We start from the raw sequence: 72089 nt of genomic DNA, 5'->3' as shown, positions 1-72089 counted from the left end.
GCTCATCACAGCAGTTTGGACGCTTAGATTGGGGTGAGCAAAGCCTATTTGAGCTTAGATTATTGGATATTATATAGTAGAGCATGTATAATTATTGCTTGAGTATGTTAGAGTTTAGAATTGATGATTTGGGACGCATGTTAGAGATTTTATTTTTGGGGAAAGTTTAGGATTATGATGAAGAAGTGTTGATTCATGCCTCTGATGATCATTTAAGCATGATGAGTTAATTTGTGAAGCAATAGAGAAGCATGGTTAGGATTGTGATGTTGTGGAGAAGTGTAGGACCGTCTTTGTGAACGCTTGGGAGCGTCTTTGTCGACGTGGGTAGTATGTATGGGAAGGAAGAGGGGTACATGTTGGGAAGACACCTTCACTAAGGAAGCAAGAGAAAAATGGATTAGTGATCGATTCAAATCGATGGTGCGAAGCTTAAGCCTCTGGTGGTGACCTCTAGGATTGAGGAGAGACCCTCTTGAGGGCTTTGTGGGTCGACACTACCTGTCGACACCCTCTTGAGGCGACGACACGTGTCTCAAGGATTTTATTTTGTATTTGTTCGTTTTTGTTTGATTTGTGTAGGTATCTAGTAGAAACCTTATTCTTGTTTATGTTTTCAGGTGCACCGGGCACATCCCGTCGACCTTGAGTTCGAAGCTTGAGGCATTTTGAAGAATTTGGTGAGCGTGCCACAGGTATGGCGACATTCCAGGCAAATTCCTGCCTGAGGCAAATGTGTGATTGTGTGCTCCTAGGATCAAGGGATCCTAGGATTGTGATGTTAATTGATTGACTGCTTTGTGAATGAGTATATGTATGTTGCTTATATGATATGCATGGGTTAGAAAGATTATTAGTTATTTGTTTTGAAAATGTTACGCATTGGCATGTGCATGCTAGAATTGATATCTGTTTAGGACAGATGAGGCGGGGTATCGAGTCGAGTGTCTCCTCGACCCCAATTGTGCATTAGAAAGCATCATAGAATGATAACTGCATAGGACAGCTACGAGCCAACCGTAGATCGAGACTACTCTCTATGGATTGGCTAAGTTTTTCAAAGAGGTGATTGACGTGATTGATGTGAGGATTGATGTGATGATTGATATGAATGTGTACGTTGTTGCATATGCATTGCCATGGGCAACGATGCAAATGGATGAAATAGAGGGTAATTGTACCTATTTTGTTTGACGGCTAGCTATGACGGTTAGTGTTATGTGTAGACCTCGTGTGGAGGCAACTGGGGGTGTGAATGCACTCGTGGAGTGTACCAACCTCATGAGCTAGCCAGTCAGTTTGTGAATGCATTATTCTAATGATAATAATGAATGATTAAGAGATGAGAGGCCAGTGGGATGTGGCTGTGTGTTTGGGAGACGTCCCGTTCTCGCCACTGGTCTCGCCTGTCGGAGCGCAGGCGGTGCAAGGCCCCAGGGTTCTGTTGTGTGTTGTGCTTGGAGCGTTGGGCGCCCGCCTTCCCAACCTGGGTGTCCTAGGGAAGGCTGAATATCTCACCTTGGACTTCACACATTCAGGGATGAGTGCTCTACCGCTGCAGCGGGAGAAATGGATCCATACTGTTATGGGCTACCACGGGGGTTGTCTCTCGGCTGTAGGCCGCCCGCGGTGTGCATGTGCCTGTGTTGCACCCACAGGAACTGTTAATGTGACTGACGTATCTGTGAATGATATGAATGCAAGTGTTATGTTTAAGCATGCTTCGCATGTGACTCATGTTGTGTTAGTGTGGCCATCAAGTGGCTTTTACGTGTCGTACCCTGACACGACATGACGATAGATGGGTTGATATTTGTTCTTGTATTTGAGCCTTACTTGAGAGGGTTTGGCATTTTCCTGGCTTGTTGCCATACTGCGAAGGCTGAGCCTTCAGTTGTCTTTTTTTTTTCAGGTTTTGGCGGACCCGGGGCAACAGGTTGAGCAGATGACTTCACTCACGTCCTACTGGGGAGGTTTTGGGATTGTCGTTTGTAGTGCCGGCGCGTCATGTTTTGGTTTTATTGATGTCTTCTTTTTGTTAGGCATCAATGTTATGATTTTGGGGCATTTTGGTCATGCACATAGATGTGAATTTGTATGAAACAAAATGGTTATATAAATGAAAGTTCGCCCCATTGTTTTGAATTGCTTGGCTCATCGTCTTTTTAAATTGTTGGGTTGTCACACCTCGATGCTTTATGTTTAGAAACAAAAAAAAAAAACTTTGAGGGTTAAAAAGGTTGGGGTGTTACATTCTGGGTACCACAAGGACTCTTTGAATGGCTCGTCATGCCATTTGGCTTGAAGAATGCCCCTGCAATCTTCCAGCGAAAAATGGACACATGCTTCAGAGGAACTGAGGATTTTATCGCCGTTTACATTGACGATATTTTAGTCTTCTCTGACTCAGAAGATGCGCATGCAAAACACCTACATCGGCACCTGTGCCACGCATCCTCGTCAGCAACCATTAGGTAATTATTGTACTCACGCGTTTGCTTTAGGCAACGCGTTTTCCTTTGTCAAGATACGACGGCGCCTGTGCCACGTGTCCTTATCTTTATTCCCTCTTATCTCTTCACCCGTCTTATGGCTCACAGTAAGGAGTCTCGAATACTATAAAAGGGATCTAGATCGAAGATGCAGAACATCTTGGAATTCCCAAAGGTTCTACTCTTCCTTAGGCATTCTCTCTTATCCTTCTGTATTCTGTTACTTACTTCCATCGGAAAGCTTGGAGCGCCGTCTCCTCTTTCTAATAGTATTTTTTTTTATCCACTGTTCTGCTCCGCCCCTCCCGTCTTCCCTTCACTTTTCTTGGTATCATAGGCACATGGTTTCTCCATGCTTCTGGAATCGTACTTCAGAGGCTTCCATTTGCATACTCCTCCCCATCCATCGATACATCCATCTGTTTCAAGGATGATGAAGCATTTAGCCGGAGGAATTGACAAGGCAGGCAGGTTTTGTACCTGTTCTTTGATCTGCCTAACCAGCTTCCAATCTTGCTGATTTAGCCTCTTCTCTCCTGTAGGGCTTGTTTTGCCGTATAGGGGTGCCAGGAGTTTGCCGAGGTTAGGGATAAAATTCCTGGCATAGTTGAGTATTCCTAACCATGATCGTAGACCGGATTTTGTTGTCAAATCTGTATCCTGTTTTTCTACAATCCTTTTGTCCTGCAAGGAGCAGCTGTGCACGCAGCTCCAGGTGGTTGGGGTGGGGGACGAATCATCAAGAATCGCCTATACAACCTCACCGTTAACTTCGAGATTCCCGAAGTCAAAACATTTTCCGTCAGAGCCATCCTAGACACTGGTGCAACCACCTGTTGCATCGATGAAAATTCTGTTCCGAAGGAAGCTTTGGAGGATAACACCTTCACAGTTCAGTTTACAGGCGTAAATTCCAAACAAAGTGCCAACAAAAAACTGAAGTATGGAAGAATGACCATAGGGGAAAACCAGTTTAGGATCCCCTACACCTATGCGTTTCCCATGCATCTGGGAGGCGAAATCCAGATGATCATCGGCTGCAACTTTATCAGAGCAATGCAGGACGGATTAAGAATTGAAGGTAACGTTATCATTTTTTACAAAAACGTCACCGTCATCAATACCCAACAGCAGACAGTCATTTCTTCTTTCATTGAAGAAATTGATGATCTAGAATACATTCAACTCCAAGAAGCAGTCCTATACACAGCAGGACCAATGCCTCAGAATTTCCAAATCAAATTCCAACCTATCATGAAAAAGCTCGAGGAGGCTGGATATATTGGAGAAGATCCCCTAATGCACTGGTCCAAAAACAAGGTAACTTGCAAAATTACCTTGAAAAATCCAGAATTTATTATCGAAGATAGGTCCCTAAAGCATGTGACACCACAAATGAAAGAATCGTTTGGAAAACACATCTTGACACTGCTGAAATTAAAATTTCTGGGGCAAGTTCATAGAACAGTAACAACTTGTTCTTATTGCCAAGCGGGCCCTTTGGGCACATGAACTGATTTGAAGAACAAAATTTATGAATTATCTGTTTGATTTTCATGAAACATGAGCTTTTATTATCTTCACACAATTGTTTGGTCTTGTGATTTGTAAACTCTTTAAGAGCACTTATAGTTCTGCCAAATCAATGGTGATGGAGGATTCCTCCTGCTTTTATTACCAAAAAACATATTTATAGACGGAATAGACACAATAGGGAAACAAAAGAAGCGATCACGTGAGCATTGCATGGTTTGAAGAAGCATAGGGTCTACATCTAAAGCAGACTTTCAGACATATCCCTCTGTAAGTCGCCCTCCAAGCCTGGCCTCGAGCCATCATTTTCCACTGTTGTCTACCAGGAGTATTCGCCATGCTTGTCTGTGCTGAACAGATATCAGAATCTCAATGAGGGCATTAGTCTACGAGTGGTTTTGTCATTTGTGAGCCGTGCTTCCTCAGCCCAAACCAGCTATTATTATTGCCACCCATCTGATGCCAAAAGCCGTCATTGTTCCAACATTAGCCTTCAATGGAACTGTTAAAGATACAAAAAAAGGGGTTTTCTGAAATATTAGGAAGTTAGGGAGGGTCTCTTTAAATGTTTTGTTATTTTTAGTGGACTTCTCTTGTAATTTTCCCTAACCCTAATCTCTTAATAGAGATTAGGGTCACGTAATGTAAGAAGACTTTTTGCCGCCTCTCTCTCTCTCGTAACATGGTATCAGAGCGGGTGTGGGCGTCGACGGCAGAGTGCGCTTTCCGGTGACCTTCTCCGGCGATCACCATCTTCTCCGGCGACAATCTTTCCGGCGAACAGCCAAGTGAGTTCGTTCCTTTTTTTTTTCTTTCGTTCTCTCCCTTGTCACCGCTACTCCTTATTCCCCCTTATCACCCAATAAGGAGACAGTGAGGGAATAGGGGTTGGGCGTGCCGTGAGAAGGAGGACCTGATCATGCCTATGTGGAAGGCGTGATCAGATCCTCATATTGGTCGTATGAAGAGACTATTGTGGATGCAGCGTGACGTGTGACGCTGTGGTTTGTGATGATCGTAAATACAGTTTCGGTAAAGTCAAGCTGCGTGAGGTGTTGTGGATGCTTTGTGGAGTCTATGTGCTGCTTATAAATTCAGGTTTTTGAATATGATCAGATTTTTTCTATAGATCGTGGATACAAATTCAGTAAAGAAAGGCTGCGTGAGGACTGTTGCTGATCCTTAGTACAAGTTTTTTGTTTGATTTCGTGGATTTCTTTGACACGTGGACAGGAAGTTTTATGAGAACTAGCTGCTGTTATAAGTGGCAGCAGTCTTCAGTCGTTGGGAGCAACAGTCTTCAGTCGTTGGGAGTTCATTCTTGTTTTTTGTCATCGGCTGAACCAGATCTGAAGTGACAGTAATTTCCTAGCCCTCTTTCTTTAAACGTTTGCGTCAATCTGGTGTTCTTTATTTACTATGGCTGAAAACAGTAAATCTGAAGGGTCTACTGACTACAAGATGGCTGGGAATTCATTCTCTTATGGAACCACGATGAAACTTAATGGCTCAAATTATGAAATATGGTCTAGGGTATTCATAATGTCGGTGGCTGGTCATAGGAAGAAATATATTCTTGAGGAGGATGAACCTATTGAGAAAAAAGGAATATATGCTGCGTGGGATGAAGATAATTATATTGTTATGTCTTGGATTATGAATAGTGTGGAGTCTCATATAGCCCCAACTATTGCATATTATACCAAGGCCAAGGATATGTGGTCTTTCTTGAGAAAGACATACTCGCATGCCACTAATGTAATCAAGATCCTACAACTAGAAGAGGAGTTATGCAACATTCGACAAGGGGATCAGGACCTATCTCAATATTTTGCTACTTTGACTGCTGCATATGAACGGTTAAAGGCTCTTCGCCCACCTTGCCAGCATTGTGATGCATCACACGTTGAGACTGGTATGGTGGCGAAGTTTTTATTTGGCCTATCTTCAGAATACTCTGTGGCAAAGTCTCAAATTCTAACAGGCAGTGAACTTCCAGATTTAGCAGACACGTATAATAGGCTGAGTCGCTTTGCAGCCACTCTTTCTCAGACTACGCATGACATACCAGTCTCTGCACTTGTGATATCAGGAGGACGGGGCCCTAGTTCTTTTGGAGGCACTAGGGGGCGTGGTACAGGCGTGGTGCTGGACGTGGCAGATTTCAGTGCTCTTATTGTGGCAAAATTGGTCATCTAGAGGACCGCTGTTGGGACAAACATCCTCACCTCAGGTCTAATGTTTCCTCTGGACGTGGTGGAGGTAGAATCACCACAAGCAGAGGTCGTTCTTCATCCCAGGCAACTCATTCAAAGGCAACAATATCTATGGTTGAGCCTTCTACTGATCCTTCTATATCTATGTCATAATCTCTTAACCTAAGTAAGGATGAATATGATCGTGTTCTTGCTCAGAGGTCTGGCTCTACATCTGCCTCTACATCTACCAATGCTGCTGTTGTAGATTCAGCATTCTCTGTTGGTGCTCCTACTGCTGATCCAGGTATGACATGGATGATAGACTCGGGCGCTTCTAGACATTATTGTAATCAACCACAAAATTTTTCATCATTTGTCAAATTTTCTACACCACAGTATGTTAAGCTGGCTGATGGCAAGTTGTCCCCTGTTTTGGGTAGCGGTGATATTTATCTTCCACATTTAGGCACTATTACACATGTGCTATATGCACCTCAGTTTCCTGTTAATTTGATATCTGTGAAGCAACTAGCTATCGACTTACAATGTAAAGTCATTTTTGAATCTGACTCTTGTTCTTTTCAGGACTTACCAACTGGGAAGATGATTGGTGGCGGCCATGAGCGTGAGGGCCTTTATTTTTTGTCAATCCCAGTTGATGTTGCTGCATCTTCAGTCCCTTCCAAGCCTTCTCCCTTCCAATGGCATCTCAGATTGGGTCATCCTTCCGTACCAAAACTTCGTCGCATGTTTCCAGACATTCCTGCATCAGAGTCCTTATGTGATGCCTGCCAGTTGGGCAAGCATACACGGAGCAGCTTTCCTTCGAGTCAGAGTCCATCGAGTCAGAGTCCTTTTGATCTCATTCATGTGGATGTATGGGGTCCTAGTCGGGTTCCTTTTCGATCATGTTTTCGATATTATCTTGTTCTAGTTGATGATTTTACTAGAGTCAGTTGGGTTTTCTTGTTAAGGGAAAGATCTGAAGTCATATGTATTCTTCAAAAATTTATCAAGGAAATAAAAACTCAGTTTGGATTCATTGTCAAAAATATTCGCACTGATAATGCTCTTGAATTCAAGTCTTCCATTCTACTTCAGTTTTATGCCGACCATGGAATTCGACCTCAATATACTTGTCCACATACGTCCCAACAGAATGGTGTAGCCGAACGCAAACATCGGCAACTCCTAAACGTAGCTCGTACCCTCATGTTACATTCTCACATGCCTGCCTATTTTTGGGGTGATGCTATCCTTACTGCGTGTTACCTCATTAATAGATTACCCTCTTCCTCCATTCAAGACCGTATTCCAATTCAAATTCTATATCCAGGGCGTTCATTATTTCATTTACCTCCCAAAGTTTTTGGATGCACTTGCTTTGCACATATCCTAGGCCCGAACAAAAGCAAACTTGCTGCCCAAGCCTTCAAATGTATCTTTATTGGCTATTCAGCTAATCAAAAGGGATACAAATGCTTTGATCCCTTGACCAAGAAAGACATTATCAGTGCGGATGTTACCTTCTTTGAGTCTCGTCCTTATTTCCCTCCGTCAAGTCCCTCTTCATCTGAGATGCATGCACCTATACCTCTTCCTATTCCACCAGTGTCACTTGAGTCATTTCCATCATCTCAACCTAGGTCACATGAACGTTTTCTTGAGCCTCCGTTGGTTTACACTCGTCGTCTAGGTCCCTCTCTCAACCGTCCACCAGCATCGTCTCAAGAGGTAAGCTCTACTGATAAGACTGACTCAGGTTTAAGTGATGACTATTCTGCAGCAGATCTCCCTATTGCTATTCGCAAGGGCAAGCGACAGTGTACCTTACATCCTATATCTAATTCTGTCTCTACTGCTCATCTGAGTACACACTTAGTACAGTTTGATCAAGCTTTATCTAGTCATGTTATCCCGTCCTCGCACCATCACGCCCTGTTAGATCCACGTTGGCGACAAGCTATGCAGGAGGAAATGGATGCTCTTCTTTCTCGGGAGACTTGGGATTTGGTAGACCCCCCAACACGCTGTGATGTGGTTGGCTCACGATGGGTATTCACCATCAAGTATCATTCTGATGGGTCAGTTGAAAGGTTCAAGGCCCGTCTTGTCGCAAAAGGGTATACTCAGACTTATGGTTTTGACTTCTTTGAGACCTTTTCGCCTGTGGCCCGGTTGGGCACTATTCGCTTGATTATCTCTCTTGCTGTCCAACGAGAGTGGCCTCTTTTTCAATTGGATGTCAAAAATGCCTTTCTGTATGGAGACCTTTCTGAAATTGTTTATATGCAGCAACCACCTGGTTTTGAGCGACAAGGGGAGTGTTCCAAGGTATGCAAGTTAAAGAAGGCTATTTATGGACTCAAACAGAGTCCCCGTGCATGGTTCCAAAAGCTTACTGAAGTGTTATCTAAGTGTGGATTTAGCCGATCCCAGCTTGATCACTCATTGTTTATCAAGCAAGGCTCAGCAGGACTTGTGATATTGATTGTCTACGTGGATGATATTGTTCTTACAGGGGAAAATGATCAAGAGATAGCTCAAACAAAGGAGTTTTTACAGCAACACTTTGTTACGAAAGACCTTGGACAACTTCGTTATTTTCTTGGTATTGAGGTGGCTCGTAGTAATAAAGGAGTTGTAGTGTCTCAAAGGAAATATGCTCTTGATCTTCTACAGAAAACAGGACTATTGGGGGCTAAACCTGCCACACTTCCCATGAATCCTCGCATTCATATACATGATGATGACTCAGAGCCGTTTGACTCTAGATCTTACAGATCTCTGATAGGGAAACTGTTATATTTGACTGTCACTCGTCCCGACATTAGCTTTGCTGTGAATAAGTTGAGCCAATTCATGGAAAAACCCCGAAAAGTTCACTGGGATGCAGCTCTAATGATTGTAAGATATTTGAAATCAGCCCCGGGAAAGGGGCTATGGTTCAAGAAAGGAGAATGTGTTGACATCGAGGCGTATAGTGATGCTGATTATGCTGGATCTGTAGATGATAGGAAGTCTACTACCGGGTTTTGTGTCTTTGTGGGCGGTAATCTTATTTCCTAGAGGAGCAAGAAGCAGAATGTTGTGGCTCGTTCTAGTGCTGAGTCGGAATATAGGGCTATGGCTCAAACTGTGGCTGAAATGTCGTGGGTTAGATCACTACTTGTAGAGTTGGATGTCTCAGTGAATCTCCCAATGAAAATGTATTGTGACAACAAGGCAGCTACATATATCGCTAACAATCCTGTCTTCCATGAGAGGACTAAACACATTGAAGTGGATTGCCACTATATTCGGGACTTAGTTCAAGGAGGAATTGTTAGCACTATTCATGTCTCCTCAGAAGATCAGGCAGCAGATATTCTTACTAAAGCTCTTCCCATAGGCGATTTCCTGAGATGTTGTAACAAGCTGAGCATGATTGATATATATGCTCCAGCTTGAGGGGGAGTGTTAAAGATACAAAAAAAGGGGTTTTCTGAAATATTAGGAAGTTAGGGAGGGTCTCTTTAAATGTTTTGTTATTTTTAGTGGACTTCTCTTGTAATTTTCCCTAACTCTTTAATAGAGATTAGGGTCACGTAATGTAAGAAGACTTTTTGCCGCCTCTCTCTCTCTCGTAACAAGAACAATCTCAATGCAATCTGCTGGGGAAGGAGACATGGCCACTCACCAGTGAGAATCCCTGTTGCCAGCCATAGCTCCAACTCTTGTTTCACTGACTCGGAATTTCTTACCTGTAACCGGAACATGTCAACACCTCTATTCTAGATGTTGAAAGATTTGGTGACTTGCATCTTGATAATTGACATTGTGATGTCCATATCCAAAGGCTATTAAATATGTTGACCTAAGAATTTCTTCTTCTTTCCTCTTTCTATTGGCCAATTTTTAAATAGCTTTAAGAACGAAAATAATATAAAAACAACCCTTTTGAAACTTAATTTTGAATTTACAGCTGAGGATAGGTCTTTGACCCATGCTTGGGCTACCCTCCCATAGGTTGAATCAGATTCGGGCTAAAACCTTGAAACTCGATATGTGTGGAAACAAGTTGGATATGAATCAGTAATCATTATTTTAAGATTTGGAGTTGGATCAAGCCCAAAAATGTAAAATTCAAAACCATAAACTGTTCTCGTGTAATCGGATACAGATGTTCATCAGAATTGGGTAGCTGTCGACTTCAACAAACAAAGGTTATGCCAAATCCGGGTTTGGCTCTTTAATCATAGGTCCATTTTCTTTTTGAATTTGATTAAGTTCAAATTCAGACCAAATATGAAACAATAGTAGAGACATTGACGCAAGTATTCAAACTGATAAAAACCAAGTGGTTTGACAACTTGACCAGGCTTTGACCAGTAGGAGGCTGGTGGATTTGAATCTCATTGTGGTCTTGTGCTTTGCTGAAAGGTTTATGGTTTTCAAGGCGTCTTGGTGGATTTGAATCTCATTGTGGTCTTGTGCTTTGCTGAAAGGTTTATGGTTTTCAAGGCGTCTTCATGGGAGGCCAAACTATAGTAGATGAAAATATTTGTGTGTGTGGAAATTTGATCCTGATAAACTGTTGTTATGTCAACATATACAACAATTGAGTTTATTCTTCAATTCGTTCAAGGGTTAGCACCTAGAAAGTTGATAAAGTAATCTTAGCTTTTTAATATGGGTCGTCAGAAGTGAGTTAATGCATACAATTAAATTATTTTCTCTCTTTATTGAAAGCTCAACGTGATCAAGCTACCCACAGACAATTGGCCTTAGTTTTCTCTTCATTAAATGTTCAACAATGTGAGATAAGATAATTTTCTAGGTTGACCTAAGTAGTGAGTTGTCAAGATTGAGTTACTCTACTACACCCTAAGCCATCTAGTCTAGAAAATGCTCTCTCTCTCTCTCTCTCTCTCTCTCTCTCTCCTGCTTGTGCTGCATCTTCTTTCAGTAGCTGTCACACTCTCTCTCTGAGAGCAAGATATCAGGCATTTCTAGGTGGTGGCACGTCTATGACATGTCCCTGATCATTTTTGGCAGCTTTCAGTGTCCAAATCTCTTCAGTGGAATCAGTCTGCGGTTCAGTTTTTGTTGGACCATCTCAATGGCTGGGGTCATGCATTCTTCCTGTAAACCAAAAGGTGATAGAGCTGTTGTTAAGAATCCATATGTTGAAAGAGGTGGTGGGTGTCTTGGATTTTCAAATGTCTCGGCTGCAGCTGGTATGCATACTAAAGAACCCAATAGTGAACCTGCCATGTCTTTTACTCTTAAAGAATTTGCTCAGTTGAAACTCATTCTCAAGGAAAAAGGAGCAAATTCTTCATCTTCAGGCCCTCAAGTTCACTTTGCTGGTACGTCAACTCTTGAACCAAATCTTTGGATAATTGATAGTGGTGCAAGCCACCATTGATGCTTTTCATTAAAGCTTGTTTTCAATGTCTTCAAGGCATCACATGTTGGTCCTGCTGTCTTGTACATCCTCTACTTTGATCATTGTCAATGTCTATTACGTGCCCGAATTTTCATTCAATCTTATCTCGGTTAGTCAGCTGATTAAACAAAATCAATGTTATATCTCCTTTTCTATTGCTGGTTGTTTATTGCAAGACTCAAGCTCTATGATGAAGATTAGAGCAGGAGTTGAACAAGGCACATTTTCGACTCAGACATCTCAAGCATTGCCAGTATTTTGTCTTACTTCCAACTCGTTTTTGTCACATGTAAAAGAACTAGATATTTGGCACTTGTGTCTAGGTCATCCTTCAATCTCAGTTAACAAATTGTTTGCCAAGTGTGACTCAAAGATTAGAATGACTAATCATTTTTGTGATGTTTGTTAGATGGCTAAACAAAGCCTGACTATTGTGTCCTTTGAGTAATACTAAGACTGACTCATTTTTTGAACTTTTACATCGGATGTATTGGGTCCTTATAGTCAGACATCGAATTCTAGGGTGCACTATTTCCTCACTATTATGAATGATTTTACTTGGACAGTTCGGACATATTTGATGAAATATAAAAGTGAAATAACTCAACTTCTACAAAGTTTGTTGCTTTTGTACAAAAAATAATATCATGGTCATGTCAAAAAAATAAGAACATACAATGGAGCCGAATTTATCTCAAATGTTTAGAAAGTTTTCTTCAACAAAAAGGGATTGTGCATGACCTAAGCTGTCCATATACACCACAACAAAGTGGTGTGGTGGAACGGAAGCATCAACACATTTTAAATATGGCTATAGCTCTTAAGATCCAATAAGGTGTGTCGTTAAATTTTTAGGGTGAAGGTATTCTAACAGTCATGCATCTTATAAATCAAACTCCAACTAAGTGCTTCCAAGGGCTCATGCCATATGAAAAACTTTTCAAAAGGAAACCCACCTTTTCCCATTTAAAGGCATCTGGGTGCTTGTGTTTTGCCAAAACTTAAATCCCAACTCCAAATTTGACCTTGGAGAATTCAAATGCGTATTTATGGGTTATTCTTCTAGGTGAAAACCTATAAAATTTTTTATTTGGAAGACAATAGATTTTTCTCCAATTGAGATGTTATTTTCAATGAACAGGTCTTTTCTTTCAAAGAAATTAATACTTTGGAATCCTCATCGATCATTCATCTTCCTATCAAGGATCATCTTGGTGAACAAGCTTAAGATTGGATTAAGAGCATGGAGCCGCAAGTGTTACCTAACTGAGAAATTCAACCAGCTGAATCAAAATTGAGTTCATCACCACAAGAAGATGTACATTATACTCGAACATTTTCACCCAAGACAACCACCTCCCCACCAGTTTCATGGATGTTTTGACACTTCAATGCCAAATACTTCTCAAGTGTCTCATTACCTCATATTAGAATATCATTGAGAAAGCCAAAACCCTCAATTCTCTTGAGTGATTCTTATTGTGGAGTTGCCAAGCATCAGCCACCTGCCTCATCCTCATTTGGATTAAAATTTACAACCAGGTACCCTCTTGGTAAATATCTAACATTTCATAATTTTTCTCCTTCACATCAAGCTTATCTCTTTTTCATATTGTTAGAATATGTTGTTGTGGGAACCGGGTCCATATCTGGACCCGGTTCTATGGGGTGCGGGTACCGAGGCGGGCTCGGTACCCTAGGCGGCTTCTCCTCTCTCCCTCTTTATATTGTCACTTATGTTTAAGTGTTGAATTAAGTGAAATATAATTTTTCTCTCTCCTAGGGTTGCGGTGAGCCCCTAGGTCAGAGCTTCCCCGTGGTTTTTCACCTCTTTCTGAGGTTTTCCACGTATATTGTGTGTTCGTTCTCTACTCTCTCTTTGTGGTTCGTGTTTCTACATGGTATCAGAGCCAGCGAAGTTGGAGAAGCGTTTCTTTCCCGAGGATCGTCAAGTTTTTTCGTCGCCCGACGCCGTTGAAGTTCCGGCGCCGCTGCTGCCCTTGTGACGTCGCCCTGCTCTGCCGCCGCCGCCCTCTGTTCCGCCGCCGCCGTCCTCTGTTCCGCCGCCGTCCTCTGTTCTGCTGCCGTCCTCTGTTCCGCCGTCCTCTATTGCGCCTCCGCAGTCCTCCGTTCGGCCCGTTCTTGGTTTCTGCCACCGTGGGTGGCCTCTGTGTTGCGCCGTCGCCTGCCTTCCGTCGCCGCTGCCTCATTCCCGCCGCTGTGCCTCTTGTTGCTGTGTGCTTGTTTGTGATGGCAGAAGCGATGGGGACTCAAAAAGATGCCGTTCTTGACGCGGGCAGCGCCTCCAAGACTGAGAACGTGCCGATCCAGGTCACCTCCATCCGTCTGACCAAGGACAATTACCTATCTTGGTCTGCCGCTCTCGAGATTGGGATTACTAGCCGTGGGCGTCTCTCTTACATCACTGGCGACAAACCTGCGCCCATCAAATCTGATCCTCAATGGGCGACGTGGGCGTTGGAGGACAGCCAAGTGAAGGTGTGGATTATCAGCTCCGTGTCCTCTGATATCCAGCCCCTCATTCTGCGGAAGCCGACCTCTTTTGATATGTGGACTGTGCTTGCAAAGATGTATGGTCGCAAGAAGAGACATCTACGCACTTATCAGATTAAACGCAGTATTTACTCCTTGACACAGGGTGATTTGTCTGTTGCTGCCTTCTATGCTGCCCTGAAGACCAAATGGGAGGAGCTAGATTATCATGTGACTGATGAGTGGAAGTGCGGTTCAGATCATTCCCTCTACTGGGAAAAGGAATGGATGGACCGTACGTTTCTGTTTCTGGGAGGCCTGCGGGATGAATTTGAGTCTATTCGTAGCCAGATTCTTAATGGTGATGAGATTCCGGGGATAGAGGAAGTATATGCTCGTGTTGAGTCTGAAGAGCAACGTCGCCAGGTGATGCATCTTGACACCGGTCATGGCCCTTCTGCCTTTGTCAGCCGTGCCTCAGGGACTGGGCAGCGTCCTGCCCGGCATTGCACTCATTGCAACAAGTTGGGGCATTCGGTGGATTTCTGTTGGGATCTTCATCCCGAGAAGAGACTGGTCAGAGGTCGTCCTCCCTCTGGCAAGCGTAGCCCTTCTGTGTCTGATTCCAGTCAGAGTAATTCTTCTAGTGGTGCAAAGTCCAAGCTGTCCCCTGCTCAACTCAAGGAGCTGCAGACGTACATCAACCGCCTATCTACTACCCCTGAGGAGTCCTCCACGTCTGAAGGGGCTCAGCTAGCCCAAGCCCTCGTTGCCTCGACTGATCAAGGTAACCCTCCTCTTGGTGATTGGATTGTTGATAGTGGAGCCACTCACCACATGACAGGGGACTCTAAACTCTTTCAAGAATATCAACTTTCCTCTGGCAAGCAACGCGTGTCTATGGCAGATGGGTCTTCTATCTCTGTGGCTGGGAAAGGGAGCTTGTCCCTGTTGAACAAATACCGTCTCCACAATGCCCTGCATGTTCCAAATATTCCTGTGAACTTACTCTCTGTCAGCAGTATTACTAAAGAATTAAACTGTAATCTGATTTTCTCTGCTGATCACTGTTCCCTGCAGGACTTGGTGACGGGGAAGAAGATTGGGATTGGTTCGGTTACTGATGGGCTCTACAGGCTGCCGGTACAAGTTGCTTCAGCGTTGATTTCTGCCACGAGTGGTCACTTGTCTGGTGTGAACGATAGATCTCCTGTTGTGCGATGGCACGAGCGTCTTGGACATCTCCCCTTCCAGTTAATAAAGAAGTTGTTTCCTCATTTGTTTGCTTCTGTCTCCATTGACTCCTTCGCTTGTGAAGTGTGTCAATTGGCTAAACATGTCAGGGCTTCGTACCCTATTTCATTGAATAAAACCACTCATCCGTTTGCCTTAGTTCATTCCGATGTTTGGGGTCCTTCTGGAGTACTCACGTGTGGTGGTTGTCACTATTTTTCGACGCTTATTGATGATTACTCTAGATGTACGTTCGTGTACTTGTTGCGAGAACGTAGTGAGGTTCCAGCAGTTGTGAAAAACTTTGTTGCCTTTGTTGAGACTCAATTCCATACTACTGTTCAAGCTTTCCGTACGGATAATGCAAGGGAATATGTCTCCCAATCCCTTGATGAATTCTTGAAAGGCAAGGGTATTGTTCATGAAACCTCTTGTAGTTATACCCCACCTCAAAATGGTATAGCTGAACGTAAAAATCGTCATCTATTGAATGTTACCCGGGCCATTATGTTCCAACGTCATGTCCCGAAGCGGTATTGGGGTGATGCACTTCTCACTAGTGCACATCTCATTAACCGTATGCTTACTAGGGTGTTGGATGGTCAGTCTCCTTATTCTACCCTGTGGCCCACTCAGAATCCGTGGCCTCTTACTCCTCGTGTCTTTGGGTGCAGTTGTTTTGTGCATAATCATAGCCCTACTCTCAAAAAACTTGATCCCCGGTCTATTAAAGGAGTTTTCTTGGGGTACTCTTCCACTCAGAAGGGGTATAAATGTGTGGATCCCACTACTTCCAAAGTGTATGTTTCGAGGGATGTCACATTTCATGAACATGAGTCGTATTTTCCGGTGAATCCTCTTCAGGGGGAGTGTCTTGGGAACAAAGGGGAAGAGTATTCCTCTAATCAGCTGATTCACTTTATAGAGTTTTTGGATTACAAGGTTAGTCTCAGTGTGATTGACACGGTCACGGTCAGTAATGAGAAGGGCAGTCATATGGAAGGGGTCACGGTGGATGCTCAGCCCACTGTTGCCCGGGATCACTTGTTTGGCCAGGTTTATGTCAGAAAGGAGAAAGCTACAGTGGAAGATGTTGGTGATGAGGATAGAACCAATCCCAATCCTGTGATCTCCCCGGATGACCCAAGTCCATCGAATGAAGAGCTCCCCATTGCTTTGCGCAAAGGCACCAGGTCATGTACTTCTCACCCTATTCAGAGATTTGTTTCTTATGCTAAGCTCAGTACAAATTACAAATGTTTTATCACAACCTTATCCAAAGTTGTTATTCCCAGGTCGGTGGATGATGCTAAGGATGATCCCAAGTGGTTACATGCTATGACGGAGGAGATGGGTGCGTTAGCTAAGAACAAAACATGGGAAGTTGTTGATATCCCTAAAGGGATACACTTAGTTGGCTCTAAGTGGGTTTACAACGTGAAGTACAAACCTGATGGCACTGTAGATCGATATAAAGCTCGTCTGGTTGCAAAGGGGTTCAGCCAGAAGTATGGGATCGACTATCTTGAGACCTTTGCCCCTGTTGCAAAGTTGAAGACCGTGAGGGTTATTCTTGCTCTTGCTGTGCACAGGAAGTGGCGCATGGACCAGCTTGATGTTAAAAATGCGTTCTTGAACGGCCATCTGGAGGAAGAAGTCTATATGAGCATGCCTCCCGGGTATGTTCAAGAGGGAAAATGTTGTCACCTCAAGAAAGCTTTGTATGGCTTGAAGCAGTCGCCTAGAGCTTGGTTTGAGAGACTAAGGATCGTTATGAAGTCTACTGAGTACAAGCAAGGAAATGGAGATCATACCCTATTCATAAAGCAGAGAGGTGGTCTGGTGAGTCTTCTCCTTGTCTACGTTGATGATATGATTGTCACTGGCAGTGATGAAGAAGAAAACAGAAAGATGAAGGAGAGATTAGCTAAAGAATTCGACCTCAAGGATCTGGGTAAGCTGAGATACTTTCTGGGGATAGAGATTGCTCGATCAGAGACAGGGCTGGTTATGAATCAAAGGAAGTACACTCTTGACTTACTAAAGGAGACAGGTAAACTTGGTTGTAGGCCCTATCTTACTCCTATGGAGTCGGGGACTAAGATAAGTATCAAGATGGGTACTATTCTGGATGAGGAAGGAAAAGGGCGATATCAGAGGCTAGTCGGTAAGCTTATCTATCTTACTCTAACTCGCCCTGATATCACGTATGCGGTAAATGTGCTAAGTCAATTTATGCATGCTCCCACGGATTGTCACTGGAAGAGTGCAGAAAGAGTGTTGGGATATCTAAAGAATGACCCAGGAAAAGGACTGCTGTATACTCTAAGACAAACTTACTATTGAGGGCTACTCAGATGCAGATTGGGCAGGTTGCACTGACACAAGGAGGTCCACTACAGGGTATTGTATCTTTCTTGGAGGTAACCTAGTTGTTTGGAGAAGTAAGAGGCAAGAAGTATGTTCGAGGTCTAGTGCTGAGGCCGAGTACAGGGCTGTTGCAATGGGGGTTACAGAGATGCTGTGGCTGAAGATTCTTTTGACTGATATCGGTGTGGAACTGGGAGATAAAATGAAGATGTACTGTGACAACAAGTCTGCGATTAATCTTGCCAATAATCCAGTTCTACATGACAGGACCAAACATGTGGAGATTGACCGTCATTTTATCCGGGAACGCATTGACTCAAAGGAGCTGATTCTGCTGCCATATATGAAGTCTGAAGATCAAATTGCAGACGTCCTAACTAAAGGGCTTTGTACTTCTTCATTAGAAAAGAATGTTAGCAAGCTTGGCATGTTTGACATGTATGCCAAGCTTGAGGGGGAGTGTTAGAATATGTTGTTGTGGGAACCGGGTCCATATCTGGACCCGGTTCTATGGGGCGCGGGTACCGAGGCGGGCTCGGTCTCTCTCCCTCTTTATATTGTCACTTATGTTTAAGTGTTGAATTAAGTGAAATATAATTTTTCTCTCTCCTAGGGTTGCGGTGAGCCCCTAGGTCAGAGCTTCCCCGTGGTTTTTCACCTCTTTCTGAGGTTTTTCACGTATATTGTGTGTTCGTTCTCTACTCTCTTTTGTGGTTCATGTTTTTACACATATCACAACAAATAGAACCTTCCACTTTTAGACAAGAGTCATGGAATCCAAATTCGGTTAAAGCTATGGAAGCTGAGTTGACGGCACTAAATGCAAATGAGACTTCGTCACTCATTACTCCTCTAGCAAGTGTGACCCCCATTGGGTGTTATTGAGTCTACCAAATTGCAAGGTAAATGGTGAAATAGAGCACTACAAAGCGGGATTAGTGGCTAAACTGATTATGGAGAAAAAGGTGAAACTCAAGTTTAAAAACTATGTAAGTCATTTAATGATCTCAAACCAGCTCCATACAATTCACAAAGTATTCCTCAGCAGTGATCTTTTTTTTTTGTGTTCAAAAATAAAAAACTGATTACTCATTGTTCACTTACAATAAAGGAAATGTTTTATGGTTGTGCTAGTTTTGATTTCCTATTGGGGAGGGGTGCATAAATGATTTCAAAGAATATTTGCATAATCAATTCAAGATGAAAGACTTTGTTCCACTTAATTTTTTCTTGGATATTGAGTTGTTTCGCTCAAAGGAAGGCATTTTTCTCTCACACAGGAAATATGTGTGACATTTTGGAGGAGATATATTTGGCAAATTTAGCATATTTGTGCACAAGCCAATTTTGAAGTGTAGAAATACGAACAAGAAGAAGACGAAGAGAAACAATGATCACGATGTAACGTGGAAAACCCTCAACACGAGGGAGAAAAAACCACGAATGAGGAGGAGTTGGTGCCCACTAGCAGCCAGACTCTCTCTCTCTTAAGATTATCATTAACTCTTAAGGATTAGGGTTACATGACTTAAGTAGAGCCCAAAACGGGCTACAAGGCGGGTCGGGTATGGATCCGGACCCGAAACCCACAATCTATCAACACTCCCCCTCAAGTTGGGCGTACATATCAAACATGCCCAACTTGGATACATTCCTCTCAAATGAAGCTGAAGGAAGAGCTTTCGTCAGAACATCAGCAGTTTGGTCTTCAGACTTCATGTAAGGTAAGATCAACTATTTCGCATCAATCCTTTCCCGAATGAAGTGACGATCAATTTCAACATGTTTTGTTCTGTTGTGAAGAACAAGATTGTTGGCTAAGTTGATTGCAGACTTGTTATCACAATACATCTTCATAGGTCCTTCAATCCCTATTCCAATGTCAGTCAACAATATCTTCAACCATAATAACTCTGACACTCCCATAGCAACTGCCCTATATTCTGCCTCTGCACTGGATCTAGAGCAAACATCCTGTCTCTTGCTCCTCCATACAACAAGGTTTCCTCCAAAGTAGACACAGTACCCTGTAGTAGATCGTCTGGTATCACCACAACCTGCCCAATCCGCATCAGAATAGCCCTCGATTTCCACAGTCTCTTGTTTCACATACAGGAGTCCCTTACCAGGATTTTTCTTCAGGTAGCATAGCACTCTGTCCACAGCCTTCAGATGTGCATCGGTTGGCGCATGCATGAATTGGCTCAAAACATTCACCGCAAAGGTGATATCAGGTCTCGTGAGGGTAAGATAAATTAACTTCCCAACCAAACGTTGATATCTTCCCTTGTCTTCTTCACAGAGAGGCTCTCCATCTCTAAGACTCAACTTGTGCCCAGTGTCAAAAGGGGTAGGAGTAGGTCTACATCCCAATTTACCAATTTCTTCCAGCAGATCTAATGTATATTTCCTTTGGTTTAGTACAAGACCAGTACTAGACCTAGCAACCTCCATACCAAGAAAATACCTTAGTTTGCCAAGATCTTTGAGGTCGAATTCTATAGCCAGTAACCCTTTTAGCTTGATAATCTCCTCCTCCTCATCTCCAGTAACAATCATGTCATCTACGTAGACGAGCAGGAGAGTAACCTTGCTCTCCTTCTTCTTCACAAACAGAGTGTGATCTCCATTTCCTTGTTTGTATCCATGACGTATCATCACTCTTCTCAATCATTCAAACCACGCTCTGGGCGATTGCTTAAGGCCATACAATGCCTTTTCCAGCTTACAACACATTTCTGGTTCTTCATATCCTGGAGGCATATGCATATATACTTCTTCTTCGAGGTCACCATTGAGGAATGCATTTTTAACATCCAGTTGATACATCTTCCACTCCTTCATCACAGCTAGGGATATAACCACCCTCACAGTCTTCATTTTCGCAACAGGAGCAAAGGTTTCCAAGTAATCAATTCCATATTTCTGGCTAAACCCCTTGGCCACAAGTCGAGTTTTATATCTTTCAACACTCCCATCTGGTTTGTACTTGATGGTATACACCCATTTGGATCCAACTAGGTGAGCGGCTTCAGGAATCTTCACCACTTCCCATGTCAAGTTTCTTCTTAGGGCATCTATTTCTTCTTTCATTGCATCAACCCACTTGGAGTCACTTTGAGCTTCAGCGACAGTCCTGGGAATCACAGCCAAAGAAAGAGTAGAAACAAAGCACTTGTAATCTTTTCCAAGTCTGGAATAAGAAACAAAATTACCAATGGGGTGTTGAGTACATGACCTGACACCCTTTCTCAGGGCAATGGGAAGATCGTCATTCTTCTTTTCAACCTCATCATGGGTCTCCATGGTCTCCTCGGTAGGACTTGGTTCATCCAGGGAAGGAGTGGCATTGGGATTGGAAGTAGATCTAGCATCACAAGTCATCACCTCTGTCCGAGTACCTCGTCTAGAGTAGAACTGTCCAAACAACTGAGGGCCTTCCTTCTCAATGCTATTGTCACCCCTTTCCTCCTTCTCAGGCACATCAACAGTATTAAGTGATTCTGCTTTCTTGTAGTCCAAAAAATCTATAAACTGAAGTTCCTGTCTCTGAGAATACTCTTCCCTGCCCACAGACTGCTTCCCCTGAAGAGGATTCGCACCAAAGTAAGAGGCATGTTCCAAGAAGGTAACATCCCTCGTAACATAAGCTCGACCAGTAATAGGATCAATACATTTGTATCCTTTTTGCGTAAGGGAGTATCCAACAAAGACACCTTTGATAGACCTAGGATCAAGTTTCTTGACATTTGGACTGTGATCATGGATAAAACATACACAACCAAAAACACGAGGAGGAAGAGGAAATGGTGGACGACTGCCAGGAAGCAACGAGTGGGGAGTCCTACCATTCAAAACACGACTGGGCATGCGGTTAATAAGATAGGCACTAGTAAGAACTGCATCACCCCAATAGTGTTTAGGAAGATTTCTCTGAAACAAAAGAGCCCTGGTGACATTAAGAAGTTGACGATTTTTCCTTTCAGCTACCCCATTTTGAGGGGGGTGTAACTACAGGATGTCTCGTGAACAATCCCCCGTTGTCTAAGAAACTCCTCAACAGGCCGACACATGTACTCACGGGCATTATCGGACCTGAAAGTTTTAACATTCGCACCATACTGGGTATGCACAAGAAGAATAAATGTCTCGATGATTCGAGGAACCTCGCTGCGGTCTTTTAACAAGTATATAAATGTAGCACGAGAGAAATCATCAATGAAAGTGATAAAATACTAGAAACCTTGACGGGTATGAATGCCCGAAGGTCCCCATACATCAGAGTGAATCAGAGAAAAAGCTTCATTAGCACAACTAGAAGAAAGAGGGTACGAAGCCCTCACATGTTTGGCAAACTGACAAACATCACAAGAAATGGAAGACACATCAAAGGAGGAACACAAGTCTGGAAACAAATGTTTCAAATTCCCAAAAGGTAAATGCCCAAAACGTTCATGCCAGTACATAAAAGACTGAAGACAATCTTCTCTTCTCTTATCTGTCTTGCGGATCGCTGTCAACAGAGCAGTAGCCACATGTATGGGAAGACGATATAATCCATCAGAAACTAAACCAATCCCAATCCTCTTCCCTGTCACCAAGTCCTGCAAAACACAACGATCGGCAGAGAATATAAGTTCACAATTCAATTCTTTAGTAAGTCTACTGACTGATAAGAGATTTAAAGGAAACTGGGGAACATGTAAAGCGCCCTGCACATGAAATTTGTCCAACAAGGACAGAGTGCCTTCGCCGGCCACACAGGTAGAGGAACCATCTGCAAGAGAAACACGTTCCCTTCCCGAGGACAACTTATACTCATGAAACAATTTTGGATTACCTGTCATGTGATGAGTAGCACCACTATCGACAATCCATTCCCCCACAGAAGAGTTACCTTGATTGCCAATAACTGCAAGAGCATGATTAGCTGTAGTTCCCTCTGAGGTCTCAGTCTTGTTGACATCGAGCCTGCCCAAATAAGCCCTTAGTTCACGAAGCTGGTCAGCAGAAATGGAGACTTTTTCTCCACTAGAGGCTTGCACCTCAGACACAGGCGTTCTTCCAGTCAAAGATCTCCCTCTGTTCCCCTTCTTTTCTGGATGAAGATCCCAGCAATAATCCACAGTGTGACCTGTCTTCTTGCAGTGAGTGCACCTGCGAAGAGACCTAGATGGGCCGCCAGGACCACGACTCACGAGAGCAGATCTCTCGTTATAGGGCACAAGTTCCCTCTTCCCTTCTTTTGTAACAAGCCTTCTCTGTTCTTCCGCTTCAACACAGGAGTACACATCTTCAATACTGGACACCTCCCCTGAATTCAAAATCTGGCTTCGAACACCTTCAAACTCATCATTTAAACCTGCTAAAAATAGGAACACCCTGTTTTCCCATTCATGAGCAACATAGAGCGCCTGATCATGGGGACAATGCCAAGGAATATCAGAATGATAGTCAAGCTCTTCCCACTTGGCTTTCAAAACCCCATAGTACTCTGCAACAGACGAGGTCCCTTGTCGAATGCCATAGACTGTCTTCATTACTTGGTAAGTACGAATTGCGGTCTTCTTTTGGCCATACATTTGCTCGAGGACCACCCACATGTCTCTAGCAGTCTTCTTCCGAAGGATAAGGGGCTGAATATCGGCGGAAACGGAATTGACAATCCAAGTTTTCACTTGATTATCCTCAAGAAACCAAGTATGCCACACATCACTTGTTCTTGCTGGTTCGGGGTTGCTCCCATCAATATAGGCCATGCGACCACGGCCAGCAATCCCCATGGTCATAGCAGGCGACCACGAGAAATAATTATCCTTGGTGAGGCGAAGAGTGATGACCTGCATGGGAACATTCTCAGTTCTAAAAGCCCCTATTTCAGTGGGATTGGTGTTGACGGTTGACGAGGAAGAGGCTGCCATAATCACAGACCAGTCTAGCTACGGGTGAAGCCCAGTAGGCAGCAAGGGCAGCAGGGAGCAACAACACAAAAAGGCAGAGAGCAGGCAACGGACAAAACGGAGAACGCCTAAACCTCACCGGCAGAAGAGACAGCAACAGAGAGGCAGCGTCGGAGAAAAAACGAAGCAGAACGGCGCGGCGCTGGGCGGAAACAGACCGCCGGAACCAGGCAGAGCGGCGCACCGGCGGAAGCAGACCGCCGGAAAAAGACACGGCGGTGGGCGATGCGTCGGATGACAGAGAGGAACGCCGCTGGACAGAGCGTCGCTGGGCAGGCCGACGCTGGGCGGAAGCGACTGAACAGGAACGACGCTGATCAGGGCGTCGCTGGGCCGGTCGTCGCTAGGCGGAGATGGCGGAATCCTGAGCGGCGCTGATCAGGGCGGCGCTGGGCGGAGACGGCGGCGGGGCGACAGACGAAGCTCAGGCGTCGGGCACGGACGTCGGGCACGGGCACAAGCGTCGGGCAAGGGCGTCGGGCGAAGCTCGGGCACGAGCGTCGGGCACGGGCGATGAACAGTGCCGGGCGAGACGATGAACAGTGCCGGGCGAGTCAATGAACAGTGCCGGGCGAATCCTCCTCCAACACGGGCAAAAGACAAACCAGAAACGCCGGAACTTCACGGCTCTGATACCATGTAGAAATACGAACAAGAAGAAGACGAAGAGAAACAATGATCACGATGTAACGTGGAAAACCCTCAACACGAGGGAGAAAAAACCACGAATGAGGAGGAGTTGGTGCCCACTAGCAGCCAGACTCTCTCTCTCTTAAGATTATCATTAACTCTTAAGGATTAGGGTTACATGACTTAAGTAGAGCCCAAAACGGGCTACAAGGCGGGTCGGGTATGGATCCGGACCCGAAACCCACAATCTATCAACATGAAGCATTATAATGCTACATTGAAACTACTTGAGCATTTGAAGCAAAACTGAGGTCAAAGAGTGTTTTCTCTAGCTGATAAAAAAATCAATTTGACAACTTTCAATGATGTGGGTTGGGCAGCTTGTAAAGGTACCTGTTGCTCAACACAGGTTATTGTATCTTCTTGGAAGTGCTCCAATTTCTTGGAAGACCAAGAAGCAATGCATTTTCTCATATTCATCAGTTGAAGCAGAATGTTGTGCTTTGGCTGATGCTCTATCTGAATTGGTTTGACCAAAGTAGTACTTAAAGATCTTCAAGCATTCATTACTAGACCAGCTTTACTACTATGGAACAACTGAACAAGAAATAAGCTCTTCAAATTACAGAAAATCCAGTGATACATGAAAGAACAAAACATTTTCAAAGAACAAAACATTTTGAAATAAATTGCCACATAGTTTGTAATTTAATTAAATTTGGAGAAGTCAACATTCAACATGTTTCATTTTGCCTATAGTTGAAGGGGGTGCATTAAAGAGTATTGAGTATGTGTATGTAATTTATAAGTAGTTTCTTGTATTTTTCTGTATTAGCAGCTATGTAGCAGAGTTAATGTGAATTTTTTTATATATTTTTCTGTAGAGTCCTTAGAAAGATTAAATCCTAATCATTCATTTGTTTGGGCTCACTATATGTTAGTTGGTGCCCTAAATGTATTCTTTATGCTCATGAGAGCTCATCAATACAACAACTTACATTTTCCTTGTGTGGTTGTGTAATTCTGCCAATTCATACTGTTTCTCTTTGTTTTCACCTTTTTTCAATAGCAACTTTGATCTCTGTGTAGCACTTTTATTGGTTCTCGATTTCAAAATAGACAGTGTATATTATCTACCATGTTATGTTTTTAGTACTATTTCTACTTCAAGTAGCAATCCATTTGTTATTGGAAGATTTAAGGACTAGAAGAAGGTGGATAAAAATGAAAAACATAAGCATTTCGATGTTATGAGGGAACAAGTCAATATCCATCTCATAATGTGTATGTGCAAGTATTTAATCACTTAAATTTTCAAGATAAGCACATAGAAAAAATAATTGAAAGATAAACTTTAAAATAAATTCAAAGCAATTGCTTGGAATTGAATATATCTGTTGGCACATTTCATTAATTTCAAGCTTATGTTTCTAGAGGGCGTGTGAAAATTCAAGTTTATTGAATCAAAATAATTTCATGGTTTGTTAATACTCAGTGAGTTATAATGATAAAATTGTAGAAATCATTTCAAATAATGCCTTAAAAATGCTAAATACACACCATCAATAGCTCAAAAAGAAATTTTATATATTTTTACAAGTACCATGAAAGCAAAAAATTAGACAAGAAACCAATGATGTTAAATATTGTATGATGAAGCATGAGGCAAATTCAAGTAGCTGTTCTTAGATTTTTTAACATTAAAAGTCCTACTTAAGGGCAATTTTTAGATGGTGTGCATGTAAGGGATAGAATAACAATTACTTTAATGAATGAGATTCCTACTTTGTTGTCCTAATATAACCTTATCATTCAAGATATGTGGGGTCAAGGATGTGATGGTGCAAGCAATATGCGAGATGAATGTAATAGGTTACAATTTTTATTTTTAGGATAAATGTCCTTCAACATATTATGTTCATTATTTTGCTCATTGATTACAATTGCACTTGTTACAATGTTAAGGAAAGTTACCAATGTCCATAACTTTTTTCATCAGTTAACGCATATGTAATTAATGTTATTGGTGAAGATAGTAAACATAATAATGAATTAAACCCCAAGCAAAAGAAGTTTCATCTAGAATTATTGCAGATGAACTTGAAACATATTAGAATGCTACAACATCCTCAAACCTTTTTTCTCATACAATTTGATAAAAATGTTCAATGCAACTTGTGTAATTTTGGATAATTTGAGAGAATGTAGATCGACATATCAAACACATGGCAATGATATATAATGATCACATCATTTGCATTTATGTTTATTCTGTACTTGGCAAAAGAATTTTTGGGATATATAAAAGCAATTACTAGTTTGCACTATAAAAAAGTTGCTACAACAATTTAGAGAGACCAGCTGACCTACATTTCTAGATAATATAGAAACATTTTGCAGGGAATATGATATTCTCATCCTCGATATGGATGTTCAACATTTTGTTAAAGGGTCATGTTTTTGTCGCGAATGTCATTTCATTTATAATAAGACATCACTATCAAGTGAATATTTTTATTACTGCAATAGCCGATAGAGTTAGACTGGAAATTGAATGGGAATTATATAAAGTTAGTTCACTTCAACTCGACATTTGGCTCTAGAGATGGATACAAGAAGTCCAATGAAGATGATTTATACAGTTTTATAAAGTTTTATCCTAAAGATTTCTATGAGCCACATTGAAACTTTAAGATATCAGTAGATGCATTATAAGTCGATACCTATCAATTATCATGATTCAAGTTTCCAAAATTCGAGTGCACTATCAAAAATATGTTAAGCAATTGATGAACCAGAAAACGTGAAGCACGTCATTTATTATATCAGTTGATGTATATCATTATAATACTTTTTGTCTCTACTACAACAATAAAACATGTGTTTAATTTCTATTATGAAGCTTGTAATAACAATTACGCAACAAAATGAAGAATGAACACTTTGCAAGTTGTTTATTTTTATGTATTGAAAAAGAAATAGTTCAAATATTTGATCTAGATGCTATTATTGATTGTTTTTGTAAGATGAAAGCTGATTGAACAAAGTTGAAGTAAATGGAGTATCTTGCCGGTTCACTTTTATTGTTTCTTTTCATAATAATGTCTATTTACACCATTTATTAGTTGCAATAATTAACAATATAACTTTTTTATGTATGTTAATGTGTTGGTCCATTTCATTTCTTTTCACCTATTCGCAAGCTTACCATAGCTGTTACCACCACCATTTCAGCCACTTCTCCTGCTGCTTCGTCACTAGTACTACCATGACTAGTATGTCTGCCATCACAACTTCATTCCTACTGCCTAGGTCACCATCATCAATGATACTACATTCTGACCACTTAATCACTTCATGGACTTCATCATCACCACTGCCACATCTATGACCCCACTGCTACAGCTTGTATCATCACCACCATCACCAGCTCACCATCCACTATCAATCTATCATCTTCTTTTTACTGTGAAATTAAGTTATTTAGATGATTACTATTTTTATAAATCAAAACAAGAAAGTTTGAACATCCTCATAAACTCATGTTTCTATTTATTAAGGAAAAAGGAGCAATTTGAAACAAACTTTATTGCTTTTGTTTTGTGGTCAAATTACACCAATGATTTAGTTAACATAAGAATTTTTTTTTCTATAGATTCCAATTTATTTTCTATTTCTTTTAACCACATTAAGTGGTCATGCTTCAAGTCTATGCATATAGTACTTCAAGTTTCAGATCCTGTCAGCCTTGTTATATCTAGAAAATAACTGATTATGTTGCTGTTTGCAACAATTTAGAAATGTTTTAATTCTTGTATGCATGTGTAATTTTGATTGGATGCCCATGTTTGTCCAACATGTGGTGCCTTGGCATTGCCAGGTTTTGGTACGCTAGCCCAATAGAAGATGTGTTGCTTTCAGGTCATGTTGTTTATAGGCATATACTGTAACAGACCTTAGAGTTTGTTCTCTTATTTGGTTAGCCTCCTGCTAACCTAGATGAGCGTATGAAGCATATTCCTCACATGACCCATCTCATTAACTAGGTTCCTTTGACTTTCTGGCCTATTGTTGATGTAGTGGTAGCATATCTGGAAAGTTGGTATTTATATGATTCTTAGTGGCAACAGATGTAAACATATTCAGTGGCAAGTGTAGTTAACAATGTGGTCTGGTCTGGTCTAGTCTTCTCAGTGACTATCCATAAAAGTAAAATTGTTGAGGAACGTGAAATAATATTACCAATACCTTATAAATATAAACTGTTGGATGCATGCATGTCTTAACTGGCATTTATGCTCGGCATACTACTGAATGAAAGAGCAAGACATGTAAATGAGAAACAAGGCGAGTAGATTACAAATAAACTTGCTCACCATTTGAAGGAAAGGATACATTATCTGGTTTACTAGGCAGCTAGTATGATGAGTTTCTAAAATTTTCATTTTGTCATTCAGGGCAAAGGGGCAGAGGGTAGAGGAAGGGCTGCTAGAATTCAAAGAAGGCTTCTTCTGGTAAATGTTGAGAGACAGATTATGCAATATCACATTGGCTTGGAGCAAGGAATGGTAAACTGCTGAACTATCCTTTTGCTGCTAAATATTTTAACTGAGAAAACAGCTGTATCGATGCATTTTCCATTATGAAAAGAATTGAGAATTTATTGGATATAAGTTTTGCTGCATTTGGTATACTATTGAGAATATAACTCTGAAATACACAACCATGTGTTTGCGAAATTTATTAGAAGTTTTTTGTTTCTCTCTATGTTCATTGCGGAGTACTATTTAAACAAACTGTTGCTCTAGCTACCCCTTGGATCAAACGACATTATTGCATGCCTGGACAACCTACAGCAGCAGCATCTAGCTTAAGAGATCTTGGCAACTCTCTCTCTTTCAAGTTATTAGATGGAAAAATAGCAATAGTTGTGGCGTTTATGAAGTGGGCTGTATGGTATGTTATACAGCGTCTTATTCTTATAACCTTTTACTGTTAAGACACACAATGTCCTTGAAATGGAGCTTTTTTTGGCTCTTTTCCGTCACTGTCTTTTTTATTTCTCATATGCACCACTACCAGTACATTTGCCAACTTTGTGCTTCACGTCTCATTGTGAAAGCAACAATGAAGCGAAAATTACAGCTCAGATTTTATTGCAGTAAGTTATCACTAAAGACCATGATAGTTTGTGTAATTGCTCTCTAGTTAAGTGAAACCCAGCTCAAACTTGTTAATGAATGCAAGAAAATTTACATTTTGAGAGAGCTTGGTTAATTTTTGGTGCACATCAGGGGAATAAATATTGATGTCATTTATCCTTCGACCTTTTTTTTGTTCTTGCGTAGGATAAGGATTCTCAATGGATGTATGGACTTGTGATATATACATTGTATCGCCTTTATACGGCTGTTGAGAGACATGCCAGGGCCACTGGAGAATGGACCTCGTACGTATAAATTTTAGAAGTTCTGCTTAAGTATTTTGGAAAATTTAACAGGGTCTTGATTAGCAACCAGTTTGATTTATTTGTGAACCATGTTACTTTCCTAATAGTTTGCTCATCTGTGCTTTATCAAATTTATAAACACTTGGGGAAGCTGATTGTCTGAATTCCAGTCTGAGACAGGACATTTTAGATCTAGGGAAGCCTGGATTGCAGAAGGTTGACAAACTTACAATCACCTCACACATGGTACAAGTATATGACTGTCTTCTTCCTTCACCAAAGCGACTGTTATGATGGGTTGCTGTCTTTGTGTTTTTCTATTCAGCTTTGATTTTGATCCAGATGGTAAATTATCATGCAGAAAAGCAGAATTCTTCATTTTTTTTTTCTTCCACACGAAGTGCTGATATATTCTCTTTTCTTTTGATTGGTTTTTCTTCAATTTGCAGTATACATTTCAGATTAAAGGGCAAGATTTTTGTCACTCAATTTTGAAATTGCAGCACATATATTCATCAGCTTCACCAGATATTTTGTTGGTCTTGTTGGTAGCACCATGTTGCTCCTTGTATATAGGCGGACGACTGAATCAGCAGGTAGAATTGACCGAAGCATGGCACAAGTAGACTTTTTTGTGTGATCAGGGCAGCATGGAACATGAGCAGCTTGAGCCTATCAGTTCAACCAGAGTCAGCATTACATGGACATTTCCATTTAGTTGTGAACAGAGGTTGGAGTATGATTGATCTCATGCCTTTGTTCTGTGGTCAACGAATTAAACATTGTTTCTTGGACTTTAAACTTGTTTGTTTCTTTGGATATATTTCTTATTTGTTTTATCTTCGTATATTGTTTGAGATGAATAATTTGAAAACCTAACTTTTTAAACAACAGTACTTTGATGTTGAAGTGATACAGGCAATATTGTAATGAGTTGTTAGTTCCACTAAGGTTGTGTTTGTTGTTTAACTGCCGATCTTAAATTGGCAGTAATCTGAGATCCCTAAAATTTTAAAACCATAGATTTAAGGTCAGACCTTCTTCTCTTTGCTCGACCTTAAATTCATGGTTTTTAACATGTAGCATGGGTTTTAAATTCATTTAAACTGAGGATCTCTCAAAACACAGTTTTTTATGCAGCCTCGAATTTTAGATTTGAATCCGCTTAAATTTGAATATGTACTTGGTTAGAATATTTTAAATAAGTATAAAATATTTTAAACGTATATGGGCTTCGTTCCTGTAGACCGACATTACTACACTGCTTCTCATCACAACTATGCATTGGAAGCACCAACATCGTCATTAAACAAATAAAAATTCCGAAACTTCAGCCCGAAAAGGGAACCCAATATCCTAACCATTGATGTATGTTTCTAGCAAGTTTCACTGAAAACAACTAAATGTTCACTGAGGAGGCTTTCATCCTCTCCTTTCTTAGTCCCTGTTTCACCAAATATAGAAGAAGCATAAGAGAGAAGGTGGCCAGGTGATGGTTGAGACAAAATCAAGCAAAGGCTGATCTCTCTCAAAATGGAAAAAATGAACATAAAAATATGAAGACATGACCAAGAGCATACTCTCAACGGCATTAGGAACCTTCTCTTACTTACCCCGCGTCTCAAACCCCATAAACAGACACCAGGATGCAAAAACGACCTCCCACCCCAATACTTCAAACCCTCCTTATTCATTTAATTACATACTTATGAATATAGTTAATCAAATGAGTCTCTGTAGGTATAGTTCAAAGTTAATCTTATTAGTCAAACTATTAGTAGAACAAACACATTTGCACCTCTACCTAATTCATGGTTCTGAAGCCGTTGCCCTGGAAGTGAACATAGTTGCATCCCAAGCTGATGTTCTGAAATTCTTGCTGTTTACGGGGAGAAGTCACTCCCAACAAGTGAACTATATGTAATCTGGCTGTATTCTTAACAGCAGCTGTACACTTTTTAATTATATTTACAAAAATTATGTATTTTTTAAAATAATCTAACTGTTGTCTAACCTCAGCTGCACCCAACTACCATAAAGAATGTCAAACAACAAAAGCATCAAGTTTGGGACTGGTTCCACTAGGATCGTTCTTTTGACATTTTCTTGTTGCCCCTTACCAACGTGCTGATGGTAAATACAAATATGTTTCGGTAAGGAAAGAAATTGCCAAAAATATTTATAAATTCTTGGAATTTTTTAAAAGAAATACTTCATATGTAGGTCAATAGCTTTTTCTTGGATAACAAAAAAAAAAAAAGATTTTTTCAATTTTTTCACGTAACTGCTCACATGGAAGGCCTATTTAACAAACAAATGGGAACTACATAACCATAGCTCAAATAACAAAATTAATGAGACGTTATATATATATATATATATATAATTCATAGTCACAAATAACGTCTTGGAGTTTTAAACGGTGAGATTTTTCTTGGGTACAATACGGTGGGCTTGAAAAATACTGCAAAAATGGCATTTAAAAAAAAATTAAAAAACTAAAAATGGGAAAAAATAAAATAAGTGAGAAAATAATAACACAAACATTAAAAGGTAAGTAGATTTGCAACAAATAAAAAATAGAAAATGAAAAAAAAAACTGTTTGGCATTAAAAAAAACTAAAAAAAGAAATAAAAGTGAAAGCGCGAAAAAAACACGTTAAAAAAGCGTTAAAAACACGTTAACTTTTGAACGAGTAACAAAGATAGGCTCATCTTTGCATGTCCAATCTTACCCTACATGAATTTGGAACTTTCAAATGAATACCTTTTATGCTTACGAATGTACATCTTTCTTATATCAACAAAATTTAGACACCTTTTGATTTATTCATGGAATTTTCCAATTGCCTTTGTTGTCTGCATATAGGAAGTATCCTTTTTCCTTCCTCTATTGTCTAAAGATCAATCTGAATTAGCTCAAACGAAAGTCTTCCAAAATATTGATGTGTTGCTGAAAGGAATCTGTATCCTTTCCAGCTTGTTATTTCCTTTCATTAATCCACTGTTTCTGTGTTGAAAGGTCTGTCCCATGAATTGATGTGTTGCTGAAAGGAAGATAAGATGAATGTACGTTTCCAATGGATGTGCTGGTAGGTTGGTTGATTACATGGTGACCATGTCATTTCCAAGTCATGAACTTTTATCGAAAAAGAAAATTTCCTTTTTAATCATGTGGCCATTACTATATGCATTTAGTTGTTTATGAAGACTTGTATCAAACCCTTGTAAGTGGCTTGTATCTAATGAATTGAAAACTTAAGCTTCAAAGTTTAGGTCATATGTATCTGTTAAAGAGAGAAAGAAAAGATACGGAGAGTATTTTTTTGGTTTGTATGTTTTTTGTATATTTTTATCATGTCTTTCTTTCATCGAACATGGATTTTAGGTTGTTTGTATTTGTAAAGAGAGAAAGGGCAAGAGAGTGAGCAAAAAAGCAAGCGAGAGCATATTTTTATTAGCTTACATGCTTTTTATATATTTTATCAAATACTTTCTTTCATTATATGTGATGTTTATGCCATTTATATGGGTAGAGAGAGAAAAAAAGGGAGTTAGAGATGAGAGAATATTTTTTTAACATGCTTCATTAGGCTTTTTTTTTTATAGTATTTAGTTTTTTAGGTCGTTCACACTTTTACAAAGAAAGAGCATGAGATAGTATTTTTATTGGCTTGGATATTTTTTACATATTTTATTAGGTATTTTCTTTCATTATATGTTGATTGTAGGCCTCTCATATGCGTAGAGAGGAAAAGAGAATGGGATAGAAAATATTTTTATTGGCTTATTTCTTTAATGTTTTATTGATTTTTTTTTCATAATATGAGAATTTTAGGTAGTTCATTTGTATAGAGAGAGAAAAGAAAGTATTTTATTAGTTCATATGTTTTTTATATGTTTTGTATGTGTTTTATTTCATATATAGATGTTTGATGGTTTGTATATGGAGAGAGAGAGATGCAAGCTATGTGTTAAATATGTCAGTCCAATGATTCAAATAAATGTTGGATAAGAAATTGAATATGATTAAGTAAACAAATGCCAAACAAAATTACACATTCTCTATACAGACAAGAACTCCAGTTCTTAAAATGCATGTTACAAAGGACATCTTGTTCCAAGAGCACTTGTTCCTGCAACTAAACAGGATCTTTGTTGTTTTTGGATGTGTGTGACTTTGTAAAACTCCCAACTTCCTGTTGGGAGTGAGTTTTAGTATTGTTCAAATATTTTTCTCTCTTTACTAAGAGAGGAAGTCTCTCTTTCTCTCTCTCTCCCCCCACAGCAACAGAACACCCCAAAAACACTTTTTTCTCTCTTTTTCCCTTTCTGGTACATGCATTTTGCTATTTGAGTAGTTGAAAACTCAAGGTAATGAAGGCCAAGGGTTTTTTTAAATCGATGAGTGCGAATTATGCAACACAACACAAAGCAGGGTCTTTGATTCTTAGCAGGTAATAAAAGGGTTGTGCCTCCACGAGGACGAAATTTGAGAATAGCTATGCCTTCTCCTTCCCCAATGTCTTGCTAACATCATACCTATATCTTATTCAAGGCTCCCCGCAAGCCATTTGCCCCAAAAGATTCTAAACTTCGCAGCGAATTTGGTGATCCACCAGAAGCAAATAGTTTATACGAACAAAATACCGTTCGTGCTGCAGGTTGCTCGTTCTATTCTCTATGAGATCTCACTTGATTAAGGATCAAACAGAAATAAACTAAAACGAAGGTCTTAAAGGCAAGCACGGATAGTATTTGATCCCAACTCATCTTCAAAACAAAGGGTAAGCTCTGCACGGCAGGAGAGAGGTGGGGGTGGGGGGATCGTGTCTACTTGCCATGCTAAGATTGTCATAGCAACATGTCTATATATTGTGTGTGTGTGTGAGGGCTAAATCAGCTGGACCTAGCCCATTGCCATACCGTCCAGCCCCAGAGTGTTTTCCCACAAGTGGCAAGTCAGACCATCATCCTCCAAACAACCGTAGCATCTAGATTCTAGATGAGCCGGTCGGGTCTGGCCAGTAATTCCCGACCAATTACTTGCAGCAGGAGCAAATGATCCCACCATGTCAGTAGATAGTGGTCAGGATTCAATTCATCATGTCGGTAGATAATGGTCAGAATTCAAACTCAAGGTTGACCAAATCATGCTTCCCCAGGTGAAGGATCCTTGGGATTCAAGGGGCCTTCAACTGAATTTTATAGGATTGTGCACCCCAAAGATTTCTTCATTTTGAAGGGGGAAAGAAACAAACAAGTTTAAAGTCCAAGAAACAATGTTTAATTCGTTGACCACAGAACAAAGGCATGAGATCAATCATACTCCAACCTCTGTTCACAACTAAATGGAAATGTGCATGTAATGCTGACTCTGGTTGAACTGACAGGCTCATGCTGCTCATGTTCCATGCTGCCCTGATCACACAAAAAAGTCTACTTGTGCCATGCTTCGGTCAATTCTACCTGCTGATTCAGTCTGCCGCCTATATACAAGGAGCAACATGGTGCTACCAACAAGACCAACAAAATATCTGGTGAAGCTGATGAATATATGTGCTGCAATTTCAAAATTGAGTGACAAAAATCTTGCCCTTTAATCTGAAATGTATACTGCAAATTGAAGAAAAACCAATCAAAAGAAAAGAGAATATATCAGCACTTCGTGTGGAAGAAAAAAAAATGAAGAATTCTGCTTTTCTGCATGAAAATTTACCATCTGGATCAAAATCAAAGCTGAATAGAAAAACACAAAGACAGCAACCCATCATAACAGTCGCTTTGGTGAAGGAAGAAGACAGTCATATACTTGTACCATGTGTGAGGTGATTGTAAGTTTGTCAACCTTCTGCAATCCAGGCTTCCCTAGATCTAAAATGTCCTGTCTCAGACTGGAATTCAGACAATCAGCTTCCCCAAGTGTTTATAAATTTGATAAAGCACAGATGAGCAAACTATTAGGAAAGTAACATGGTTCACAAATAAATCAAACTGGTTGCTAATCAAGACCCTGTTAAATTTTCCAAAATACTTAAGCAGAACTTCTAAATTTATACGTACGAGGTCCATTCTCCAGTGGCCCTGGCATGTCTCTCAACAGCCCTATAAAGGCGATCCAATGTATATATCACAAGTCCATACATCCATTGAGAATCCTTATCCTACGCAAGAACAAAAAAAAAAGTCGAAGGATAAATGACGTCAATATTTATTCCCCTGATGTGCACCAAAAATTAACCAAGCTCTCTCAAAATGTAAATTTTCTTGCATTCATTAACAAGTTTGAGCTGCGTTTCATTTAACTAGAGAGCAATTACACAAACTATCATGGTCTTTAGTGATAACTTACTGCAATAAAATCTGAGCTGTAATTTTCGTTTCATTGTTGCTTTCACAATGAGACGTGAAGCACAAAGTTGGCAAATGTACTGGTAGTGGTGCATATGAGAAATAAAAAAGACTGACGGAAAAGAGCCAAAAAAAGCTCCATTTCAAGGACATTGTGCGTCTTAACAGTAAAAGGTTATAAGAATAAGATGCTGTATAACATACCATACAGCCAACACTTCATAAACGCCACAACTATTCCTATTTTTCCATCTAATAACTTGAAAGAGAGAGAGTTGCCAAGATCTCTTAAGCTAGATGCTGCTGCTGTAGGTTGTCCAGGCATGCAATAATGTCGTTTGATCCAAGAAGTAGCTAGAGCAACAGTTTGTTTAAATAGTACTCCGCAATGAACATAGAGAGAAACAAAAAACTTCTAATAAATTTCACAAACACATGGTTGTGTATTTCAGGGTTATATTCTCAATAGTATACCAAATGCAGCAAAACTTATATCCAATAAATTCTCAATTCTTTTCATAATGGAAAATGCATCGATACAGCTGTTTTCTCAGTTAAAATATTTAGCAGCAAAAGGATAGTTCAGCAGTTTACCATTCCTTGCTCCAAGCAAATGTGATATTGCATAATCTGTCTCTCAACATTTACCAGAAGAAGCCTTCTTTGAATTCTAGCAACCCTTCCTCTACCCTCTGCCCCTTTGCCCTGAATGACAAAATGAAAATTTTAGAAACTCATCATACTAGCTGCCTAGTAAACCAGATAATGTATCCTTTCCTTCAAATGGTGAGCAAGTTTATTTGTAATCTACTCGCCTTGTTTCTCATTTACATGTCTTGCTCTTTCATTCAGAAGTATGCCGAGCATAAATGCCAGTTAAGACATGCATGCGTCCAACAGTTTATATTTATAAGGTATTAGTAATATTATTTCACGTTCCTCGACAATTTTATTTTTATGGATAGTCACTGAGAAGACCAGACCAGACCAGACCACATTGTTAACTACAATTGCCACTGAATATGTTTACATCTGTTGCCACTAAGAATCATATAAATACCAACTTTCCAGATATACCACCACTACATCAATTCAGACATTTTAGGACTGCAAATTATTGGTTCGTGCCAGTTGAGCAGAAGATGTACGTTCCCTATTATTGGGTAACAAGATTGCCAGGAATGTACAACCAATCTGTGTAAGTATATCTCTATATATTTCATATGCATATAAAATTTGTTTATCCTCTTACCTGGGTGCATAAACTTCTTAGTAATCCACATTTGTTCAAATTGCAAATAAAAGAATTTACAGTTGCATTAAAAGAAATGCCAATTACATGCCATCTTTAAGGAAAAAGAATCAATATGATATGGAGCATGCAATTTGACACACTATGGCATGTAGACATAATTATCTTATAATGTTTGTATGTTTGAGTTTACTCATGTTATTAAAAATATATGTCCCTACATCCTAGTATCCAGAAACCTTGTATATAAGTCTGATATCAATGTTAAAACCCCATTTGATGCCTATTCCTTGTGATGTAGTTTGCTTATAAACAACTTCCTCTACATTTTAAGTAAATTTGGCACCAACGTTTACTCACCTGAGTGAACCAAGGGCGCACTAGCATGACCAAAATGAGCACAAGAAAGAAAGCCGGCAAAGCGGCGAGAATGGCAAAATTTATTTCATTGGCTCTAAGAATTTGGTTCAACTCGAGCATTGCCCTGTTTAGATAAGAAGTGTCAAGAAATAGCAAAATCATTTCATTTCTTAATGAACTACATACATAAAGAATTATAAAAAATTATCACTCGGCCTTACGTTTCAATATCCAGCTTTAGCTTCTGAATCTGCAAAGGAAAAAAAAAAGGTTGAAGGATCAGAGTATGTATACGAGTGTAAAACATGCTTCCAAGCAGTGTAGTACAACCTGGTGACTCGGGACTCAACTCATCCATTCTTCACACATGACTCGGCTGGTCAACTTGGTGACTTAGGCCGAGTTTTGTTAACCATTCTTTTTAAAACAAAAACAATTTGTAACTTGTAATTAAACACAAAAAATTTGTAAAATGACTTGAATACATGTATAACTCACAAATAAGGCAACCTAACATCAAGTAATGACTAAGTTATATTTTCTCATTTGATAACAAGAAATTGGACGAGCAAGCTGCCGCTCCTACTCTTATAATTGCATATTGTTCAAAAAAAAATTGTGTAGCAAGAATCAATATATCAATGCAAAACAATTCAATAAAAATCATGCTCAGATCAAATACAACCATCTAGAGGTTAAAAAACTCAAAATACATGTTCATATTATGTAAAAGTAAAATTAAAAATCCAAAAACAAAGAGTCCAATGTCCTAAAAATTGAAATAAATACACCATACATGAAGTTAAGCCTAATTAGCTTTAACTTTTCATTTGTAATATGCAAATTTAATAAATGACCAATAACTCTAAATCATATTTCAACAAGTTAGAAGATCTGCGTCAAGTAAGAAATTAAGTAGTTGGTAAACAAACCACCTTGTTAATTACAAAATACAAAGTTTATCAGTCAACTGCACCAAGTCAAACGAGTTTCGGCCGTGTCAAACCAAGTTTTGGCAGAGCCATGGCTGAGTTAGGCTGAGTCACGACCGAGTCATGCTGAGTTTCATAAAAAAAATGAGACCCCCAAACAGGTTGACCAGGTAGAGGGCCAAGTCACGCCGAGTCAACAGAGTCAAGAAGTTGACTCAGTGAGTTTTTAAACACTACTTTCAAGTCCAACTACACAAAGAAAGAAGTGCACCTGAATCAACATAGCACGAGCAAGTTCTCCACCCAAAAGATTTTGAATTGGATGTGTGAGCTCCTTTTCATACCTGAACCACATTCCTAGTTATTAAACCTTGACTGATTAACAAGTTAGCCTATATTTCTAGCAAAATATCATATACCAGTCCAAAACATTTGTCATAAATATCACTGTTTTCTTTAAAAAAATCACACTAAAAATGGAAAAAATGAGGAAAATGAAGAAAAAAAAAAATCATGATAGTTTGAAAAGAAATTCAAAGCAAGAATATCATATTTTTTGCAAGTACTTCATGTTTGTTTAGATATATTATCTTCTCATATATTTCAGATTTTTAATGTTTCAGTTAATGTTCTAAATAAATGTTTTGAACATGAATCAATGTTTTTGTAAAAGAAATGGTAGAGACTCATACGATCTACAGTTTTTTCTATTCTTTTTTATATTTTTAATTTTGTGAATTCTCAAGAATTTTCCAAGAAAAACAATTTCCCATCAATATCCAAAAAAATATGTAAAACAATGTTCATGATATCTTCAGAAATCGTTTATACCTGCTCATTACAATTTCTAGGAGTTCTTGGTCAGATGCATCTGGTGGAAATATTTGACCTTTTGTTTGCTCACTGAAAGCTAATAACATCCTGCAAGACAGCCAGCAAAGTCATTGAGAGAGCAGTGCATTTTTTGTTTGTAGTTACATGTATGGTTGTTTGTAATATGCACGTATATCATGCCTCAAAATAGACATAGAAGAAGTTTCTAGTCAATCTAAAGTTGTTGAGAGATACATATACTTCTAAAGAAATACCATCTCTTGAATATTTACAAACATATATTTAAACAATTTTAAATACATTTTCAATGGAGAAATATACAAGCATATAGCTCCAATGCACAGTCAAAACATAGAACAGAAGTGGAACATCACAAATTGAGAGAAGTTCCTGAGTTTGTAAGAAGAACCTTAAAAACTACTTAACCAAGTGTATTCATATATTAAGTCAGCAACACAGTTTTCCTTATCAATAGTGACTCCAGATCAGCACCTATTTTCTCTGTGTTCCATCATTTATCTACTTCGTAATCCAACATGTAGCAAAATATTACTTTTGTAACTCCTGAGGCAGCATCAAATATGTAGAACCATAATGTAGTTGACATTCTGTTGGATAATCTCTATAAGCAATAGCCAATAGGTAGAATAAAAAATCACAAATAACAGATAGGCCACTGTTAGCAATTATTCAAGGCAACCAAGCACTGTATGAGCTAGGAAAAAGTGAAAAGGAAATGTTGAGAAGATATATGAATTCATTGTTACAAATGTTCAAAGCTAAAGAAAAGTAGCAGATTTTTCCTATTTAATGCAGAATGTTGAATTGCTTGTGTACTCTCAAACTTTCAACATCAATGGAAATGTAACAGTGATAAGAAGAATAGTCACGTTATATGTATGACAAATCCACATTGGATCTCAGCCATGACTGTAATTCTAGGTGAAATGGCACAACCAAGCATCATATCACTTTTTCGCACCAGTAACTCTCCATTGAAGGAAAATATAACACAATGAAACCTTACTGCTCATACATAATAGATTTATCCTATAGGGGCTGGAAATTGCATTATCAGGTACTTGGAAGTTGGAATAACTTAGATAGATCAAAAGCAGCTTAAATGGGCATTCACTCCATCTCATTAACATAGTTTCTCATGGTCGTAAACTTAGATCACCAATGACCAAACAACCAAATACAAGCTCCACCATGAATGTCATAGGTGTGAAATTCAATGAATGAAAATGCTCCTCCTCTTCCAAGTTCACCTTCAATCAAAAGTCAAATGAATGGGGTTTGCTGCAATTACACTAATTTTTTCAAACCAAAACACGCTTATCTAGATAATTTAATGATTTAATGTGGAGTTTAGGACACACTTCAATAAATTATACTTAAAGCACATGCAGGCTAAGTCCCAGAAAGAACAGTGTCAGTGGTAGCACAGAATGCGGTTAATATGCATACAATGTGGTCAGCTGCACCAAGTCGTATTAGTCCATTTTGGACGGGCACCTCACCCATGGATGCGGTAAAACCACGTCCAGGTCCAAGTTGAACCTCTTTTCTGTCTTGAAAAAATCAAAAATTAAAAAAAACAGGTTTGGGGGTTCAATCGAATCCATTTCATGTGATTGAACCCCTCAACCCCCCAGCCTGCTCTGTGCACTCTCGCCTTACTCCCTCCCATGCATAGCTCTCTTCAGCAACTGGCGATCTCCCCTCCCATGCACAGCTCCTTTCTGTGCATCCATCGATTTTCCCTTTGGCGATTTTTTCTTTCAATGTGCTCCACCAATTTGCCACATAATTTGTGATTCAGTTTGGAACATCTTTGTATGAGTAGATGTGGCCTTAGTAACTAAACTAGTGGGAAAAATAGACATCCATGCCTGACTGCATATATTGCTATGGTTAACATGTAGCACTACTATATAATATCCACTTCCATTAACTCATCTAGAATGAAAAATAGGCAAAGCATCCCAGTGCATTCCTAAAGGTGGGTTTGTTGCACCAGCATGTGGTATCGATTTCCAGCTTACGCTCAAGTAGGACGTGGGTTTTGTCAACAATAGGCCACAAAGTCAAAGGAACCTAGTTAATGAGATGGGTCATGTGAGGAATATGCTTCATATGCTCATCTAGGTTAGCAGGAGGCTAACCAAATTAGAGAACAAACTCTAAGGTCTGTTACTGTATATGCCTATAAACAACATGACCTGAAAGCAACACATCTTCCATTGGGCTAGCGTACCAAAACCTGGCAATGCCAAGGCACCACATGTTGGACAAACATGGGCATCCAATCAAAATTACACATGCATACAAGAATTAAAACATTTCTAAATTGTTGCAAACAGCAACATAATCAGTTATTTCTAGATATAACAAGGCTGACAGAATCTGAAACTTGAAGTACTATATGCTTAGACTTGAAGCATGACCACTTAATGTGGTTAAAAGAAATAGAAAATAAATTGGAATCTATAGAAAAAAAAATTCTTATGTTAACTAAATCATTGGTGTAATTTGACCACAAAACAAAAGCAGTAAAGCTTGTTTCAAATTTCTCCTTTTTCCTTAATAAATAGAAACATGAATTTATGAGGATGTTCAAACTTTCTTGTTTTGATTTATAAAAATAGTAAACATCTAAATAACTTAATTTCACAGTAAAAGGAAGATGATAGATTGATAGTGTATGGTGAGCTGGTGATGATACAAGTTGTAGCAGTGGGGTCATAGATGTAGCAATGGTGATGATGAAATCCATGAAGTGATTAAGTGGTCACAATGTAGTATCATTGATGATGGTGACCTAGGCAGTAGGAATGAAGTTGTGATGGCAGAAATACTAGTGATGGTAGTACTAGTGACGAAGCAGCAGGAGAAGTGGCTGAAATGGTGGTGGTAACAGCTATGGTAAGCTTGCGAATAAGTGAAAAGAAACGAAATACATTCATAGTTGGATCAACTATAAATATTGCATCTAAAATCGTTGATCACATCCAATTTCTACAGCTCTTGAGAAAGCACGTGATGGAGATAAACTGGTGGTAACAGTGGCAAAAGAATTACTGACACTCTAGATGTAGTTGAATAAAAAGTAAACAAAAAAAGTAGCTTTATATTTATGAAATGAGTTGTTTTCATTTGGTCACAAATATTCATTTCAATAAACAAAATTGAAAGCATCAAAACAGTGAAACAAACAAAATGTTATTTATGAAACCACGTAAATTAAAAGGGTTGTCTATAAGCACATCCTGATAAGGTGTAAATAATTCCGACATTTTTCTAGAAAGAAAAAATTAAAAACAAGAGGCCGCCTTCTATTCAGATAGTTCTTTGACTTCTTTCTGTTCAAACCTAAAGGGAATATCAGACACCAAAGCAGCTAAGTGTTAATCCTAATGAACATCATCATCAACTAATATATATACAACTTAGGAGAATTTATCTATAGAACAAAATATTATCAAGCAGAAAATAACATGAAATTTTTTTAACGAGTGACTACTAGCTCTATTAGGTGCTTTGGTATCACATAACCCATGACTTGCACATATAGTGACACGCTCATGACAAGATCATGCTAACCTCCTCAATGATAATAAAGTGGAACATCCAAGAGACTGGAGAAGAATGTTTTTAAAATAGCAATGTGCAGACCACAAGAATTGAGAAAGATAACACATCAACCAGGCTTAAAAACCATACACAAAAATTTGACAGCTAGTCCGAACGAGGATTTCCTACAGGCTACAGCTTACAACAATACTGTTCGGACTGGTTTAAATGCGCTAGATTGATGCATCTTTCCTATTACAACATGACAATGAATTAGCAAAAATGGAGCAGGTTCAGTATCCAGAAGACCAAAGTACACATGAAATATAAGATCACCCCACCTATGAAGAGAATTTGCAGTTAGTTGCACTTCCTCAAGCTCCATTACACCTTTGTGCCGCCTCCTGAATGTTTCAAAAAGTTCATCTCTGATGGACAGAAGCTGCCAATTAATAGACTTAATGTGAGTAACACAACAGTGACAACCTGAATTTAGTTATGTGAAATTAGTTAATCACATGGAAAAAGTAACAAAAAAATGTTCAAACAAGTGTACTATAATCAAGTCTTTTTTTTCCATACTGCATTAACAAACACCAGCTTGTCTGGGAGAAAAGTGGTATCAATAACCATGTTAAGCTTGTACCTAGTAATTGCACGACAGCAATTTTTCTAACAAAGACACAATTCATATTCAAAAGGCAAAGGATGTTAATACAAAGCATTTTCTGGAAAGGCATGAACTCTTGGTCATAGAATAATACTCATCTGGAGTGGACAAGTCACAACACAAGATGAATATGAGCTCATAATCCTGATTTCCTTGACCATTCAATCCAAAGTTTTTAAGTCTAAAAATAGGGCATCAATTTTTCATAGCAAGTTTGTCTGGTCAGAAGTATTAAATGCAGAAATAATAATGAAAAAAAAAATTGATGAATCATGAATGTTCATCATGTGTGATGAATTTTTTATACAGAACACATTTGTCATGATTCTTCCTGATTTTTTATGAATTAAAAAAATTACAATACGCTTATGATACATTACAATACAATACAATACGATATACAGGTCGGCCTGACCAGTATACGATACGCAATACAATATGCCTTTTACAAGATTGGTTAAAGCAATAGTTCTCTACAAGAAAAAATTAACAAATTATCAAAAGCTTCAACAGATCAGTGCAGCTTCCCATATTCACGCAAGTCCTATAAGACCCATATAAGAACCTTCAAACTCATTCTCTACTGGCAAACTTATGAGAAGGCCATAACACAGAGAAAAGGAACATAGAAAACATACTGGCATCTCCACATGATCCTTCCAAAATGCAAGAGTTGACTCCTTTGCTTCACGAATCCAATTATCAATATCAGAACTTCCTGTCAAACTGCTATGTCTTAACAGCCATGCTGAACATAAGGACAACCCAACAGCTCCACATGTATACCGAAACCAATATAAGGTCATTTTACTTGGCTTCTGTTGTCTCGAAATCTTCACAAAAAATTAAAAGCTAAAGTTCAGGCCATGAGTCAAAATATAAGCAATAAAAAGACCTAAAATTTGTCTAAAAGATAACAAGAAGGGCTGAGATACAAAGTATGCTCATTAACATGCATATGATGCAATTTAGCCAATGGCTCACTACAAAAGAGTGTTTCAGAATGACCTCCAAAGATAATCTTCCTCCAACTGATATCCATATAGGGCAGATCAAGATGGTATAATTTAAAGATTAGTGTTTCACCTTGAGTTTCACATGCCCTTACACAATATTAGCATTGATTAGGTGAACTTTTTGAAGACCATACATACAGTGAAAGGGATAAAGCATCTGAAAATGGAAGACTAACAGATGCAATGTAAACTCTTCCTCTGTATTTTAATTTCATACAGCTCAATACTGAGCCTCTTTCTACAAATATCACATAATGGCATCCCAAAAATTCCATGCAAACCATGCTGACCACCAATCCATACGAAGTCAATGAAGGGAGATGAGCAATAGTTTAATAGATAGCAAGCAGGTAAAATTGAACATAGTCCATCAGTTAGATAGCAAGTGCTGCTAAGGAGCACAACATTTGAAGCTCTTGAAAATCTATATCTGAATCAATACTAAGCAGTCTTAGGTAGGCAGATACCAAAGAGGACAAATTTGGAACTAATCAAAATATATAGATCTTTTCTTGTAAAGATAGTTGTAACTTTAATTCGTGATTAGTAAGAAATATCATGTCACTTGTTATGTCCATTTCTGGAACTGCTCTGCTTCATTGACTTCATATAACATGCTATTCAAATACTCACACCATCACGAAAATTATCATAAATAAAAACAAGATCATTGTTAACATGCTTCAAAACAAGTATTACACATGAATGCTCTACACATAGAGAATGCCTATAAATCATAATGCATAACATTACACTTTAGCACCTGAGCATTCATATGAGAAACTCGTCTCCAAACAACAGAAGCAAAAATAGAAAACAGCATAATATCATCATCATACTAATGAGTGTGGGCACTATTTGATGGCTCTATACAGATGGAAACAAAATAGCCATCTAAAGGGAGGCCATCTATATTTTTTTCTTTTCAACAAAAGAGAACTTCTCAGTGGATTTTCTTAGAGCGGGAACTGATGACTTACAAATTGGGACAAGTAGGCAACAAGCCGTTGAAGATTTAAACGTGTCATATTAGTAGCAACTTGTAATTCAATGTCTGTCCATTGGGATTTCTCCTGTAAAACATCAGGCAGTCTAATAAACTTCAGAGCAAGTGCACTGCCATCAACCCTCTCCGTGTTTGTTAGAGAATATGTCTGCACCAGAGAAAAACAAAATTATGCATCCATAAAAAAAAAATCACCCATCATAATGTGATAAACTATGCATCCATACAAAAACTCACCCATCACAATGTGATAAAAATTATTCATTTTCTTTTCCCAAATGACCTCCATAATTTAGAATATTTCAGTCAATTCATATCAGAAACCATAAAACTTTTACCAAGACCTTTTCATCGCCAGGTAGGGAAACAATAAACTGCTGCAAATCTGCAAAAAGATTATTGATGGAAACTAGCAATAATGGCAACGACCTCTCCAAATCCTTCGTCATTGCTTCCCCAAGCAAGTCAATTTCCATGTAAAACTACAAAAAAAAAAAAAGACTTAACATAATGAATCACATGTTCATTGTTCACACAACTAATGCATATGTAATAAAGAAATTGTTGAACCAGAAACAAATTATGCTAAAGAAAATGCAAGATTGCTCGGATCAGCCACTAGTGAATGCAGAGTGAAACAACCGGAAAACATATGTAAATTGCAAAGAATGTTAGGATATGTTATAATGTGAACACTTTCTCAGATAAGACAAACCTGTGCCAGAAAACCGGCCAAGCAATGCTGCAGATGCGTTAGAACAGAAATTCTTTCACAAAAACTAGCAGACGCTGATAGAGAAAGACGTTTTATAGTAGATCCCTCTGTCAAAAACCCACGTATCAGATGAATTGTTTCTTCAGCGAAAGCCCAAGGGCCCCTCTCGAAGACCATGAAGTATGCTTTGCGAGCATCCGTCCTCTGAAAGAAAAGAGAAATTATAATCATCAACATAAAGGCCTACGAACAAACTAACCCAAACTATGCCACAAAAAAAGGGACAGGAGTCGGCGAAGAAACAGGGAAACAAGAAGCAAGAAATAAAGTGTTAAAGAAAAGCACCTCAGCAAATGATTGCCAAAAACATAAACTCTTTTGAATGCAATGCAAGTATGAAAGAATATGCTCCTGGATTTCCTCCAAAAGTTCCAAGGCTTTGCTTGTTTGTGCGAAAATCCTGCAGAAACCATCGTTTGAGAACAAGAAACCTTCAAGATAGTCAGGAAATCCTATTTCAAATCATCATTACGGTAGCAAATCCAAAATTCCACCAAAAGATATATATGTTGTACTCATCCTTATTCTCCGATATCGCACTTCGTATCTAAATTGAACATCGAACAAAACTAGGAAAACATTTCAGTATGCAACAGTTAGCAGTTCAAATAATCTAGAGAGTAGCTTCATAGTTTCCCAGGAGCAGTTCAAATAATCTAGAGAGTAGCTTCATGGTTTCCCAGGAGTGATCAAGAATCATAAAGAAATTGGAGAAGAAACCGCAACTTCGACCTGAATAGAATGAAATGGACTAACAGACCAAGCTCCAAAGCCTAGAACCCCACGATCCAAACGACATGCAATCAAGAAAGAATCAAGAAACAAAGAATTCAAATTCAAAGCCAAGAAATGAAAGAAAAGCTGGAGAAAGAAGTTCACGTGAGCGTTTCGAGCGATCTTGACGGCAACGGGAGAGGAAGTCCAGGCTTCTTGGTCCGGCGCGATCGCCTCAGGCCGTGCAGTTGCTGGATCACGGCGAACAGCCTCGAATCGGAGGACGGGAGGAACCCGTAGATCCTAGCGACGGCGCTCCTGGCGTAGTTGGAGACAAGATTCTTGACCGAATTCTTGCCGCTGGAGTGAATATCCGGCGAGGACGCCATGGGTCCCGGTAGGAGAGAGTCACCGATTTCACAAACTGAGAGTGGAGGGACACTGAGTGCTGCAACGACAACGAGAATAGAGATTTGAATTTAGGGCAATACTTAAAGGCCGTGTGACCCCGGGTCTTCGCGGGTCATTACGAATTGGAGTTGAGTCAAGTAGTTCTGGCATCTAGTCGGCATTGACGTGATGAAGGCCGTTTCTTGGCGGCATTAACAACAAAGTTTTTTATCCGGTTTGTCTTCTTCGTGCTTTTATATAATCACTAAAGTTATAGTTAATCGTATGAGAGGTATTCTTGCTATAATAATTGGTGATGATAACGCCATTCATGAGAAAATCGTATAGTCCATGAGATGAGAACCGCCTCGACAAAAGGTTGTGGAAGTTATATTCTTTTGAAATTAGATTTGTCTTAGGCATGTGATTGTGTAAAGCGGGACTTTATTTGTTTATCCCTGTTAAAATTGGGCTTCTGCAACGCATGCTGAAATGTATATCCATTGCAAGCTTAACATTGCTTATCAATGGTAGGGAGGGGACCTCTTTTCGTAATGGCAACGGTCTTCAACAAGGTGACTCCTGGTCACCCTATCTTTTTATCATTGTTGTTGAGATGTTATCAAGAAGATTAACAACAATCCTGTGTGTTTATGACTTTCCCTAAATCTGCTGGATAATTTTTTTTGTTTTTTGATGATATTATCCTTACGCATGAAGCTCATCTTCCATCTATAAGGCATATACAAATTATTCTTGATTAGTTGAAATCAAAAGCTGGCCTTATTGTAAACCCTCATCAATTTTTTGGTTGTCATGTTTTAAAGTTAAAGATAGACCTGCTAATCAAATTTTGTGTTTGTTATAGTGGTAGAAAGCTGGTCTTCCTCTTCAGTATCCTGCCTTACTCCTATTTACGGGGAATCTTCTGGTGGGATATTTTGGTCAGCTCAAAAGGAAATCATTAAAATTTTTATATATCACCATTTTATCCCTCTTAAATAAGATTTTAAAATGTTTTCTCCGAAAAGATTGCAGACGTAGGGACCGAGAATCACATATAGCAAATCATATTACGTAGGTATTAGATATGAGTACTCATATCACTCATGTTGCCTCATTTTTGTACAATTTTGTAGAACACCTATAGAAATCCTAAGAATTATTTTACCCAAGATCAATCAGGGTTATTTCCATTTTTATAAATCACCAGAAACTTTTAAAACAAGTTTACCAGCTTAAGTTTGGCTAGAAATGATCAAGTAAGGGCTCATTTCCTTTGTTTTTCATCCTTTCTGACTATCAGAATGCTTGTAGACTTGACTAAACTCATAATAGGATCCCCTTCGTGTTAGCAGAGTATTTCCAGCTCTATTTTTAGTTTTCATATCTAAATTCTGATGATAGAGCAACCATTTTTAAGAAGTCGTACCTCATTTCCTTAATTTCTACAGGTCTTATTTGAGTGCCTGATTCAAGTGAGTGAGTCTACAATCTACATTGAGCTGGGATCATATTCTTTAGTGTTCAAACGAGTATTCTTGCCCTCATTTTAAACAATTCTATCCCAAAACGGATGCATATCCCTGAAGGGACTCAAATTTATCATTTGGGCAAGATCCTTCAACTTATGTTGTGCATTTCATAAGTAACCAATTTCTCAATATCCATGTGATATACAAGTTCAAAGCCTTTTAGTAAAGGTTACTAGTGACCATTCATGTTACCTTTGTTCCTGCCTAGCTACCAATTTTCATGGAAGGGAGAGAACTAATCCATTGACACAAATAGTTCATGGGCGAAAATCGAGTTATTTGGGTCCTGGGGGATTGACAGGACGAACTGCTAGTTTTCGTATACGAGATATCCATCCTAGTCACTATGGGCGTATTTGCCCAATTGATACGTCCGAGGGAATCAATGTTGGACTTATTGGGTCCTTAGCTATTCATGCAAGGGTTGGTGATTGGGGGTCTATAGAGACCCCATTTTATGAAATATCTGAGAGATCAAAAGAAGAACAGATGGTTTATTTATCCCCGAGTAGAGATGAATACTATATGGTGGCGGCGGGAAATTCTTTGGCGTTGACTCGGGGTATTCAGGAAGAAGAAGTTGGTCCAGCTCGATACCGTCAAGAATTCTTGACTATTGCATGGGAACAGATTCATCTTCGAAATATTTATCCCTTCCAATATTTTTCTATTGGAGCTTCTCTCATTCCTTTTATCGAGCATAATGATGCGAATCAGGCTTTAATGAGTTCTAATATGCTTTCACTAGATCAAAATCAGCCAGGGCATTCAAATCTAGAGAAGTCGATGGCTAGGTTAATGGTGCAGAAGGTTGTTCACCTGGGAAGTTATTCATTTTGATGTACTTTTGTAGCATAAACTTTTCTTGAGATCAACTACATCTTATGATGTTGAAACTAAAAGTTCATGAAGAGGTTTCCTCTTGATTGAGCTATATGTGAATACTCAAAAAATTTTCCCATTGAAAAATAATCGTTTTAACAATGCCTTACTTATTTTAATACTTTCAAACTCTTCTCCAACTAGTTTGATCTATGACCCTATAATAGTCTCATACCTTGCCAATTTACCCCATTATGGCTAAACATTATCTCAGACCTAGGAAAACCATAGTCCCTTAAGTTAGCTCTAGGCACTTTTACCATTTTACACCTAAACCCAAAAGAACCCTAGAGATCCCATTTATGGTTGGGAGCAATCATTTCTTGTTTATATAAGCTCGTACATGCTCAAACGAGCTCATTAAAGCCTAACTGAGCCAATAAATTACAAACATTTACACGTCAAAAGTAATGCACAATTACTAACCTCCATAAAAATACATAGTTACAAATATTACTTGTCGTTAGCCGATCTGCATGCACAACTAGCTAACCTGACATGGCATCACAAGGAAAGCATTTGCTTTATCAAAATTGGAAAGTAAATTGACTGGTCTGAAAAATAAATAATTACCTATTCCCCCTCTTGCATACATATCTTTTAAAATTGCTCCACTCCTATGCAAAACATTGCATGTTGGGTTTCCACAAGTTGTTGTATGTAATCACCAATGGTTTCAAAAGTTTTGTTGAGGCTCTCACTCTTTTGTTTCCCCTTGTACTGTTAGAAGTTTCTCCCTGAGTAGGAGCATGACTATCCGTTGGTGAAATAGGTAAGTGAGAATCAATCTCATATTATTCATCCACAATTATCTGTACATTATCTAGTGGCCTACTATCTACTGCACTCCTACTATCACCCCATGCAGTGGAAGTTCCCAAGTTTCCATTGCATGCTCATAGTACGTTCATATTGCTGACAATTTTTATTTCTTTCTATTTAAGTACTTTTTTTATGTACTCTTTCTACACATTATCATCTTTTTGTATCATTTTTTTATTTGGGTCCCACCCAAACCCTGCAGCATTGAGCATCCCTTTCATCACTTGCAAGTTGGATTTTGCTCTTTTAAGATTGTTTCAAATTTTCTCTAATATGAATAGTGGTCCATGTGCTTCAATCAATTTTCATTCAGCCTCTTTCATAGTTGTTTCTTTTAGCGTGCTAATGTCCTCATTCGAGGAATCCTAGTTTGCTCTAATATCATGTCACATTAAAACTGTACTTGATCTGTATTCCACTATAGTTTGTCGTGATGGCTACTTATCTATTTTTAACAAATATGAGCACAAGAAGATCAAGCAATGTAGTTACATGATATAAGTTTAAACAATTGACTTGTCATACGAATAAACAAAATATGCAACAACAATATAACAAGCCAAAGCCATATATAATTCTTCAAGTATTGTGCGCAAGAAACACATGACAAATGCATAAAGAGTAAGAGAGAGAGAGAGAGAGAAGGATGCATTATGGTTTATATACTTATATTTAGTACTCAAGATTAGATGGGGGAATTCACATGTCGATGTTCAGTTGGGAGCTTCATTCTGCAAGATTGATGAGTACTAGTAAAACTCCTCCTGCATGGAGGCCCCATCTAGGATAGACCTACCCAGTAGCACTAATAAGAAGGTTGTACAATATGATGTGCATGCCAATTATTATTCAATTAAAAATAAAAACTTCACACCACTAAAGGCAGAGCATCGCATCAAGAAGTTGAAAAAACACGACGCCTGTTTTCCTGAACTATGAAAAATAGTGGACCCCAGGTGAAAAATTCCGTCCGTTTATTCCACCAAACAAACGTTTGATTTTCACAATAATAAGGCCATTAATTCAAGTCACAGTTTGTAATTTCATACATATAATGTTGGTCATCCCTTTATGCTCTGGAACCATATTTTGTGGCCACTTGAGGGGGTCTTTCCTACAGCTCCACCACCATAGAAAATGGTGCAAATTTCATCTCCAGGCACCCAATTTGTCAACATCATTTGTCCCGTAGAATGCTCTATGGTGACCCTGACCCACTTTATCTTGAAGAGCAAGAAAAAAAGTTTACAAAGTCGTACATAAAATTATACGCCCCAAGAGCCTTTAGGTGAAATAAACTACGAACGTTATCTAGTTCGTTATCAGAGGTGACACAAGTTTCAGCTTCATATTGACTTGCTTATTATATTCTAAACAGATTGTAGCCTAAATTAGAATCAGATTGATTTTGGAACTGATTTTATTGTATCCCATATTTTTTTAAAGAGTTTATACAAATAAAGTTTTTACATACATAATTTTTGTATCTAAAAGATATAAAATGAGAGAAAAACTCCTCTGCAAGCTTGTAAAATGATTTTTAGAAGGCAAAGGAATCTGAGTTACACATTCATGAGGTAGAGTATAGAAAATAAATGAAAATTATTAGAAAAAATAAAATCTGATAACAGAAAGTTTGAAAATGGGGTCTATATAAATATACTCATGAGAAGCAGTGAGTTGTCTCATAATCCCTTTGTGGCGGCACTAGATGCCAAATGCCATTCATTTCGACACAAGGCCATACCACAACCAAATTAAGCAATCAGGTAGAACTTAGTCACAGAAAACACGTTTTTTTCGAAAAAAACTTGAAAAAACCCGATAAATTAAATGACCATTTAAAACTAAAAAAAAATGTTTTTTTGAAAAAAATGTTAAAAACAAAAAAGCATGTTTTTAACCTGTTTTTAACGCTTTTTTTCACGTTCCTTCACTTTTTCACTTTTTTTCTTTTTTTTTTCAGTTTTTTTAATACCAAAAAGTTTTTTTTTATTTTTATTTGTTGTAAATTTACTTATCTTTCGATGTTTGTGTTATTAGTTTCTCACTTATTTTATTTTTTCTTCACTTTTATTTTTTTAATTTTTTTAAAAATTTACCATATTTTTCCCCTATTTTTTCCTTTTTTTTCCAAACTCGTCGTACTATACCCTAGAAAAAAACCTCACTGTTTAGAACTCAGATACGTTATTTGTGACTATGATTAGAAGGAGCAAAATCATTAGTGAAATTTGTGAAATTAAGAAAACGGGAAACATGTTCTTTCGTGGTTTCCTAACTTGGGAATAATAACAAAAAGAAAAAAATGAATATATGAACTCTATTATGCCTGCAAATAATTGCATTCATATCATTGCTTTGTTTTTTCCCTTACAACTTTGGCCTCAAACGGCTGGTTTCTGCCTTTTCAGCAAATGATTTTGTGTAATGAAAAAGGCGTTGTCTTTAGATCGTTGTGCATATTCTGAATGAGTGAGATGATTACTACTGAACAAGAAAGCTGAAGGCCCGATCAGTAGCTAGCAGCCTGAGCTGGATTATCACAAAATATACTTCAAAGTTGCGAAATTTATTTGTAGAACTGATGAGTCGAGCTTGAGCTGTCCCATTTTAAATGAAGCATCAATTTGATACAGAAAAGTTACTTTTGTGGTTAACAGGAAGACCATTGATATCTAATTTCAACTACTGCAATTCATATGTTTAAACGATTGTCATCATTCTGCAGATCTCATGTCTGCAGATGGAATCGAACAGTGAATGAGATCTCAAATAACTTGATCCCTGAACTGGAACTGGAGTTGCAGAGATGTTCTTGCACATGGGTGCATATCCCTCAAAGCATTTCACCTACTTCCACGTACATAAATACAACATGCTGGAAAGAAGTGAACAAACTACTTTACTTCAAACAGGGACTTCAAACAAGGTAGCTGAACGACTTGCCAATTAAATGGCTCTTTACAAACCATTCTATAGAACGAGAAGAGTTCAATCACCAAGGACTCTTCAGAAAAACAGGAATATGCTACTTCAGTCTAGACAACAATGTTTCATCAGCATCACACTCAAACAAATAAGACATTATTATAGGCACTAGAACTTGATAAAACTTCACCTTCAAAATGCAATGCTCAGAAAAAAACCATCTTTCTGTTTAGCCTTCAAAAATATAAAGGCTTGATTAATGTCATCATCGTGAAAGCATGAGACACAAGCAAAGGTTTTGACAAAACTACCAACATGGATTATCTAACATGTTGTACATAGTCTCTCGTTTTGAGTGAGCCAGCAAGGCTTTCTTCAAGTTAAGCTCGTCATTTTCAATCAAGAGTGGCAGCATCTGAACTGTGGTTAACTGTCGTCATCTCCATTTGTAGTACCATTTCCCGTCAAACCCTCTCATACACAATCGATCTTAGGGAAGTAATCAAGGTATGTGTATATTATTTTTCCAAAACGTAGCATCTGTATGTGCGGTTCCAACAATGGATGGCGCAAACGGAAAATGCATAATTGTACGTTTTCATGAAATACAAAGATTTATGTATAATGTGCATCACATTCTTGAATTCCTATACATATACGGTAGAACATACGTTGACTGTACTTTTGATTTTGCCAAAATATCTGTTTTCTATATCTCTTTGCCACACCATAGATTATCTCCATTTTCACCTAGTCCTCATAGACCACAACCTCCATTTTGAGCCGATACACGTACAAGGCTCCACTTGAGTCTTGGCTCCAAGTATAGATGGAGAAAACTGAACATGAGCTCCGCATGCATCTAGCTAATGGAGGCACTTCAGCACCTGGATGCTCACTACTTGATGACCAGAGAAGTTGCAGCAGCAAGGAGGAGAGGAGACGGGCACAACCTACAAATTGTGCCTTAGCTTTACAGACTTCTATCCTTCCACTCCATTTGTTGGATCTTAGGTGCTGATTTTTTAATAGTATATGCTAGTCACTACCATAGGGGTTCTTTTCTCTGAAAATATTGTAGAATGTTGGCATTGTGGCAGCTCCACATTGAGTCCTAAGCTTCTCAATAATCAATTTCCTTAAGACATAAAAGAGACAATAAAAAATTTACAGTAAGATGAAGATAGGGCTGCTGGAGCCACCATTAATGGCCGACACAAGCTATAGCATCGCCAGAAGAGGCACCACAAGAATGAGGGTTTAACCATAAGAATAATAAAAAAAATGAATCAAGCTGAAGATGCCAAATCAAAACTACCACAAATGAACAAGAGGCAAGGAACCAAAAAGAAACAAAATCACTTTTCAACCCTTCCTGAAGAATAGGCTGAATGAGTAGACAAATCGACCGAGGAAAGAGATGCTTACACACTAGAACAGAAGAAGGGAAGTTTACAACTCATACCTTCGTTATGGCAAAAAAAAAAGGCCATAAACATGTTTGCATCCCAAAATTTATTTTGGTTTTTAGAGTACTTTAGAAAAAAATAGTTTTAATATTAAAATGAAAGAGAAAAGGACTTGCCTATTGGTGCGAGGATTGGTTATTCCTGACGCCTTTACCGGCGGTAACTAATCTAAGGGCTATGTTTATTCTTGATGCATTTCATTTTTACTTAAACATCTTATTTATTATAAATGCAGTGTGGGGCTTGGAAAGAATGTTGATGATTTGATGTTTCAAATACTTTTGGATGAGAAAATTTTGCATTGTCATTTGAGTGAATAAACCATTTTGATTTGTGACATTTTTGAATCAAGAAATCTTTACAAATATTATTTGGAAGATAATATGAGTATTTTGAAGATTTTTTTTTGAAATTGATTTAGTTTTATCTTAAGAACTTAAGTAGGTTTAAGGTTTTGCTCTAACTCGATTACTACCTAGTTAGCTCCATCTCATCTTGCTTAAGTTCTCTTAGAGAAGTGGTTGTGATTATTCGTGATTTTTCACAAGTGAATGTGAATGTATAAATGCATCGATTCTATATGATTGAAAGTAAATTATTCATTCTTATCATATCATTCTAAAGACATCCCTACCATCGTATACATATACATTTATTTACATATTTGTCTTAAATATTCTTATGAAGAGAGAAAAAAGTTGAAAACAAAATGAGGTTGTAGACCATCAACCATGGTTCTAAAATTGGGTCATTACTTGAGTTTTGGTCTTATGAATTCGATAAATGAAAATTAAATTCTTAGATCTTAAGAAAAGAGATATTTGAAGGAATGAAAGAAACAAAAGAAAAGATTTCAAGCTAAGAGAAATTGGAAGAAAGAGAAAAAGAAAGAAATTTTGAACAGAAAGAATGAAAAATTTTAAAAAGAGAGAGAGAAGGATGTATGTGTATATGTATATATATATATATAATTATATATATACGTGTATGAAAATTTATAAAAAGAAGATCTTAAATCTAAAAGAAAGAGAGAGAAGAAGATTTTAGAGAGAGATAGATAGAGTGTGTGTGTTTATGTATGTATATGTATGTGTATATATATATATATATCTCTACATATATATATATATATATATATATATATATATATATATATATATATATATATATATATATATATATATATATGAAAGTTTGTAAAAAGCTTGAAGAGAGAGAGAGAGAGAGATTCTAGAAAGAGAAAGTAAAATACACATGTATATTTATTTACATGTATATGTATATGAAAATCTATAAAAGAATATGTTAAATCAAAGAAAAAGAAGGATAAAGAAAGATATTCATGTACATATATATATGTAACTGTTATCACCCTAAATTTTACCAAAAAGACTGTATTTTATTTTCACCCAAACGAAATCCTCAATTATTTCAGTTGGATTTAATTTTTGGACCCTAAGTCCAACCCTAGATCCAAAATAAAATTTCATATCCATACCTTAGTCCAATTCACAACTATTTGATCCAAAACAAATTTCTAGGCTCATGTCCGAGTCCGAACGCAAGATTTAAATTGGAATGTGATATTGAAATACAAAATCCAACTCTCAAATCCAAATTAGATAAAAAATCCAAGTCTAGATCCAAATGAAGAATTTCAAACTCAAAATCTACGCTGAGATCAAAACAACAAAATTTGATGCTATCAAGCACCACACACGCATGCATGGACCCTCCTTTGTTTTATGTTTCACAATAAAAAATGTGTTTTTAAGCTTAAACCACTCACTAGAATCCGTTGGCAACCAATCGAACACAATCCGGATCTAAAATGAGCCCAAAATCACTCAAAATGAAGTCGGCCCCATTTCTAACGAAAAAACAATTTAATCCCTTTTAACTATATGATCTTTAAAATAATCAGATCCCTTGGAGGCCATGCATGTGACAGTACACCGAGATAGGGCATGCATGCGGTGCAGTCCATTTTTTTTGGCTAAAACCATCCATTGGGGGGCAATTTTGGCTTTGTTGGGTGGGCATTAGCCCTGCGCACACATCAAAGGGGTATTTGCAGGGCTAATGACTAATTCTACTTGGTCAAACCTATTTTTTTTTAAAAAATTAAAAATCATTAAAAAATACTTGAAATTCACATAAAAATGTTGTTAAATTAAAAAAAAAAACAAATTTTGAGTTCAGGCTCCAAAACTCTTTTCAAATACCCTACAATCTTCTCTCTTAGGTATGAAGTTAACCATTGGAAAACCTCTAGTGCTTTCTTACTTGAAAATTTAGAGTTTTTCTTAGCTTTCTTTGTCCATTTCTCTATTCTTCTCTTCTTCTTCTTCTTCTTCTCCAACCTTGGGAGCAAACTTCTCCAAGTTTAAACTCTTCCAGTGAGCACGAGGAAATCTCTTGGGAGGATACCTTCATAATCTTAGAACTTCATTTGAGGCAACCTTAGGATTACCATCTTGGAGCTTCATGCGTAATATCATCTATATTCGAGGTATGTAGTCATTCTCTTGTTTACATTTTCGCTTGCCACCTCCCCATGGCCATGCAAGATAGTTCTAAAAATTTTATATCCGGAGTTTTGAGCTACTCTTGAGTACACTGAGAACATGAGCAAGGCAAAATAAATTCCATTTCTTCATTTATTTTAAAAAATATGCTTGTTATATTGCTTTACTTATCGTTTATGTTTGAGATGATGATCATGCATGATGGATTATTTTCCTTAATTAATGAGCAAATGCATGGCGAGAATGAGTGTTTAGGTTGAAATTTCTTTATTCTTATGTTGATTTTTGAGTTTGGGATTTGTCTAACCCAGAAAAACCCTTCACGAATATGTATATGTTAAAATGTATCTTCATGTCATTCTCATATTTTGTTTCAATCTTAATCATTTGATTAGGAATATCAATGAGTGCTTTATTACGTTATTTAATTCTCTTCCATACCCAATGGTGAGAGAAATATATTCTTTTGTAACCAAAGAAATAATTATAGTTTTATGTTCATATATGAAAATATTTGGAATCGGTTTTTTCAAAAGATTTGAAAGCAAGAACCCCCTTAATGAAGCTTTGGAGACTTAGCTTAGACTCTTGTATGAGCTCTAGCTCCTCTCCAGCTTATATAGAAAAATCGAAGTCAGATATTTTCAAGTTATTTTTTTATTTCACCTCTCATAAAGATATATTCGTGTATACATGTTATATACGTATGTGTACACATGACTATCTCTCTTTGACCTTACCTCTTTATGATTCAACATATTTTTTTACAAATTTTCATATACATACAAATGAATATATACTTGTGTTCCATTTCACTCTCTAGAATCTTTTGTTTCTTCTCTTCAAGTTAAATGTCTTTTTTTTACAAATATATATATATTCTCTATCTTTTTTTTCTGAAATCTTCTTCTCCCTTTTCATTCGAGTTAATATATAAGTACGTATACATGTATGTATCTCTCTTTTTTAAAATTTTTTTATTTTGTGATTTTCAAAATCTCTTTCTCTCTCTCTCTTTCTCTCTGTTCCTCTCATATTAAAATCTTTCATCTTTTCCATTCTTTTGAATATTTGTCCAAAGCTATAAGGTTTTAACTTTTCATTTGCTGACTTCACCAAGACCAAAACTCAAGTAATGGCCCAATATTGGAATCATGTTTGATGGTGTGCTACCCAATTCTAGTTTCAAAAACTTTTCTTTTTTTTAAAAATACTTATGACAATTTTGTAATTAAAAATGAGAAACTTAGATGTATGTGATGGTAGGAATGCTTTTAGATGAATGTTATTATAAAAATGAATGATTTGCTTATAATCACGTATGGTCAATGCATTCATACATCCACATTCACTTAACATCACGAATGATCACAAGCACCACTCTAAAATAACTTAAGCAAGATGAGATGAAGCTCTAGTTAGGTAGTAGCCGAATTAGAACAAAATCTTAAACCTACTTAAAATCTTAAGAGAACACTAAATTGGTTTTAAAAAGTGATCTTCAAAGGTTTTCAAATGATATTTGTAGAGATCTCTTAATTCAAAATTTTTCAAAACAAAATGTTTTACACTCTCAAATGATTCTTTAAGACTTTATAAAAAACTTGAAACATCAAATCTTAAACATTTTTTTTTTCAAACATCACACACATTTAGAATAAAAAGATGTTTTAGCCAAACAAAATGCATCAAGAATAAACATAACCCTTGAATTTGTTACCTTTAGTAAAGGTGTCGGGAACAGTCAATCCTCGTACTAATGGGTGAGTCTCTTTCTCTTTCATTTCAAAATAAAACCTCAACTTTTCTGAAGCATCCCAAAAACCAAAATAGAATTTTGGGAATATGAACAGATGACGACTGTGATGAGACCCATCATCATTTGGCTATGATTATCATTGATGCATTTCCACTTCAATCTCACATATTGTGATAATAAAACATGTCTCCATCTTTGGCCTTGACCCCATCGGTATTTCATTACATTGCTTGGTGACTGTGTTTGTTTTTTTGCATAAAATACTAATTGAAGAGGATCAATCCTGCTCACCAAGATCTAGGATCAAATACAACCCTCGTCAATTTAAGACTTGTACGAAAAACAATGCTTGTCATTCTACTTATTTTAATCACAATCTTAGGAAACATTGCTTTAGAGACAACCAATTTTGCATGTTTGCTCATATTTCAAAAACTTCCCATACCTATTTGTTCTGATCATCATGTTGTCGGACTTGGTCTTACGCACTAACACATGACTAAGCCATATAAATGGACGACACCCTGGGCTGGGAAGCCCCCTCCGTAATACCATGAGTAGTAATTTATGGTATATTGATGGGTGACCAAGGAGAAATGAGAAACCCGACTTTTAATTGCCTAATAGTTAGGCTTGTACTAAGCCTCTTGGCTAAGGTATATTAACATATTTTATATGGAATAATCATAATTTATCCAACCAAACTAAATTAAGGTCCTATACTCTTTTTCTAAATGTATGCATGATAAATGTATGTGACTTTAGAAAGTGTTAAATGCTTATCATTATATGATGAATGCTTGTGTGTCTTCCACACAATGTTTGGTCAATTTAATAAATTTATATTTTATCTTTTTCATTTAAATCAATGTCTTCTTTGATCATCTCTATGTAGTTTTCAACATGACCATGTCATAAACCCATGTTTTAACCCTAGTACCTAAGTGACATTGATTCTTCAAGTTCTATCATTTGACAATTTTTTTTAGAATTGCTTTAAAATCTACATTTAATCATACTTTGTCAATCCCTCATGTATTCATTTGTCCAACCTCATATTCTTGAACACAATACCCATCTATTGGTTCAATTACCAACTTTTCTTAACTCAGGTCATGCATTCTTTTTATCCTCATTTATATTTAGCCAAACAATTTTCTAGTTTCAACACCCATAGTGCGCCTTTCTTCCCATTTTACCACTTCCAAGATTTTATTAGGTCATTATTTGTTCCAAGTTGATTGCCAACATTTCCTTTACTTCAGTATATTTTGTTTTCAATCGTCGGACATGTAATTCATGAATCAAACCACATGTATTTATTATGTATCTTCTATTCTACTTGAGATTTAGTCATTTCAAAGTTAAGATTCTGTAATCACCCCAAATTTTTTCAAAAGACTATGTTATTTTATCCAAGCACAAAACCTAAATTTAGACGCAAGATTCAAATCTAAAATCCAACTCTCAAATCCAAATTAGATCCAAAACCTAAGTTCAGATCCAAATCGCAAACTCAAAATCCAAAATCGATTTCAAAACAACAAAGTTTGGTGCTATAAGCATCGCGCGCGCATGCATACACCTCTCCCTTGTTTTACGCTTCGTCTTCGCACCAAAATATGTTTTTAAAGCTTAAAACGATGTTGACTACCTTTTTGCAACAAAAAAACCAGTTTTATATACTTTTTAAATAAATTAAACAAAAAAAATAAATTTTTATGCTTTTATACGAAAAACCCTTATTTCATAAAAAGTTAAAAAAATAAAATAAATAAAATAAAAAAAGCTCACACTTCCCATGACGTATAGTCACGCGACGCGCGCGCAATCGCATAGCGTCGCGCTACGCGATCACTACAACGACCGCATTATGTGATCATTGCAGCGATCGCTGCAGTGCGCAGTGCACACTGCCGCACGAGTTTTCCCAGCTCTGGCCCAAGCAGGCCCCCTTTTCTTGCAAAACCGGCCTTTGGGGGTTGGTTTTTGATTTTTTTAGGTGGCCATTAGCTGCCCACACTCCAAAGGGATCTTTGCAGGTTTAATGGCCAATCCCACTTAGTCAAAAGCTATTTTTTAGGAAAAAAAATTTGAAAATAATTCAAAATTATTTGAAATACACATGAAAATATTGTGAAAGTAAAAAAAAATTCAAATTTTGAGTTTTTGCTCCAAAACTCTCTATAAATACCCTCCAATCTTCTCTCTTGGGTATGAGTTAGCAATTGGAAAAACTCTAGTGCATTCTCACTTGAAGACATAGAGATTTTCCCTTAGCTCTCTTCCTCCATCTTCATCTTCCTCTTTTCTTTTGTTTCTTTTTCTCTTTTCTTCTCAAGCTACAACTCTCTTGGAGGCATCATCTCCATCATCTTGGAGCTTCACTTAAGGGGATCTAGGATCATTCCAAGCTAAGTGTTCATGTTTCCTAAAGTCATTCTCATTAGAGGTATGTAATCAACATCTCGTTCCTTTTTTTTTTGCTTTCTCTCTTCTTCATCTCTCCATGGCCATAAGAGATAACTCTCAAATCTCTATCATAGAGTCAAAAAGTTATGCTCAAGTGCACCGGAAGCATGAGAAGACGAGATGATATTTCATTTTATAATTAAATCATGTTATCTTTTCTTGAATATAGCTTTGTTTTGGTTCCCTTGTTTCTTCCATTCTTCATCTCCCCATAGCCATAAAAATAACCTTCAAATCTCTATTTTAGAGTCAAGAAACTATTCTTGAGTGCACCGGAAGCACGAAAAGGTGAAGTAATCTTTCATTTTATAATTAAATCATGCTATTTCTTTTCTTGAATATAGTGTTGTTGTTGTTACCTTATTTCTTCTCATCTTCATCTCCCATAGCTATATAAGCCATCAAATCTCTATTTTAGAGTCAAGAAGCTATTCTTGAGTGCATCGGGAGAATGAAAATGTGAAGTAATATTTCATTTTATGATTAAATCATGCTATTTCTTTTCTTGATTATAGTCTTGTTGTTGTTACCTTATTTCATCTCCTCTTCATCTCCCCATAGCCATATGAGATAGCTCTCAAACTTCTATTTTAGAGTCAAGGAGCTATGCTCGAGTGAACCGGGAGCATGAAAAGATGAGATAATATTTTATTTTATGATTGAATTATGCTTTCTGTTTTCTTGAATGTTGCTTTTGTTTTAAGATATTATCTATGCATAGTTGCTTGATTTTTCATTTGTATGTGAATAAATGGTGAGAATAAGAGTGTGGTTTGAGACTCTTTATTCTTATGTTAATTTTTTTTGAGGTTGGGGCTTGTCCAATCCGGGAAAAACCCTCACGAATGTGTACATGTTAATATGCATTTTTATGTCATTTTGCATTAGTTTCTTTTTAATCATCCGATTAGGAACCCTAATGAGCGCCTTATCATGTGGTTTGACTTTCTTCCATACCAAATAGTGGAAGAAACATATTACCTTGTAACAAATGAAATAACTATGTTTTATATTCGTATATAAAAATATTTGAGATCATGGTTTCCAAAATATTTTCGAAAGAATCCTTTTTAATGTGGCTTTGGAGACTTAACTTAGACTCTTGCATGAGTCCAAGCTCCCCTCCGGCCTACATCAAACTTGAAGTCGGTTATTTTAAGTCATTTCTTTGATGTTAATTTCATGAAGACATAGATGTATATATACGTTATATACATATATGTGCACATGATAATTCCCTTCATCATTCTCTCTCTATGTTTCAATATTTTATTTTTACAAATTTTCATATCAATATCAATGCATATATATATGACTGTCCTATTTTCTCTCTCTAAAATCTTTTATTTCTCTTTTCAAGTCAAATGCCTTCATATACAAATTTCTTATATACATATATATTTCTCTGTTTCTTTTCCTCTAAAATCTCTCTTTTTCTTCTAATCAATACAATCTTTTATAAACTTTCATATATGTGTATGTGTGATAATATGTATACGTATATCTGCATCTCTCTCTATCTCTCGCTCTCCCTCTCTTTCAAAAACTTCTCTTTCCTCTCTATTTAAGTTAATACTTCATTTTTCAAAGTTTTCACATGCATACGTGTACACATATATACACATATTCATATATACATGCATGTATGTACACATAAAATACATACAAGGATATGTATCTCTTCCTGTTTTTAAATCTCTCATTTAGTGATCTTCAAATTCTCTTTGTCTTTCTCTTTTCCCATATTTCTCTTTTGATTAAGTTTCTTTTTTTCCATTCTTTTGAACATCTTTTTCTTTCAAGATCAATTTTATTTACCGACTATACCAATATCAAAACTCAAGTAATGATCCAATATTGGATTCATGCTTGATGGTCTACAACCTCAATCCTTTTTCAAAAACTTTTCCTTCTTATATAAGATAGTTATGAAAACAAAAATCTTAGTTGTATGTTATGGTAGGAATGCTTGTACATGAATGCTATGGTAGGAACGTTTCTAAATGAATGTTGTAGTAGGAATGAATTATTTTCTTTCAATCATATATGATCAATACATTCATGTATTCTCACTCACTTAATATCACTTGTGATCATAAACATTATTTCAAAGAATTTAACCAAGAGGAGATGGACTAGTAACTATGTGGTAACCGAATTAGAGCAAAATCTCAAATCTACTTAAAGTCTTAAGGGAACACTAAAGTGATTTAAAAAAAAAGTGATCTCCAAAGTTTTCTAAATATTTATAAAGAATTTCTCAAAATCAAAATGTTTTACACTCTCAAAAGATTCGTTAAAATCTTCAACATTTTCTCAAACACTACACCACATATAGAGTGAAAAGATGTTTAAGCTAAAATGAAATACATCAATAATAAACATAGCCCTTGGATTGGTTACCCCCGATAAAGGCACCAGAAACTGTTGATCCTCGTACCGACGGTCGAGTCTCTTTCTCTCTCATTTTCAAAATAAAATCTCATTTTTCTGTAGCACTCCAAATACCAAAACAATTTTTGGGGATGCGAATAGATTCTTCACAAAGTGATAGATTACTTATAATTTTCTCTATTTTCCTATATTATCTTTAAAATGCTATCAACTTCATATCTCGCTATGAGAATCGCTCTCTATCAATCATATTCTTATAACAAATTTCTTTCCTACAAGCTTTGCCTCAATTGCTTGTTAAATCAAAAATTCTTTTCTCCCTAAGTTCATACATATGATGTTACCTTTCATCCTCATTTTCCTGTTAGCAAAAAATATATTAATTTTCTTTATATAATTTTGTCTGTACCTTCTTTTTATTGGGGCATTTTCCATTATTTTCTTCGCCTCAGCCCCAATCTAAGACATCGACCATCTACTTTTACCTAGTACATGGTGCAATCTGTTTTGAATCAGATCCTCTCTCTTACCAATCATGGCAATTGCTAACACTGGGGCATTTTTTTTATTATGAATATTTTGAGGCATTTTCTAAATTGCTTTTGCGACATATATTTTTCCTTTACAAGAATTATTAAAATCATCCTTATCCATAAGAAAAAGGTCATATTCCAATCAAATCAACTCAATTGGTAAGCTAAATATTTGATCAAACGCAACTTGGCCGTTTGGCCAAAGGCTTTTCAAAGCAAGCTCAACCCAAGCGTTAGTTTGGGGAATTTTACTAAGCAAGTTAAATAAGAAATCCAACTCTCAAATCCAAATCAGATCCAAAATTCAAGTCTAGATCGAAATCAATAATTTCAAACTCAAAATCCAAAACTAAGATCAAAACAACAAAATTTGATGCTATCGAGCGCCACACGCACATACACAGACTCCCTTTGTTTTATGTTTTCGCACAAAAAAATATGTTTTTGAGCTTAGACCACTCACTAGAATCCGTTGGCGACTAATCAAACCCAATCCAAATCTAAAATGAGTCAGGAATCACTCAAAACAGAGTCCGCCCCATTTCTAAAAAAAAAAAACAATTTAATCCCTTTTAAATACATGATTCTTAAAATAATCGAACCCCTTGGAGGCTAAGGAGGCGAAATCCCCCCTATTGGTCCATACGAGACAATAAGGGGGGCCATTTCGCATACCAGCACGTGTTTGCACTTCATGCGCAATCACGCGCCACGTGAGCGCACGTTTGCACAATCGTGCGCCATGTGACAATGCTGCGAACACATGGCCACATGTGCACAGCGCGCCGAGACATTTCTCTCTTGGGAGATTTTGGCCATGTTGGGTGGGCATTAGCCCTGCCCACACCCCAAAGGGGTATTTGCAGGGCTAATGGACAACTCACTTGGTCAAAACCTATTTAAGAAAAAGAAATTTAAAAATCATTCTAAAATGCTTGAAATTCGTATAAAAATGTTGGTAAATTTAAAAAAATTCAAATTTTGAGTTTTGGCTTCAAAACTCTCTATAAATACCCCCACAATCTTCTCTCTCGGGTATGGAGCTAACCCTTGTGGAACCTTTACTATTTTCGCACTTAAGTCTAGAGTTTTCTTTAGCTATCTCTTTCCATTTCTCTCTTCTTCTGTTTATTTTCTTCTCCAACCATAGAAGCAAGCTTCTCCAACCTCAAACTCTTCAAAAGAGAACGAGGAGATCTCTTGGGGGATACCTTCATCATCTTGGAGCTTCATCTAGGGCAACCTTAGGATCATTATCTTGGAGCTTCATTCCTAATACCATCTATATTCGAGGTGCATAGTCATTCTCTTGTTTTCATTTCCTATTGGCACCTCCCCATGGCCTTGTAGAAAAGCTCTAAAGTTATTCTATCTGGAGTCAAGAGCTTGAGTGCACCGAGAGTATGAGCAAAGCGAATAAATTTTATTTCTTTATTTATTTCCAAAAATGTGATTGTCTTATTGCTTTAATCACCATTTATGTTTGAGATGATGCTCATGCTTGATAGATTAATTTTCCTAATTAATGAGCAAATGCATGGCAAAAATGAATGTTTGGGTTGAGATTTCTTCATTTTTATGTTGATTTTTGAGGTTGGGATTTGTCTAATTCGAGAAAGCCCTTCACGGATATGTACATGTTAAAATGCATATTTATGTCATTTTCACATTTAGTTTCAATTTTAATCATCTGATTAAGAACCCCAATGAGTGTTTTATTATGTTGCTTGATTCTCTTCCATACCCAATGGCGGGATAAATATATTCTCTTGTAACCAATGAAATAATTATGGTTTTATATTCATATATGAAAATATTTGGAATCATACTTTTCAATAGATTTTTGAAAGCAAGAACCCTCCTGAATGAGGCCTTGAAAACTTAGTTTAGGGTCTTGCATGAGCCCAAGTTCCTCTCCGGCATACATAAAAAAATTGAAGTCATATATTTTCTAGTTATTTCTTGATTTCAACTCTCATGAAGACATATACGTATATACATGTTATATACGTATATGTGCACATGATTATCTCTTTTTGTCTTTTTCACTCTATGATTCAACATTTTAGTTTACAAATTTTCATATACGTACAAATGAATGTATACTTTTATTTCATTTTCACTCTCTAGAATCTTTTGTTTCTCTCTCTTCAAGTTAAATGCCTTCTTTTTCAAATATATATATATTTCTAAATATCTCTCTCTTTTTTAAAAATCTTTTATTTTGTAATTTTCAAAATCTTTTTATCTCTCTATCTTCCTATTCTTCTCATATTAAAATCGTTTCTCTTTTCCATTCTTTCGAATATTTTTCTCCCAATATCTTAAGTTTTGACTTTTTATTTGCCAACTTCACCAAAACTAAAACTCAACTAATGGCCCAATATTGGAACACTGCTGGATGGTCTACAACCTCATTCCATTGTCAAAAACCTTTATCTTTACACGAAAATACTTATAACAATTTTATAAATAAAAATGAGAAACTTAGATGTATGTGATGATAGGAATGCTTTTAGATGAATCTTATAGTAGGAATGAATGAATTGCTTCTAATCACGTAAGGTCGACACATTCATACATCCACATTTACTTAATATCACGAATGTTCACAAGCACATCTTTAAAAGAACTTAAGCAAGATGAGATGGAGCTCTAGTTAGGTAGTAACTGATTAGAGCAAAATCTTAAACCTACTTAAAGTCTTAAGAGAATACTAAAGTGGCTTCAAAAAGTGATCTTCAAAGGTTTCCAAATGATATTTGTAAAGATTTCTCAATTTAGAATTTCTCAAAACAAAATGTTTTACAGTCTCAAATGATTCTTCAAAACATTCTTAAAAACTTGAAACATCAAATTTTCAACATTTTTTTCAAACATCACACGACATTTAGAATAAAAAGGTGTTTAAGCCTAAATGAAATGCATCAACAATAAACATAACCCTTGGATTGGTTACCCCTGGTAAAGGCACCAAGAACAATCAATACTCGTATAGGGCGAGTCCGTTTCTCTCTCATTTCAAAATAAAACCTCAATTTTCTGAAGCACTCCAAAAACCAAAATAGAATTTTGGGAATGCGAACAATAACATGTATATACATATATACATATATGAAAATTAAAATAAAGAGATAGCTTGGAGCATCGACTTCAATTTCTCTATGTAGGCTGGAGGAACTTGGGCTCACACAAGAACCTCGGCTAAGTCTTCAAGGCCCCATTGAAGAGGGTTCTTAGTTTCAAAATTCTTTTGAAAACATGATTCCAAATATTTTTATATAAGAATAAAATAATAATCATTTCATCTATTACAAGAAAATTTATTTTTCCCACCATTGAGCATAGAAGAAATCAAGCACACATGAAATGAAAAGTTAATAACGTACGAAAGCACTCATTGAGATCCTTAATCGGGTGATTAAGAGAAATATTAAACATAAGAATGTTATGAAGATGCATTTTAATATTTACACATTCCTAGGGCGTTTTCCCTGGTTGGACAATCACAACCTCAAAAATCAACATAATAACAAAGAAATCCCAATCCAAGCACTCATTCTTACCGTTCATTCGCATATTTAAAAAAAAATAGTCTACCATGCATGAACATCATCTCAAACATGAACAATGCACACATTCAATGAGCAAAGAAATGAAAAAAACATATTTCAAAAATAAATAGAGAAACAAAATTTATTTCATCTTGCTCGTATTTTTGGTGCAGTCAAGAGTAGCTCTTGACTTTGGATAGGAGATCTTTAGAGCTCTCTTGCATGGCCATAGGCAGGGGCAAAGACATAAATTTTTCTTGAGAAGGGCCAAATGAAAGTTTCTGAATTTTGATATGTACCGAAATTTCATTTTTCAAAAATTTTATATCGGCAAGTAAAAATTTCCAAAATTTACATGTAAATTAAAAAAGAAAAAATTGAGGTGGGGTCAGGGACCATGCAGCCCCCTTGGCTTCGTCCCTAGCCATGGGGAGATGGAGAAGGGAAATGAAAAGAAATGAAAATGTGAGGATGACTATATAACTCTAATGAAAGTGCTTTTAGAAAATGAGTCTTTTTTGATGATCCTAAAGCTTCATCAAGTGAAGCTCCAAGGCATTGAGGATATCTCCCTAAGAGGTCTCTCATGCTCCCATGAAGAGTGGAAGGTGAAAGTTGGAGAAGCTTGCTCCCAAGGTTGGAGAAGAAGTAGAAAATAAGAGGAGAGAAATGGTGAGAGAGAGGCACGAGAAAAACTCTAAGGCTTCAAATGAAAAAGCACTAGAGGTTTTTCAAAAGTTAGCTCATGCCTAAGAGAGAAGATTTTGAGGGTATTTATAGAGAGTTTTGGAACAAAAACTCAAGATTTGTTTTTTTTTTTTTAATTTAACAACATTTTCATGTGAATCCCAAGTATTTTGGAATTATTATTATTTTTTAAGATAGGTCTTGACCAAATGGGTTTGGCCCTTAGCCCTGCAAACACTCATTTAGGGTGTTGGCAGGGCTAGTGCCCACACAACATACCAAAAATAAGCGGTTTTTAGCCAAAATAGGGCTTGTGTAGGGCGCAGGCCCCGCATTGGCACAGCCCAGGTGCGCGACCATGATTGGTGCATGTGCCGTGCGCCCTGGCCAAAGCGCCTGGCAGTGTGCAAGGAACGTGGGAGAGGGGGTAAAATGCCCCCTTATTTGCTCGCTTTGGACCAATAAGCGGTTGGTTTTTGCCTCCCTAGCTTTCAAAGGATCCTCACACATAAAAGGGGCAAAATGATCTTTTGTTACAAATGGGTCTGACTTTATTTTCTGGCGGTTCCGGGCTTGTTTTATGTCCAGATCAAGTTCGCTTGGTTTCCGATGCATTCTAGTTGACACCCGAGACTTAGATCAAGGTTTAGATGAGTGGTTTAGGTTTCATTTCGTTTATTGGGCTCAATTACAGACTTTGGCTCCATATTTTAGATCAAGGTGTGAATTTTGGGTTTAGGACTTGGATTTGGATCCAAATCTTGAAGTAAAGGCAGATTTTGGATTTAAATTTTGCATTTGGATTCAGAATGGTTCTAGAGGTTCGCTTTCGTTCTAGGGTCAAGAATTGGATTTGGGCATATATATAGAAGTCTGCCTTCGGTCTAGGGTCGAGATTTGAATTTGAATATGGATTGAGAAGTTTTTTTTTTGGGTTGGGCTTGGGCTTGGAGTCCAAAATTAGATCCAAATCACTGTAAAAAATGGTTCGAATTACAATTTTTATTGAATAAAATGAAATAGAGTCTTTTGAAAAATTTGGGGTGATAGTAGATGCCCCTCTTTGTTACTAAGCTAGCTGCACTTTGTGGCAAAGGGAAGCACCTCATATTTTGCAAACAAAAACACGTTTGGATGGTATCTCAGGTTTAAACCCTACCTAAATGGGTTATTTGAGATTGTTATAGGTTTAACCCTTTACTTGCATAGGTTTGGTAAAATTGAGTTTAGGTTTGACCCCTTACTTGCAGGGTTACTTTGACTTACATCGCAGGTTTAAACTCTTATCAGCATGGGTTGCTCTTGAGTTGCGTTGCAAACTTAACTCCTTATTTGCATGGGTTGCGTTGCAAACTTAACCCCTTATCTGCATGAGTTTGTCTCTCGAGTTTTGAATGATTTTAATAAAAAAAATGCCCCAGCATAATCACTACTTTTTGCAACTGAGGAAAATCTAAATGGAACATAGTTCAAATGTGGAGAACACAAGTATTTGACATTGATTGGAAGTTGAATACAAGAGGACTAAGCATAGAATTTCTTGAGGTCAAGAACGTTAATGGGATAAGTTTCACCACATCAACATCAATCATCCAATATGAGTTATGGGGCAAGGCTTTCTTATCAACATATGGGCCTTCCCAGTTCGGTGCCCACTTGCCACGTGGTCGTCCTCTGAGGTATACCATAGATCATAGGACCAAGTTATTAACTTTAAAATGTCTCTCAATAATTGACTTGACAAATTGTCTAGTCACCCTTTGATGATAGACTTTAGTGTGCTCAGTAGCTTTTATTCTCTTTTTATCTAATCGAGCAACATTAGTCTCATCTACTGATCTTGATTTAGAAGCAGTTCTATAAGAGAAGCGAACTTCAAAGCAAGTTTTAATACATGCAATGATAGAACCAGTTCTGTTATGTAAACTAACTCTACTAGGGTAGCAATTGTTAGAGTCCTCATAATAGTTCGATATGCCCACAAGAAGTTGTGTATCTTTTCATGCCAGTCTCTTCTAATTTCAACTGTTCATTCCATGATGTAAATCAGCATCTTATTGGTGAATTTGCTTGTTTATTACATTAGGGGTAATAAGGAGCTGAAAAATGATGCATGATACAGTATTTGCTGCATAACTGCATCATTTTTCATCTTTGAAATGAGTCTTGTTATCATATACTATATCATATGAGACTCTAAATCTACATATAAGATTTTTATGAATGAAGGGCGCTACATGACCCCCTTCTACTATTCTATGCATGGTGACTTCTATCCATTTGGTAAAAGAGTTTGTTTTAGTAAGGAAATACTTATGGCTCTTAGAAGTTGCATGTGATATCGGTCCGACTACATCAAATGCCCATATTGAAAATGGCCAAGGGGATGTCATAGAGTGCAAGTGAGAAGTTTGTGCAATGACTGTAGGAACATGCAACTGACGTTCGTTACATCTTTTGACAAATTGGCAACAATTTTTTTGCATAGTAGTCCAATAGTATCCTGCATGAGCTATTTGCTTGGTAATATTTTGGTAAACAACATGGCCCTCTACAGTCTCCTTAATGTGACTCTTTGATACTTCATTTGCCTCATCCTTGTCAAGACACCAAAAGCATTCAATACTAAATCTTTGTCTGCATAGCACTCCTACAAGAGTAAAGTACCTTGCTGACATACATTGAATTGCTTTTTTTCTTTTTTTAGGCATTTCAATCGAGAATCCTCCACTCTCAATGTAACTTTTGATACCATGATAACAAGGTGTATTCCCCTCTTGGATACAATGAACATGTTTCATTGCTTTAAAAGATGGGTGCTCTAATTTTTCAATCCGAAAAAAATGGATTGCTAAGTG

General features: G+C 37.6%; 1 protein-coding gene across 2 annotated transcripts; it reads right to left on the bottom strand.

Annotated features, from left to right (window-relative positions):
* Nucleotides 1-34931: 34931 nt before the first annotated feature.
* Nucleotides 34932-47779, bottom strand: LOC116261483 (protein DGS1, mitochondrial). Of its 2 annotated transcripts, none has more exons than XM_050079764.1 (15): nucleotides 47441-47779; nucleotides 46847-46961; nucleotides 46502-46705; nucleotides 46125-46268; nucleotides 45761-45934; nucleotides 44403-44597; nucleotides 43436-43536; nucleotides 39516-39605; nucleotides 38956-39028; nucleotides 37974-38002; nucleotides 37753-37876; nucleotides 36735-36845; nucleotides 35853-35953; nucleotides 35509-35683; nucleotides 34932-35405 (listed from the first exon to the last, which is right to left on the bottom strand). In XM_050079764.1, the coding sequence occupies exons 1-14, from the start codon at nucleotides 47662-47664 to the stop codon at nucleotides 35560-35562; spliced, it is 1809 nt and encodes a 602-aa protein (XP_049935721.1). In that variant the 5' UTR covers nucleotides 47665-47779; the 3' UTR covers nucleotides 34932-35405; nucleotides 35509-35559. The 2 variants fall into 2 exon arrangements, with proteins under 2 accessions (XP_049935721.1, XP_049935722.1); XM_050079765.1 differs by having other exon boundaries at nucleotides 46131-46268; nucleotides 47441-47776.
* Nucleotides 47780-72089: the final 24310 nt, after the last annotated feature.

The sequence above is a fragment of the Nymphaea colorata genome, chromosome 9 (genome assembly GCF_008831285.2).
Source record: "Nymphaea colorata isolate Beijing-Zhang1983 chromosome 9, ASM883128v2, whole genome shotgun sequence".
NCBI classification, from domain to species: Eukaryota; Viridiplantae; Streptophyta; class Magnoliopsida; order Nymphaeales; family Nymphaeaceae; genus Nymphaea; species Nymphaea colorata.
This window is presented reverse-complemented; position numbering and strand designations above follow the sequence as displayed.

Bases quoted from the DNA above. Each gene is read 5' to 3' on its own strand.
- LOC116261483 (XM_050079764.1), bottom strand. From the start codon at position 47,664: ATGGCGTCCTCGCCGGATATTCACTCCAGCGGCAAGAATTCGGTCAAG. The intron at 45,935-46,124 runs GTAAAAGTTTTA...TCTCTGGTGCAG, and splicing joins CTGGCGATGAAAAGGTCTTG to ACATATTCTCTAACAAACAC. The intron at 39,606-43,435 runs GTGGGGTGATCT...GCTGTCTTGCAG, and splicing joins ACTGCAAATTCTCTTCATAG to GATGTTATTAGCTTTCAGTG.